The sequence below is a fragment of the Gossypium arboreum genome, chromosome 8 (genome assembly GCF_025698485.1).
Source record: "Gossypium arboreum isolate Shixiya-1 chromosome 8, ASM2569848v2, whole genome shotgun sequence".
NCBI lineage: Eukaryota > Viridiplantae > Streptophyta > Magnoliopsida > Malvales > Malvaceae > Gossypium > Gossypium arboreum.
The window spans coordinates 25,873,803-25,945,891 of NC_069077.1; the positions used below are offsets into that span (position 1 = coordinate 25,873,803).

The following is a 72,089-nucleotide window of genomic DNA, read 5'->3' on the forward strand; positions in this document are numbered from 1 at the left end:
CTGCTTGGGGAGATAAGATCTGTAATTTCCAGCCTGTTTCCTTACTGCTTAGAGGGTTAAGGCTCACCGTCTTCGATTTATTCCACTACTGCTTGGGGAGATAAGATCTGTAATTTCTAGCCTGTTTCCCTACTGCTTAAGGGGTTAAGGCTCACCGTCTTTGATCTGTTCCACTACTGCTTAGGGAGATAAGATCTGTAATTTCCAGCCTGTTTCCCTACTGCTTACGGGGTTAAGGCTCACCGTCTTTGATCTGCTCTACTACTGCTTAAGGAGATAAGATCTGTAATTTCCAGTCTGTTTCCATACTGCTTAGGGGGTTAAGGCTAGTGAATTCACCGATATTGCTACACTGTCCTCTAGGGACATGACCTATAGAATCGGTTTCATGTATCTATGCTTATGCCAAATAATTAGAATACTATGATCGAAATGAATCAAATGCTTCTAACTAGCTGTGTTATGAATGATATATGAATGCAAAAATGTAAATGATCCTTTTTAAAAGGATTAAGATATCATTGCTCGTTGTTTATCAGGGCCTTATCACTGACGTATTACACTGCCATTTTCTTTGGCTGGTATTCTTGACAAAAACCCAAAGAAACAATCCCATTCTACTCAGTAAGCTTACCCCACTGTAGTTTCAAAGCCCCCTCCACTGTACCTTCTGGGACATAAAGTTTGTACTTCCTACTGCAACTTTAGAGGAATAACATTTGGTTTCTTCTATCCATCCTACTGCAACTCAGAGGTATAGTCATACCATCTTCTTCAATCAAATGATCTGCTACACCCTTCTCTGAGTAACATGACCAGATGTGTATGCAGAATATCAATTTTCTTTTTCGAGCTGATCCCATTTAATGCTTGTGTGAACATTGCTCGTCATTCGTCGAGGTTGTATCACCGATGCAATATCTTGTATCTGATACTTTTGATTAAAATATAAAGAGATAGTCACAATTTAGACTCCTCTTTTCAACCCTTAAGTTTGATAAGTTCTAAACAATAGTCCCGTTTCAGATTCTCGTATTATTTAGAAGCTTCCAGAGTAATATGCAGAACCTCTTTTGTAAAGGTATTATTAGTCAATTAATCATTATTTCAATGCAAAATGCTTAAAAAGATCATAAAAATGGATAAGAGAGAAAATAATTGGGAGCATAGCTCGAAACAAATAAGTTAATCAAAGATAGCAAACGTAATAAGAAGGAAATTTATTGAGACGTATCTTGAAAAGAATAAGGTAATCAAAGATAATAAATTTAAAATGGGTAAAATGGAAAACTAGATGCCCCAGATATCGCAGCCTGAGATTATTTGTATCAACTTCTTGAGGACCATTTTGAGTTCAATTTGTGTTTAGGGAATCCAGAGTACTTTGTCGATACCCCAAGATGTAGCATACTTCTTCATTATTAATTCAGATATAGAAAGACTATTGTATGCCCCACTTTGATCCAAATTTGAGCTGTCTTTTTCAGGTTTTCAACTTAAATCCCTTTTGGTCTCAAGGGGCCCTTTGCGGGTTTTCGCCTTGGCCTCTTAAGTTTCTTTTTCTTTTCTTTTTTTGTGTTTTTTTTAAATTATTAACTGTGACTGAATCTAAGTTCACCGAATTGGGCAGGTCCTTGTCATCCATCTCGGACAATATCAATGCTCTTCCAGAATAGGTCTTCTGTACTACATAAAGTTCTTCCTAGTTTGGCATCCACTTTTCTCTAAAGTCATTTTGTATAGAAAGAATCTTCTTCAACACCAGGTCCCAAATTCTTTAAGATGAACCCCCTTTGTCGTAAGCCCGCATCATCTGACCGTACCAAATATCCTTCAAATTTGACTGATCATATCAAGATTGGATCCATTTTACCTCATCCAACTTTAGTTCTAGCAAGACTCGAAGAAAAGAAATATAGACAAAACGCTTTCATTCCACAAACTAATGAGAAAGGAATTGCCTCGATGAAGGTCTTAGCCGACGTTTGATAAGTATAAAAGGTAAACGGTAACTTCTTTATGTCAATCTTTACAAGTCTCGGTCACCTTCCACAATCTCTTTTGTTTCTTTCTTTTTGGCTGCCTTTGCTGTACTGTGATATGGTGTCTGATCTTTGAACAGACTGCAAGCTTTTGACATTATGCAGTTGTATTAGACATGATCTTTTCTTATATTACTTGTCGGCACCTGATCTTTCTCTTTTTTTTTTTTTGAAATTTGATGACTATAGACCTTGTAATATTGGCATATGAAGCGACCTTCACCCTCTTTGTGAAGCCATCGATGACTACCAAGATGAATTGATTAGACGAGAATGGCCTGATAACACCCATGCCCCCCGTAGAGAAAGTCTGTGAAGAAATAAATGAGGCTCATGGATCTTGTCTCCCTAAATACTGCCTAACTGATACAATCCCCTTCTATGGTGGATCAATAGTACCCAAACCTCATGATTAGTGTGGCTACCGTGAAACTATTAACATGTGTCCTTCTACACCGTATAGACATTAGCACCCACAGGTCTTAATATCCCAGGCATATCGTGACATGATTATGCGAAAACATCTTTGAATTCTTAGAGTAACTCAATGACGATTTGCTTTGTCTTCGTGGCAATGCAGGCTCCGATCTTTACCTCTTGCTCCAATGTCCACTGACCCTTTGTAGAGTAGGATCCATTTTTTATCATATTCTACCATCCTTAACAAAATCAGGACATAGGCTATAATCTCTAACATCTTCAAAGTATTGAGATCCGCTTAAGCACATATCTCACCCTAAAAGGGAGTCAGTTACAGCGCTGCTCATGTCGTTGATATCTGGAGACCTATTATAGGTATAAAGGCATATTTCCAAAGAATAAATAATTCTAAGGATGATTATTTGTATGATATGATCATGAATGAAGAATGAAAGAATATTTAAAAAACAGTCCAATGAACAAAAGAATGTATACTATGAAATGGAAAAAATGAAAGAATATTTGCTTAAAAAGATGCATTTTATTGAAATAAAAATTCTAGACACAAGCCTACGTCACAAAAGAGATTCTTATTGCCTTTAGGTCTAAAGCAACAAGCGTGTTTTGAATATTACTCTAAATTAGCTCTAAAAATATAGGGATCTCTCTAAAAATATAGGGATCTTCCACAGTCCCATTGTTCAAAACACTCCCAAGTATGCAAGGATTTAGAAACTTTTATTCCCCGATTCTCTCTTCGAATATGTCATTCAGATTCCCCGATGTCCCTTCCCTTTCTGACTTGTTCAATGCATCGCAGCCCTTTTGCCCCTACTTTCAAATATCGCATTAAATCCATTTTCAAAGCGATTAGCTTTTGAGGAATCGTCGAACTTCACAATTCCCATTTTAATGAACCTTTCGACCAACTTTTTAAAAGAGAAGCAATTCTCTATCGAGTGTCCCGCTATTCCCGCATGGTATTCACATTGAGTACTTATGTCATACCATTTGGGATATGGGGGCTGCAACGGTTTTAAGTAGACAGGGGGTACAACATGTGCATCAAATAGACTCTTGTACAGCTCTCGGTACGTTATTGGAATGGGAGTAAACTGAAGCTTCTCCATGCTTCGCTTTGTATTGGGCTCTTGTCTTGGTGAAGCTTGCTGGCTCGTAGCCATCGTTCTCGGTTGTTTTACTGTGATTGGTTTTGCATAACCCACGTTCACATTGCTAACCTTGTTTTCTCTCTTCTTCGGGGCTGACCTCTTAGTACTTTCCTCAGCTTCTATCTTTCCACACCTTATCGCATTCTCTATCATTTCACCAGACATCACTATGTCCGTGAAAATCTTAGTTGCACGGCCCAACATGTGATTAATGAAGGGTACTTTCAAAGTATTAATGAAGAGCATGGTTGTTTCTTTTTCCAACAGTGGGGGTTGGACTAGTGTAGCAACTTCCCTCCACCTCTGAGCGTACTGCCTGAAACTTTCATTCGACTTTTTCTTCATGTTCTATAATGTGATCTTATCAGGCGCTATATCCATCACATGGCCATATTGCTTCATGAAGGCCTGTGTTAAGTCCCTCTATGATTTGATTTGAGCGCGATTCAGTTGATTGTACCATTTGGCCGCAGCCCCAATCAAACTGTCCTGGAAATAGTGAACTAACAACTGATCATTATTGACATGATCAGTCATCCTCCGATAAAATATCGTGATGTGGGCCTCAATGCAGCTGGTTCCATTGTATTTCTCAAACTCTGGCATTTTGAACTTCGGATGGAGCACTAGATCCGAAACTAAGCTTAACTCCTTAGCATCCATACCACACTAATAATCAGCACTTTCCAGCGCCCTGAACTTCTCTTCCAACCATTTGTATCGGTCTTCCAGCTGCTTTGGGAGTTCTCCTTTTGCCCTTTCTACCTCTGCCATGTCATCCAGATCAGGGACACCAGGATTTTTTAGATTGTCTTCGGTGCCTGAGCCTACCGAGAAGTGTGTTAATGCCGAAATACCGGCCTGATGTTGAGGACTGATATTGACAGACACTCTTGGTGGATATGTGTTGGGCTGCATTGGGGTATTTGTTGGGGTAAAACCCGGTGGGTAGGCAGGGTCCTCACTATCATCCCCGGGGTTGACCATAGGGCTCTTCTCTTTTTCTGGCCCTCCAAGCAGTAACTGGGTTAATTGATTCATCATGTTTTTCTGCTATTTTAGCATCTGGTCTTTCATATCCTGCTAAATCTTGGCCAGTTGCTCTTGCATCTGTACTTGCAGCTGATCCTGCATTTCTTTCTGCATTTGTTCCAGTTTTTCAGCTTTTGATCCATAACTTTAGTTTTTCTCCGTGTGTAGTAGTGATGTTCAAGGGTAACAATAACATGATTTCTAATTAATTAGGGTTCTTTTGTGAAGTTTAGTGCACATGATGCAATGCAATGCAAATACATGAAATGAATGCAAAAGAAAGTAAGGCGTTGATTCTGAATTCAATTATATTAGAACAACTTTTCTAGAAAACAAATTCCTTTACATAAAATAGATTACATATGCGGCTTTGCCCTCATATTCTAGGTGATCCATTTTTCTGTAAAAGTCAAACCATGCAAACTTCCAATAGATGCCTTCACTAGCTCCTTTTACTTAATCTGGGCCGCGCTTGCTCACTTATCCTCGTAATGCTTGTTAGCTCCTTAAAGAAAGTCGAGACGTGATGGCTCTCGAAAAATCTTTATCGACTCGAATCCTCAGGTAAAGTCTTGTTTTCCTCCGCGAACTATCAACCTTATTCCATTGTGTTTACTTGGACCATATTCAGACAACCGTATTATAATCCACTTTATCAAGAAATTCATTTTCTTATGACAAATTGTTCTATTTAGCAATCAAATATGAATCAACACCTCTTTTCTATGATGATGTAATGCAATACGGTCATAAACAAAACAAAACACGTTAGCACAGGAGGAAAAAAAAAATATAGGACACATACTTGAGTAACTGCTAGGGTTTGGAGTGGCTCTACCTGGGATAGGGCTCTTAAGGCTCGCTATGTGCTAGTTGGTTCTAGAGAAAAGGTACCTGAAATAGTAGATTCCTCAATATGGATCGAGTTCAGTTCAAGAGAATACATTTCCCTAAGGCCATGCGGAGGTGAAAACCTCACGAAGACATAGGTACGGATGTATCCCAGAAGCAATCCACTAGCCCATGCGGAGGTGAAAACCTCACGAAAGCATAGTTTCTCATTCCCACTTAAAAGGTGTGACCACAATGGTCATGCAATGCAATGCAAGAGTATTCTAAAAAACATAGGGATCACAAACAAATACAACAAAAGAATCATGATTTTCAAAACAAATTTTCAATTTTTGACAAAAGGACAGAAAATAATCAACTTACGGCTTGACTCTCTTATTGGTCCCCAGTGGAGTCGACTCTTTTATTGGTCCCCAATGGAGTCGCCAAGCTGTCGAAACCATTTTTAAGTTTGAAATATGGGGATCGACTTTAAAAAAAGGTATGGAGTCGTCACCGATCTTTTCTGAGGTGTGATCAGATCACCTTAATCATTTTAATTTATTAAAACAATGATTTTAGGTCTACGAAAATCGAGAAAAAAGGTTCGGGAGTTGGTTACGCACGAGGAAGGGCTAGCACCCTTGTAACGCCCAAAATTGGTACCAATTGACTAATTAATGTCCTAATGTTGAAAATTTGGAAAAACATTAAAATATGATCCTTTAAAAATGTGTGAACAACTCGAGTTGGATTTTAATATCCACTCATTCCAAAGGAATAAAATACCACATCCATCACGTTAGGACACGATATTTTAAGCCTCCAAAACTGATCTCACTTTATGATTTCCAAAACACGCAACGAAATCTTAAAAGAGTACTCCGTTATTTGGCCAAACGGAAAATCGAAACCCAACACGTTAGGGTACGATTTCTCGAATTTTCAAACATGCAACATTGTCTTATTTTGAGAGATTTTTTAAATGAGGGCGATTATAAAAGCGGTGGAGCACATTTATTCGGTTTATTTGAAATAAAAAAAATGAAATGAACAATTTAAGGTGAATAAGTAAGCAAACTCGATCATAAATCAATACACGGAAATGCAAAAGCAAAGTAACTAATATGAAACATGTACATGGCTAATATACTACACCATTTATCAACAATTATACAAAGATGCAAAATATGTAAATTAAAACACACAAAAACAATAAAAAAAACCAACAAACAATACATGCAAAACTTTGAAATTTATTATAAAATAAATAGAAATAATTAATGCATAAAATATAAAGTTTATCAAATAAATAAATTTTAAAATAAATGTTATAAGCTGAAATTTAAAATTAATGCTATACAAAACAATTTAAAGCTAAAACAAATACAAATATAATGTCAATTATGTACAAAAAAAAGAAAAAAATGTATGCCCATGCATAATTTGAAAATAAGTAATGTGTATGAAGTGAAATACCTAACGAAAATAATATACATAAAATAATAATGGATGAGAGTGTTAAAACACACACACACACATATATATATATATATATATATATAGTAAAATAGGATCTTTAAGAGAAATAAATTATATATAACTAAGTTTAAAAGAAAATATAAATACTGAAACAATCATAAAATTGAGAATGTACATAGGTTGAACTAATTTTAATATAACTATATGTAAATAATAATATATAAGGATAATTAAATTAAATATTATACATAACTTTAGAACAATATGATATAAAAGAATGTCTTAAAATAACTATATAATTAAACAAATAAGGAAAAAAACAAATGTAGGTAAAATACCAGATTGAAATGAGGTAAAAATGATCAAAGTAATTCAAAATATATTTATATATATATATATATATATATATATAAAGAAATGAATACTAACTAAATTTTAAAAGAAGAAGAAGAGAAGAATTACATATTGAAAACGAAAGAAAAAATCAGTTGAAATAAAATCAAACTTAAAGGGATAATTAATAAATAAAATAAACCAATAAAATAGAAATAGGGACCAAAGTGCAATGCGCGTGAATGTGCGAGGACTAGAAACGCAAATGTTCCCGACCCCAAAAACAACACCTAGGCGCTGACTGAATCGAAATGGCGAGTAAACTTCAGGGAAAAAATGAAAGAAACAGAATAGGGTTAAAATAACAGGCAGTACAAATGGGAGGGACTAGCCGCGAAAATTACCCATTAAAGGGGAAAATGCGCGTGGCCCAAGTCAAAACATGCAGACTACTTTCATTTTTATCATTTAAACCATTTTTAAAAAAAAAAACATTTTAACCTTTTATTTTTTTTTAAAAAAAAACTCTACAAACTTTATAACATTTTCTCAACTCCTCCACTTTCCCCTTATTTCCCAGCTGAAAGGCTAGTGCCCAGGCCCTCCGTTTGCGACCAGCGAAAGCCCTCCAACGGTGTGAGCAAGATGCGACCCCGGTGAGCTCCTCCCTCTCTCCCTTATATTTGGTATTTGTATTGTAAACTCGAATGAAAATAAAAAAACGTAATAAAATAGCAATAAATTACCTTTGAAGTATATTCTTGATTGCTTTCTATTGATTTTTGTATGTATTTTGTATATAATCAGTGCTCTATTTTTTTGGAAAAAGAGGGAAAAAAAACCTCCCAACAAAATGAATATTCATGGCTTTTTATAGCCATATTTACAACTGCTTTTGCCTCTACTCGTTGCAGGTATGGTGAACGTGGAGGAAGGGTACACGGACGTGGGGCGCTAGTGTGTGGTGGTGGAGAATGTGGGTAGTGGCGGTTGAATGTGGGCACATGGTGGCTGAAGGGAGGCAACAAATCTAGGGTTTCCCTCATTGCTGAAAAGTTTTGTAGGCTAAGGTTTTTTTAAAATTTAGGCTTGTTTAATTTGGGTTTGTGATTTGTATAATTTATATCACATAAAAATTAAATCTCTTATAATATATAATAATATTATAAATATTATTATGATGTAAACATTAAAAAATATGTTATGTTGACTAAGTATAAATTTTTTCGAAAGGTAAAGAGATTAAATTAAGAAAATATAGAAACAAAAAACAATGAGATAAATATTATACAAGGAAAAGGATAATTAAACTAGAGTCAGTAGGCTTACCCCATACACCTGACGCTACTGTCACTGGTACAATCAATAGTGGCGTCGAAAGAGAACTTGGATAAAAGTGAAAGAGGAGGAGAGTCTCATTTAGTATGATTTGCATACAATAAAACCCTAGTTAGAGAATGAGTCGCTTTATTTATGCCTCTATGTGTCCCACAAAACAAATATGAGCCTAAAATAAACTTAATTTACTTATTTACAATATGAGCGAGCTTCACAAAATTTGAGACTTATATTTTACTTGAGCTGAGTTTAGCGGTATTTAAATAGCTTATTTAGTTAATAAATAGATTAATTGAAACTTTAAAATATTTAACAATTAATTAAACAAAACTTTTAGGAAAAATTATTAATCAAATTGAACTAACTTTGATTAATTAAGTCCTTCTTCAATTGTCTAAATTTTACAAATATGTTCAACTTTTTTTTGTCAACATCATCTTAAACTAACAAATCAAAATATTTAACATATATTAAATTATGGCACACTCATGATGTCGATAAATTTTATTTTCAAAGTAGCATTTAAGAATTCAGATTTCAAAATTTGGAATTTAAAAATAGTGCAATTTGAGTAGTAAGCTATTTAGAAATAAATCAATGGATTTGCTGAAAGCTTTATTTCTTTGGTATATTTCGTATCTGTTTTTCGATCCATAATGTTTGGGGTTTGTGACTATCTCTACTAACAATGTTGTTTCCAAGCATTGAACTTACGTCTCCCTTAAGAGTGCGACGTGTCTTACTACTACACCAACACTTGTTGGTTGCTAGAGGCTTATTTAGTAATGAATTTGAAATCCTTAAAGTATTTTTGGATTTGGCAAATCACGACTTGATACTTTTCTAATAAATCATATTGAATCTCATTTAACTTATTCATAATATATTCATTCCATTCTTACAACTTACATAATAAATGAAATCCAAATTCTCAAACAAAGCATAAAAGTTTAAGAAAATTGGGTGGAAGAAATGGGGTTTTTTTATTATTAAAATTGGACAAAAAATAATAAAATATCAAAATAATACAAGAAAAAAATTATGTACCAAAATGGTACATCCAGGGTGGTCACGCCACAGCCATAGGCGGCACCACCCTAGCTCCAACAAAAATTATGACTTTTCTGTTAAAAAAAAGTTAAAAATGAAAAAAAAAAGGATGGAGGGGGTGCCATAGGCGGCACTGGTTTTGCCTCTGGCAGCGCGGCACCGCCGATTAGACCCTTCATGCAGGGGTTTTGTTTTCAAACTTCATTTCGGGAATAAAATGAGAAGAAGAAGAAAAGAAGGAGAAGAAGAAAAGAAGAGAAGAAGAAGAAGGAGAAGGAGGCGGCACTAGTGAGGGAGGGAAGAAAAAAGAAAAAGAAAAAGAGAAGAGGAGGGAAGGAAAAAAAAAGGAAAAAAAAAGGTAAATTTTTTTATAAATTTGAGTAATTAATGTTAATTTAAGTAAATAATTTATTTATTTTAGGTGTTATTATTATTATTGTTGATTGATTTTGATTTAATTCAGATTTAATTTTAAATTTATTTTTTACAAGGTCTTATTTGGTTAAAAGAGATATTAAGGTATATTTGTATTTATTTTATATTTTCATTCATTCCTAATTTATTTTAAATTTTATTGAAGTAAAAAAGCGTATGTATGTTATGTGCAAAGAATGTTTTATTATTATTATTTTATGTAATTTATTTGTTAAGTGTGTCTTAGGTTAATTAGATATATTTATTATAAAATTTATTTGGTATGTTATATATTCTTATTATTTTAATTTTTTATTTTTTATGTGATGAGGTTTTAAACCTTTTACAAAAATAGTATAAAAATTAAAAAATATTTTAATGAAAAATAAAATATGAAAAGAAATAAAATACTGAAAAAAACTTTTTGGGGAAAGTGGTGCTGGTGGTTTTTTACTAAAATAATATAAAAATAAAATACAAAAATAGTATATTTTAAAAATAAAATCCAAAAATAAAAAATACCAACAAAGTGTCAAAATTAGGGTTATTTATTAAATTAATATAAAATACTTAAATAATACATTTAAAAATTATGTACTAAAATAATATAAAAAATAAAATACAAAAATAATATATTTTAAAAAATAAAATTAAAATAAAAAATACCAACAAAGTGCTAAAATCAGGGTTATTTATTAAATTAATATAAAAAACACTTAAATAATACATTACACATTATGTACTAAAATAATATAAAAAATAAAATACGAAAATAATATATTTTAAAAATAAAATCCGAAAATAAAAAATACCAACAAATGGTCAAAATCACTGAAAAATAAGAATATTGCAACATAATCCCTCCTTGTTTTCTCATCTATTTTATTTCTCAAGGAATTTAATTACATATTATAATATATTTTAAAATAATATTGAACAACTTATCATGTTTTTAATTATTATTGCATCACTCACATTATTATTAAAAAAATAATTTAAAATATATTGAACTACATGCTAGGTATATTATATATATTATATTTTAAACAAAAATATTTTACTTATTATCATTTTAAAATAATAATAAAAATATTTATATTTGAGTTGGATATATTTATTTTTTAATGTAGTATAGCAAAAAATATGTTGTCGAAAAAACTGTTTAGTTTTTTATTTTTGTAATTAAAAGCAATATATAAAACTTAGTTATTCGATAAATATTTAAAATCTATCAAACATTAAAATTAATAACCGAAATTTATTTTGAAATTGCAGCATCGCAATGGCTTCATTGATTAGGGAAGATCCTCACATATTTAACACAGTTTATTTGTTAATTACGGGTTCCATTAAAAAAAGATCTTCGTAATTAAGGAAATAAATTATGTTATTATAACTATTTTTTTGTAATTTAACATTGCTAGGGCCCATACCGCGCATTAAGGGGCTGGGTGAATGGTTTAGGATATTCCCCGGATGCACGACTGATGCCCTACTTGGAGCTAGCTGGATTTGGTCAACAGCATTGACCTGGACATTCGATTTGCGGTACGATTTAATATCTGCATTGGTCGAGCGTTGGCGCTCAGAGACCTACACTTTTCATTTGTCGTGTGGGGAGTGCACTATCACTCTGGAGGATGTTGCATTGCACTTTGGGCTCCCAATCGACGGGAGTGCTGTAGCTGGTGTAAATGCGATAGCTGAGCCGGCTGCACTTTGTTATAGCATACTAGGAGCTTCGCCCGCTGATGATGAGTCCAATTTTTCGAATTTGAAATTTACATGGCTGAAAGCCAAATTTGAGCATTTATCAGTTAATGCCACTGAAGAAGAGTTGATGTGCACAGCTCGAGCATACATTATGCATATAATAAGGGGTGTACTGGTGCCCAATGCGAACAAAAACATGGTTTATCTCCAGTGTTTACCTCTATTAGCTTATTTGCATAATGTTCGCTCGTATAGTTGGGGTTCCACAGTTCTGGCTATGTTGTATAGTGAGTTTTGTCGGACGACAAAGCCTGATGCCGTTGACATAGGCAGATGCCTTGTATTGTTGCAGTCATGGGCTCTTTATTGGATGTCATTCTTGGCATCGGTTAGTCACTAACCATACGTATTTCCACTAGTTAACAGGTGATAAAATTTAACTTGTTATTAATTGAAAATTTCTTTATAATGATACTATTCTAACGATACCATATTTACTTGAAAATTGTTTTCGTAAATGGAGTATTTATCCGGGTATTGAGAGGTCATACACTGTTCCAATATATCATCTGATGATTGAACAATATGCCGGGGAAGGGGTAAGCTATTCCAATATTTGTGACATGTAATTACTTTGTATATCTTACTCGAACCGTGTTAAAATTTAACCATTGTATTAATCGTGCAGTTTATATGAATGTCATATCGTAGACCAGAAATTGCGGCTATTATACCATCGTCTGCCTATGTTGATTCTCAATTGTGGTGCACTAATGCACCAATTATCAATTTCAATGTAGTCGAGTGGTACCATGGGGATCGAGTACTACGACAGTTTGGTTGCATCCAGTATATCCCGGATCCGCCAATGCAGGTGGGGAAGGTTCACGGCATCAACAAGAGATGAAAACATGTAAGTCATTGGGGAGTCGTGCACCAAAAATATATTGCGGTGTAGGATAATCGGATGGCTCGAAGACCTCAGATGGATATGTCTTCCGATTTGCAACCATCGTTAGAGTACATACAATGGTACTTTAGTATGGTGAAGCCATATTTACTTAGTGGGCAGTCGACTGTAGTTCCTCCGCACGTGCAGTGACCTGGGGCATACGAGTTAGTGACGGATATAGAGCCCGAGCCACAGCTAGATCCCAAGCCTGAGCTTGAGCCCGAGCCCGAGCCACAGCCAGAGCCCGAGTCCAAGCAATCGCATTCAGATTCGGCTGATACTTCTTATCATCTAGATTTGTCGGGCAATGACTATTTCTTAGGCTCGTCAGGGGGCGGATAGTATTACGGGTTTGATATCTTTGGTCTGTATCCACCGCAGCACAGCACTTCTCCCGGCCCGTACCCACTGCAGTACTCCACTACCCTTGGCCCGTATCCACTACAGCATGACACTCCTCCCGGTTTAAGTTCATCGATGCCATTCGAGCCATATGATTTTTCTTCCATGTATCAGACACCCTCACCTGCGACTAAAGATGATGTTGGTCGTCGCAATCACCCACAACGTGAACATCAACCTCCGCAGAAATATACCTCTAGGACCACACCATCGAACCATCAATTTTAGGGGTTTCTTGGGTTTTGATATTAAAAAGTTTGTATTTTTTTGTATATATTTAATTAGATTAATTGGAACTTTGAAAAAAATGGAACACAATTTGACCATAACGTAAATTAGATTAATTTGGACATTTTGAACATTAAAACACTAAAACTTGTAACAAACTTAGTCTTGTAATATAAATTGGAACAAACTTTAAATACATTACAACATTAATCTAATTAAATACATTAATCTAATTGGAACATTAAATATATACAAAAACATACAAACTTTGCAATATATATTTTATATAAATTAAATACATTATAACATAAGCTTAATTCCTACCCGATCGTGATGATTGTCCAACATGATAGTTTCGCTACGGGCATTTACTCTAATTATGACCAGCTAACCTGAATAATCCACAATGCTTACCGTCAGATTTCTCCCTAATGTCCATTTCATTACGAATTCTGGATGATTGCGGACGACCTCTCGGATTCCTGCGTAGCCCTCTATCTGGGACAAGCTCAAAAGTTGTCGAAAGCACCTCCCACGTAGACAGGTCAGGCAGGACGGGGAACTTATTTTCTTAGACACATAACGTACACTCGAGTGTGTACACATCATTGACAAATTGTTCAACATTAAGGTTCACTTTAGCACACGCTGCCACGACATGCACACATGGATAATGAAGTATTTGGAACCTCCTATAATCGTACAGTCTGTTCCGGAAATCAACTCCATAGGACTTAGGTCGTATACCGGGTCGACGACCAATGGTCTCCGTAACTCGAAACGTTTCAAGGCTTCGTGAATATATTTCTACATTCATTGACCTCGTCATCCAACGGTTTGCAACCATTGCATCCCTGACATCTTCAACAAACACGTGTCCCGCCTCCATTTGGTTGACTTGTTGCTGGCCTATTCTTGGTATCAAAGTATCTAACCTGTAGAATGTAACTGAGAAGATAGATGAAATCTGAAGATGTCGTGTTTTCAACAACACAGCGTTTACCTTCTCCACTAAGTTTGTGGTTATTTGACCATAACGAAAGCCCTCGTTAAAACTTTAAGTCCATTGTCATGGCTCCATAGTACCCAACCACTGTCGGAAAGATGTGTTCGTTTGACCCTCCATGTCACTCTCAAGTCGAGTCATTCTTTGACGGAAAATGTGTGGCTCTAGCTCGTGCGCTTTTTATGTATTAAGAAAAGATAAGTTACAATATTGCCCTAAAACATTAAAACTTATACTGAAAAGATAAGGTAATCAATTACTCATTTTCACAATTTGCCTCTTCTAGTCTGCATTCTTATAATCTCGATGGAAGTTAGCTGCGATGTGTTAGATGCAGTAAACGGATCTCCATGTACACTGGAATGCCTAATGGCGGCTATTAATCATTTCCCTCTATCCGAGATAATGGAAATATTATCATTTCTAATAACATACCTCCGCAGGTTGGTAAGGAAGAATTCCCACGATTCCATGTTCTCCCTATCTACGATGGCAAATGCTATCGGGAGCATATTCCTGTTGCCGTCTTGAGCAATCGCAAGAAGTAAGATTTGTGTATATTTTTCATATAGTCAAGTCCCATATACTTGCACAAATGGCTTATAATGAGGAAATGCACGCACATATGGATCAAACGTCCAGAACATCTGATGGGAAATTCTTTTTCCCGATTGTAGTTGGTCATCCGGGCCGTCGTATTTGTAATTCAATGACAGTCTCCTATACGAACTCCAGCATAGGGGCTATCCATCCTTGTAGCTTGTTATACGACGTATCGAAATCCCTATACAATTGCTCTATTGTCATCTGTTTAGCTATCCATGCCTTTTGATATGATACTCGATACTGAAATTGTACCTAGATTTTGAAAATCAGTATCAAAACTTTAATGGTCGGCATGTCCTTTACCATTGGCAAGATACACGTACAGATAGTTTTAGAATCAAGTTTTCGATGATCTTCTATCATACGTGTCGATGTGCATGTGTGAGGCCCAACAAATTTGGGTATTTCCCACATCTATGAATTTTGAATAAATGCAGCTCGTACTCGCCAATTGCAGCCTTCCACCGACTTTCAACACTCCATAATATATAATGTCGGTTTAGACACTGCAACTTTGTAATCCACTAATATATTCATGTTATACCGCTTAATAGAAAATACGCACTCTTCTTTACATTCGAATCTTTGGCCTACGAACAACTCCTCAGGATTAGAATTTACGGCCAGCCAGTGAGCAGAAAGTATTTCAGGGTACTCAGGGAACTCAGCTACATGCGCCGCGTCGGGGTTTATGAGCGATATGTGTGGCCTAGGATTATTGTGTATCACAATATGTCGCATCTGGTTCCCGACTGAAGACGCGTTAATGTTTTCATCATCATTCACGTCTTCATCGTTAATTTCATTGGGGACATCGTCCACATCAGGATCACTATCACTATCGACCTCTTGATCATAAGGATCACTACTATCGAATCCATCATCACCAACCACATATGATCGATATCGATCCCACGTATAGTCGATTCACTATCAACGAAGGATATTGAAGCCACCATGTACGGTTCTTGAGCTCCATGTTCTTTACCATATGCAGTGAGATATTCATTTTGCTCCATACCGGCTAACTCAGCAAATAAGTGAATCGGTGCATTTTTGTCACTCTCATTCCCACAGTAAAGAGCGATCATTATCTCCACGTCTTCGTCGTCTACAAGTTCCATTTCGATGAATTTGATGGGGTCTGTCGAAACTGGAAACTTGTAGAAAAGTTTCGAGATCCTTCTCCCACAACGTCTAACAATTTTTGCGTTAATCCTTCCCTTCATATCATCCAATGAGATATTTCTATTAAATCTCATTGCTATTTGTTGCTGACATTCAAAATATGCATCCAATGATTATTGTCAAGATGATTCCATCGAAATAAACGCATACGAAAAACTGATTATCCATCTTTAATGCTCAATCTGTTAAAAAATAAACAAAATTTCTCAGAACAATTTCAAACAGCAAATAAATTACTTAAATAAAAAATTTAATTAATCAATATGTAATTTTTTTCATTCATAAGTTCATACTTTTTCAATTCTCATTTTGTACATGAACAACATTTATCTTTACATTTACCCATTTAAATTCAGTTCTATGTTTTCTTCCATCTCCGACCCTGTATCTTCCTCTAGGAAATACTGTACAATCCAATTTAGATATTCTTGATTCTCTTCATATTCATCTTCTACAATCCAAATTGAAAATTCCTCGGGATCTTCTTCCTCTTCAATCTTTATAACAGGTATTGAAATTAGAAATTCTCTTGGTAATTTCCTAACATCTAATTTATCCATCCATAGTATGTCAATCACATTTTGCTTCCTAGTCAACTTTCGTGAACCTATACTTTGTCTCGCTATTTTTCTTGCTCCATAAAAGATTATAAGCTTTACGAAGCATATAACTAGATTCCAATAGGTTCGTGGTACCAATGTCTTCCAAAGTTGGTCTAAAATGATTTGATGGTATTGTTCTATTAATGTCCCTCTAAGGGTTAAGTATTGCATTTTATTCTTTCTAATCATTTCATGACCCTTCCACAACACTTCTTGCATCTTTTTATTTACTGTGATAATGTGTTGAACAATGTCTTCTTTTGGTTTCATTCTGTAATCTTGCACTTCTCTCATCATCTTATCAACTTTCTCTCTTTGTGCTGAAGTTATTATCTCATCAAGTAATACCAAATATGTTGCCATTTCTAACAATATCTATAACATGCCAAATAAATTTCATAAATATTATCTAATCAACCTAAAACACATATAACAAATAAATTACATAAAAAATCAAACATTCTTTACATAACATAAATAGGCTTTTTAGGGTTTTTACAAAATTAATATAAATCAACAATAATAATAACTAACAATAATTAGGGTTTTTACTAACAATAATAACCAACAATCCTAATAATAGTTTTTACTAACAATAATAATAAGGATTTTTACCTAACAATAATAATAACTAACAATAATAACTAACAACAAAAATCAATAAAAATCAACAATAATAATAACAACAAAAACACAATAACAATATAAAATCCATTAATTAAAAAATTATACCTTCTCTTTTCTATTTTTTTTCCTTCTCCTTCTTCTCTTCTCCTCTTTTTTTTTCTTTTTTCTCTTATTCTCCTTGCTGTTGCTTCTTGCTTCTGGAGTTGCTGCTTCAGCTCTTATACTGGTTGGGTGCCGCCTCTGGCACCCCCTCCATCCCTTTTTTTTTTAGATTTTTTTTTTCATTTTTAACTTTTTTTAACAGAAAAGTCAGAATTTTTGTCAGAGCCAAGGTGGTGCCGCCTATGCCAATGGCGTGACCACCCTGGATATGCCATTTTGGTACATAATTTTTTTCTTGTATTATTTTGATATTTTTTTTCCTATTTTGGTAAATAACTCAAAAAATGGATTTGAAGGGGAGTTAAACACCCCTACGCACAACCGCAATCTCAGGCCCATAAATTCTAAACTCTGTTAAGGGGTATGTCACAATGAAAAGAAAAGGGGTCATAATACAAACACAATTCCTAACTTCTAGATTGAACACTCAAACAATGTAGACAATAGTTGTTGTAGGTGCGTGATAATAAAAATAAATTTATAAAAATTAATCAATGTCATTTTTTAATATTCTATTTGTGTCCATATTATTCAGCGATGTATAATAAGGTTATCAATTTTTATGAAAAATTTCTCCAATACTTCTTTATAGAATAATTATAAGTGCTAAAAGTAATATGTTTTAACCTCATTCTTAATGCGTTTTAAGTGATTATTCGATGTTAGTTATGAATTTTATACTATTAATCATTTAAATTCATGTTTTAATGCTTGATAGAGTCACATGAGCTAAACCATTTCACATGACTAGATCACACGGCCGTGTGACCCACATGAGTTAAACCATTCCATACGCCCGTATGGTAGGCCGTGTCGTTTTCATAGGATTGCACACCGAACTACGAAAAATTGCAATTTTTAAGTTTTTCGGGCATTTTAAGATGTATATATGATAAAGATAAAAAGATAGAATTGAGCCATCATAAAATATTAAAAAAAAAAACAACTCGAAAAACACCATTGAAGTCAACTTTGAAGTAGATTTCGGTCAAGATTAAATATTCCCAGTTGATTTCTTAGAAGTTATCATGAGTTTCTTTTATTTCTTTTGGTTATATTGTATCTTGAATATTTTAATTTTCAAATATGAACTAATTTTCTAAATATTTTTATTTTCAAATATGAACTAATTTTCTAAATACCTAATGGAGAGACCTATGATGGATTTTGTTGTTTGAACTAATTCTTGCTTAATTGAGTAGAGTTACACGTAATTCTAAAAATAGAACGACATAAATATATCGAATTAGAGTAAAATCTAATAAGGGAATACATACCATAAGTTAATATGATAATAGAGGTTTTAATTAGAAAGAAATTTCAATTAATTAACCTAGAGTCAGTTACTCTCATGCTCAAAAGAGATATTAACATAATTTAGGAATTTCTACAGATCAAGTTACTAAGTACAAAAACTGTGTAATTTAGATTGATAGTTACAAATGAAATCTAGGTGAATTCTTTTTTGGGTATTATTTTGATTTTTGGGTGTAATCAATTTTCCTGATTTATTTTTTATCGTATTTGTTAGTTAATTAATTTAGTTAATTTCAGTTTTTAATCAATCGATTAAATAATAAAAAAAAGGTAATTACTAGTACTTTTAGTGTTCATGGGAACAATATCTTTACTCACTATAATACTATTAATTGACAAGTACACTTGCCTTAGTCAAATTTTTAGTTAATTTCATGAATATCAAACAATCTGAAAATAGTAAAAGATGAAGGAAAAGAAAGAATTTCTGTTTTCCATTTTTGGTGTGCTTTTGCATATCTTACGAATGAAATTTGTTTAATTTCCCGTATCTCTATAAAGGAACATAACTATCAAATAAGTTTCTATTTGGATAATAAACACAGTCATTCGTTAAATATTACTTGAATAATTATGATATTTATAGGACATAACTTATCGCCAGCCAAATACAACAAGTTTTAAATTGTGTATGAAACATCTGAGATAGAATACTAACAGTCGCCTAATGTGAAAAGCTAGCGTTGTATTTTTAACTCATACCGCCATTAAACATTCTGAAATGGAGAAGTCAAGTAGTCGTCTAAGGGTTTACATTCCACACCACATTTTATTGGTCAACCACCAAACATTGCAGTGGACATGGTGAGCCACGTTTGATATTCACCATATACACTCAACTCAAGGGAAGGAGCCAATAGTAAACAGTAAACAATGGTGGAAGATGAATGTGTAAAGACGTGGAAATTCACTTCCAAACAAATCCTCTACTACCCTATGCTTTTCTCCTCTCTATATAACAGCTATTCACAAATACCCCCAAGCATCATAATTTAAGTACATACAAGAGTAGGATCAAAGATGGCATTAACTCCAGCAACCTCACTTGCTTTTTTCTGCTCAATGGTTCTCTTACTGGTTGTTATTGTTGATGCTGGTGGAATTGCTATTTATTGGGGTCAGAACGGATACGAGGGTACCTTGGCCGAGACTTGTGCCACTCGTAGATATGACTTTGTCAACATAGCTTTTCTTCCGACGTTTGGCAATGGTCAGACACTGATGATTAACCTTGCCGGTCATTGTGATCCCTACATAATGGCTGCACTAGTTTGAGTTCCGACATTAAATCATGTCAGGCGAAAGGAATTAAGGTAATGCTTTCAATCGGGGGAGGTGCTGGGAGCTACTACCTTACCTCGGCTGAAGATGCTAGGGAGGTGGCTACTTATCTTTGGAACAACTTTTTAGGGGGAACATCATCTTCTCGACCATTAGGGGATGCGGTTTTGGATGGAATCGACTTTGATATTGAAGGGGGAACGATCCAACATTGGGTTGACCTTGCAAAGTACCTCTCAGAATACAGCAAACGCGATAAAAAAGTGTACTTAACCGCAGCACCTCAATGCCCCTTCCCTGATGCTTGGGTCGGGAGTGCCCTGAAAACTGGTCTATTTGACTACGTTTGGGTTCAATTCTATAACAATCCACCATGCCAATACACATCTGGAAGTTTTGGAAATCTAGTAGATGCATGGAAGCAATGGACTACAGACATTCCTGCAACTAAAATTTTCTTGGGACTCCCAGCAGCCCCGGCTGCAGCCGGAAGCGGCTTCATTCCAGTAGCTGATCTTACCTCAAAAGTGTTCCCTGCTATCAAAGGTTCCAGCAAGTACGGAGGTGTTATGCTATGGTCTAAGTACTATGATGACCAAACTGGATACAGCTCTTCTATCAAAAGCCATGTTTGATTGCTATTTATTAATCTTGTAACCGTGCTATGAGCTTTATGCTATAATGATATTTTTAATGTTCTATGTCAACAGAATATCGAATTAAGTTAAAAGTAAAGAGACAAAATTTAATATCGAAAAATAAAATTTAGAATTGGGGCAGAAAATAAGGAGAGGTAAAACTTAGTGTACAGTTGGAGCCATTCATGAATATTAATGACCAGAAGGATGCTGTTAGCTAAATACAAAAATACTCACATTTAAACAAATGATGCATCCTTTCTGACATAAACAAGGCATAGAAGCAAAAGAAAAGGGTAGAAGAAGATCAAAAATTAAAGAATTATCAAACTAGGTTCTATTGCCAAAGATGCAAAAAACAGACATGAAATTAAACTGATGTTACTGTTGTTGAATTTGAGATCTCAATATCTTCTGGAAGGGGTTTCACATACCTCCCTAATGCTTTTTGACGGTGTTTATGCCTCATCCTCTCTAGTTTGTCCTTGCTTTTCTGCTTCCTTGTCTCTTTTTGCCGGTTCCGGAGATTTCTCTCTCTGTCAAGAACACCTTGCCAGACGACCTCACCTGTTGATGGCCATAACCATCGTCTTTTTAGGTGGTCAGAATCTGCTTCCTCGGCTAAATCCTCATCCATGACCTTTAAAGTGTTGAATGAAAACCATTTAATCCACATTTTACCGCTCCGATCCTTGAACTTGTGGTATTCTTGCATCGCACCGGTTTCGGGATTCACGTATACAATCCGACGTGCACTGTGATATGCCCAAACATTTATAAGCAGCTCAAGCACCCGTGAATAGCAATGCTTGTCCTGTAGAACACAACCACTACAATGTCAACAAAAGAATCGACCGACTTTTGAAAAATAATGTAGTCTACCATCTAAAAAATTTGCAATATCCTGATGGAATTCATAACTCAATTGATGAATGCCATTCAATAATTGTATAAATTATATAATTTGAGATGAACTTTCATAATAATAATGCACTTTATAGTTTACCTTGGAGAAACTCAGATAACAGTGACCACTTTGATAGTGCTCATCATACATTTGTGCATCTAATGCATCCACAAACATCCTGCAAATAGCAAATGAGAAATTAAGTGTTTATGGATTGCAACAGTTTCAACTGTTCATGCAGAGAAAACATTAAGTGTAACAGCTCTCACCTTGAGAACATAACAAACTCTAGGAAGGACTTTGTTGGCAAGGCCCAACTCTGCATGACAGACCATGTGCCTTCTCCTTCAGGCATGGGTGGCAAAGAGTTGAAATCCTGCCCTAAGCCATACATCCTTTTAAGAGTCTCAGAGAATGCAAGCCTGCAATGAAATGATAAACGAGTTTAGCAAATATGTTTAGGCTTTTGCAGTTGAAATAATCAGCAAATTTACAGCTCTTACTTGCACTTTCCAGCATTTATGGCGTCACAAAATGACCAAAAGTCCCTCTGCATGTTGTTTCTTGGATCAGTGTCCATCCGAACCCAAAAGTATAGTGCGTCACCATTCTTTCGCTTTTCAATGGCGTCTAACAATGAAGTTTCAGCAATTCCGGACAAGGATGCCTGTTTTGGCCCCACAATTAGGTATGAGTAAAGGGGAACAAATAAAAGGACAAGATATATTTAATTAAGGTGTTGCTAAGCCAAATGGCATGATTCTCACAAATTAATCTAGAAACAAAAGGGTTTGACATATTACATTACCTTCCGAGCTGTTGCTCGCCATGACTGAAACCCTATCCAGGCATTCCTGTGTAGACGGTCAATCCGGTTAGCAATAGCAAAGAAGGCCCCATATTCACCAAGAGTGTCTCGGTAGTATGGGTTGTTAAGAAGTTGCAGACGAGACGGTCCATCAACATCATCCATCCCAGGTCTTCGACCTTTGGTGGACTGCAACACACATTAGACATTTTTTAAGTGCCACTGCTTTATGGAGATTCGCCAAAATTATGAATTACAGCACCTTCATGCTTTCCTTTTTCAACTTCTATTTTTTGAAGGAGACATAGGTCTCCAATTGTTTACAAATAAGTTTTAAAGAGATTCTTAATTTCATTATAAGTAACTCAATAAGTACAATAAAACACAAACCTATATGATTCTTTCACTGACTTACCAATCCAATTCCACGGTAAAGAGAATTTTGGTGCAGGAAAGGCCATGTTCCTTCACCAAAATAAGGTTCATAAATACACAATGGTTGACCAATCCTTTCGAGTTCCCTTTCATCCCTTTCATGCAAGTCATTTCTCATACGGTCAGCCTTCTTGGCATTTCGATATACGTCCTCCCAGGTTCCACGAGGTTGATCAGTTCTATCTTTCAACTACAACATATTTGAAAGAGCATGAAACTTCACTACGTAACAACTTAAAGAAAAAAAAGCTGAAATTGTTCTACTAAACTTTTGGCTAACATACACCCACAGAACAATTCTTACCTCTTGCTCCTCTCGTCTCCTTTTAGTATCGAGAATATGCGTCCTTTTTTCTTCCTCCCAAATTTCATATGAAAATGAATCATCCACAGCAATTAATGAACCAAACTTCTCCCTTCGAGAATGGTTCCATTGCTCCTCTAACTTGTTCAAAAAATTGGCACTCCTGTCTCCAAGAGTAGAATTTAGAAAATCCCCAAACAGGTTCCATTGCCATTCTTCCTTTAACTTTGAAGGAAGTTCAGCAACAGCCTTAAGAGGTGCAACTTCTGATGGAAGCTTGAGAATATTTTCCAGTAGAAAGGCATATCCTTCAACAGTTTCCTGAACCATCAAGTTTTTAACAGTTTCTCTCCCAATCGAAGCAATATTGCGTGCCAATGGAGACAATTTTCCATTCGATATCACTTGCAAAATGATTTGGGTCAAAACTTTAATATTCTCCTTGGGAAAAATATAGCCGTTTACCCTGTCATCAACCTATTTGTTATTACCAACATACAGTCAGTAGCTTGTTTGCCTAATGATACCGAATATGCATGAACAAAAAAGAGTGTTATAGGCTTACATATTTCCTGATATTGGAGAGTTCTGGTGCTATGATTGGTTTCCCAAGGGACATGGCTTTCGTCAAAACTTCCGGGAATGATGGCTCATCAAGAAATGAGCCATATATCACAATGTCAGTCATGCTCAGAACGTTGTCGACTTCTTCCTCAACAGCCACATGCTTCACCACACCACTAGGATACCTCAAGTTGAGAGCAATTCTCTAGGAAAGCGAAATATATGTGAAGTGGTAGTGAGAAGCTTGAAAACTATGTCCACATATAAATTTAACCACAGCACTCTATGTAGTAATTATGGCCATACCTCAACAGCCATGCTGTAGTTGCTTGTTGAATCATTGCTTAAAATAATGATTTTCGGGTGGGAATTTGAATTATTGTCAGCAAAGAGGGGTAATAAAGCCTGCAAAATAAGGGCATGCTCCAACCACAAGCCCTTGTACATGAATTGACTTCCAACAATTGCAATGAGTACTTCATCAGGTCCATAACCCATCTTTATACGCTGACTATCTTTTAACAAATTCATTGCATTCTCTCCTTTCCATACCACAGCTGGAGAACCAGGAATGACATAATAGTTTCCAGAATCAAATGTAGAATAGATCATCTGCAGAAGGTAGAGTAAGAAATCAGATCATTAGAAACAAAACCCAGGTTAGAAACCACTCTTAGGAGCATAAACACTAGAGGAAACTGAAATCACATAAACTAGGCATTGAAGTAAAAACTGGCTCAAAATATAAATCAGTTACTAGGATGTCTTCTAATAAAATAGGAGCATTATCACTTTGTTGCATGCATCATGCATTTCTTCCATTGCTCAGACCATCTTAATAGGACTAAATAGCACCTATATACTTTCACTACTTTAGTTAATAATATGTTAACTATGAACCAATGATGAAATGATTTTCAAAGATATATTACCGGAAGTGCATAGTTAGGGAAGACAACAACAGTTGCACGACTGAAAACTTTTTTCCAATCATTCACAAGCTCAATCTGTCCACTTGAAGTGTATTCTCTAGAACGTATGGCAAGCGCTCGTTCATGGATTGTCCATATAAGTGGAATAGATTTGAAAGGTTCCTGAATAAAACTATAACAAGTAAACTCACTCACGTTAATTGACTTGAACAGAATAACATTCTAGTGAAATTTCTAAACATGCATCACAAAATATCAAATAAAACAAATTAATGTCTTCAGCATGTATGGAGAAGTGGCTTAAACTTCAGAAAGCAATAGGTATAGAATTTTGCCTAAAGAAATATAGAATAACCTACCTAGAAAAGATACTCTTGGCCTCAAGAGAGCTAACAAGTATACCGTCATAGCTGCAGAACAATATATCACAATTACATACCAAAAAAAAAAAAAAAAAACTTTTTATGGGAAAAATTCAAACCATTTTGAGGAAGAAAAGGATGTCTTATCCAGAATGAAAGCAAAAAACCATCACAATCGCTTGATCAAACTTCTTAAAATAGGAATTAATGTACATAACTTGTCATATAAAATATCAAGCCTAAAGTGGGTTTTTGGTAGATTACAAACAAAGAAACGTACTTCAGCCAATCAACAGCAATCTCATTCCGTTCGACTTTAAGAATGGTGACCGGAACTCCGACGCTTTGCCAAGCATTGCGTGCAAGACCATCTTCAAGGGAGTATACCTTTCAACAAAGTAATTAAAACACATTAGGCTATCACTCCAAACATTCCCAGCAATATATAAGCACTAAGTTATCAGCTGAAAAGACATTTAGGGTTTTCTTGACTAAACAACAGAATTCAACAATTAAAACTAAAAGAGGTCAAACTCACAAATGATGAACTGCATAAGAACTCATTGTCATTTACCTGAAGTTCATAGCCAATCTCTTTCAATGCGGTTGCAATGGTCACCATTAGCAATTGTTGTGGGTGAACCAATAGATCAGCAAACACCTTCATTTTGAAGTAAAACAGCACTATAAATATCAGCATGCAGCAAAAGATCCAACAACAAAAACTGACCCCCTTAAAAATGTATCCATTGATTGAATCAACAAAAATAAGAGACAATTTTAACTAACCAATGCAAGCTGAGGTTTTCTATAATGGAAACGGTGTTGACTCCGGTTGAAACCAGATGAAGAATCCAAATTGACTAGTTTATTTTCTCTCTGAAACTTCTCTAATAGCTTGCACGGTTCCAATCTGATATCTTCACCAAAATCTAGCGCACCCATCTCTTTCAAATAACTCAATTCTCCAAATACCGAATCTTTATCATCTAAGAAGGAACCTTGAGATTTGTCCATTACTGAACCGGGCAAAAACATTTGGAAAAACACAACAAAGAAGAGGAAAACAGCAACGGTGCAAATCCATTGGAGATAATCTAGCTTCTTGAAGAGCAAAAGCCGAGAAAATCTCGATCTGGGTCGGCTCGAAAACGGGTGCCTTTCGTTCCTGCTACCGGCTCTCTTCAACGAGATCCCATTTTCTAAGGAACCCATTTACATTCTCATCCAAAAAAAAAAAAAAAAAAAAACTTAGCTCTTGAAACGCAAAAAGAAAACTCAATCTAAAATAACCAAAACAAATAAACGAAACACACCCAACAAAGCAAAGCAAAGACTAGAAAGTGGGATGTATTAAAGTTTATTTATTACAGAAAGAGGAAGCTTGTGATATGGCAACAATAGCATTTAGATGGATATTGAATGGATCATTGAATTGTCAAAGATGAATAGAGATACACAATAATTGACAGACGGCATAAGAATTTTTTTGGGGGGCGGGGGGATTTTCAGATTTTTACTACGAAGGGAAAGCAAAAGAGTAATAGATTAGTAAAAAAAAAAAAAAACAAAACAAAACGTAAGATCAGATCAGTAGAATTTGGCTGCGAGCTGTAATCTCTTCGGTCGAGAATCTTATAATATTATTATTCCCCTTTATTTTAGCGTGTTCTGTCTTTAATTTTTTCTTTTTCCTTTTTATTTATGTTTTTAGCTTTAAATAATTAAGATATTCCTGCCACGTTTTTTATAATATATTTTAATTTCAGTAAAATTATCGGCATGGGGCTGCTGTTAATTATTTATTTTTCAGTCTGACCAATAAAAATAAAAATCAGCATGAGAGATGATAGATGATAGATTCTTTGTTTAACTCTTTTTATTGAGACCAGTTAGTTTATTAATGACAGAAAAACAATATATCTGTTTTCAGGAATAGTTGGCCGACAATATATCTGTTTTCAGGAATAGTTGGCCGACACTTTTTTTTTTATGGTAGTACTATATTCTCTCTGCCACCCGTTTCAAGCAGGCGTTTGTAGTCCAACGGTTAGGATAATTGCCTTCCAAGCAATAGACCCGGGTTCGACTCCCGGCAAACGCAGATGATATTTTCTCTGCCTTTTTGTGAGAGCATTTTTTAATGCATAATATAGCAATCAGATCCTGTGTCAGCACTGGATTTTTAGCAAAGCTATCAAAGAATAGATGTTAGCTGAGACAGACATTATAACAGCAAGTAATATACATATTGTATTTGCATAATGTTAAGTAAAAACATTGTGACAAAAATTTGATTGATTGATCAAGTCTTTTCTGGAAACAAAAGTTTATAGTGAATTTCAACAGAATATTTGGACTTTGCCCTGTTTGAACACTATTTAAATGTAAAAATTTTGCTGAAGAACTGAGCATTCTTAGCTGCTAAAGGTCCACATCTATCTGCCGTGTCTGCTGCTAATGATCAATGTTTATCCGAGAGTATCGAAGCAGATGGTTTTGTGAAGAAGATTATCAAACTGGATGTTCCACCTCTTAGGACGGTTTTTGAGGATGTAATTGGTTATGCAGAACGCAATATTGGTTATGCAGAACGCAATCAGATGGTATTCCAGCTTTTTCATAATCTGCCTAGAGGGGAGTCAAGGGCATGATCATCAACCAACCAAAGGCCGTAATCTTGGAAGCGCTTGATCTTCTTTTCAAAGCCGGTGATGTAATTATTATGAATTATGACGTGCATTCCCTTGGTTTGCTGCACCCATGTCTGGTTCTTGAAGTATAATCCTCCTGTTGGGAATGCTGCCTGAGGAAGCAGGTAGAGATCCACCTGTAGAACATATTATTAATTTATGATTATCAGAAAATCAAATCTTAATACCACAAATTTTAATAATATATCACACACCATCTATTATGGATATTAAAGACAGACAGCGAGAGAGAAAAAGGGCTCGTAGAACCACAAATCTAACACCCCAGAGACTTTACATACCCAAACCAAAAGCAAAACTTTGCAATGGACCAGAAATGCAAGTAGGACTTTCTAAACATTGGATTGGATTAACAATAGATGTTTTTTTAGCATTATGATAAGCCGATTTCCAAGTTACGGATTACCAAAATATGCAATTACACACTTCTGAGAATTCATTTGAATATGAATGCACTAAGTGCAACGCTGATCAAAGGATGTACATGTATTAGCAAAGTTTTTTCAAATTATGGCATGTAGAACAAGCAAGGGATATTGTCTGAAACTCCGAACCTTGAGGAGTTAGCCACAATTCAGGAACACAGGCAAATGTGGCATAAAATTTCAAATTAACAAAGAAGAAAACAAATGAGAAATATTAGGGGTATATGCTACAACCTAAAATGGAACTACTGAGAATTCATTTGAATATGAATGCACTAAGTGCAGCGCTGATCAAAGGATGTACACGTATTAGCAAAGTTTTTTCAAATTATGGCATGTAGAACATGCACGGGATATTGTCTGAAACTCCGAACCTGGGGGAGTTAGCCACAATTCAGGAACACAGGCAAATGTGGCATAAAATTTCAACTTAACAAAGAAGAAAACAAATGAGAACTATTAGGGGTATATGCTACAACCTAAAACGGAAATGGTAAGAAGATGCATAAACATACCAAACCAGCAGTTTTGTTTAGAGCCCAGTTAAAAGCAGGCTGATCATTTGCTTTCTTTGCTTTGGACCATGGCTGAGCTTGAAGTTCTTCGATCCATTTCTTCATTACAAGTTTAGCTCCATCTTTGGGACGCAGAAAAATCATGCAACTACAAATATAAGTGCGACCCTTTTTCCCCGGAGGTGGCAAATCATGGGAATGGTTCAAAGCCTTCACCTGATCAACCAAAGAGAAGTAGCATGAAGCAACTTTACGATAAAGAAGCAGTGGCAGCAATATTTCCAGTATATAGCAGCCTAGAGTCGGGTAGTGGGGCGACTATTAGGTTAAGTACAAGATTCAGTCTTCGTTCCATCCTCTCCATTCTTTTTGCTACTATTATCCACTGAATACAATCCAATTATTCATAGTTTAAAAATCATGGTAATTGTGGAATGGCTTCAGATAAGCTAGAGTTCATTAATTTCTCATGATCTAATAAAATTGCTTAATATTAATGAATATAGTCAGGCTATTATTGCCTAACACAGTAAAACATATAGCAAAGTTAGCATACATACAGCAACCATGTCATCAGTGAAGTAAACATCATGGTTTCCTTCCAAATAAGGAAAGGGATCTCTCAACCACACCATATCAACATCGTTATACATAACATTGTAGCCAAGCTCCAAAATTTTCAGCAAATGTTGAGGCCTCCTGGAAGTAAAATTGAAGAATCCCTAGATCAAGCACCCAATCAGCATCAATTGAAAATGTTAGGGGGAGAAACAAGAACAAAAACCCAGATATGTGAAACAGGGATAGAACCTGAGAGCCAAATTTATGGGCAGTTTGTGAATCAATTGCGGGAGGGACAAGGACGGCATGGCCAGGCCATTTTTCATTAACTTTATAAAGAGTAGCGTAATCCTCAGCTATCACAAGGACTTTCTCTTGGTGCTTTTGTCTGGTAATACTAATCAGCCAATTATTGAGGAAAGGCAAGTAAGGTTGACTCACGGCGCAAATGATTAGGGTACCATTTTTGGCGACGAAGGAAGCGGCTTCGGCCAAAGTGTAGTCACGCCATTTGGAAAGGGAAGAAGATGCCTTTTTAGAGTTAGAGAAGGTGGCTACGGGCATGCCAGACCAAGGCACGAACACTCCGAGGATTACCATGAGGGAGAGGAGGATAATTAGGCCTGTTGGACTGAAGATCGAAATGGGTCTTTGCGAGGTTGATGAAGAACGTGGGGAGACTGGATAGGCGTTCGAGAATGGATTCTGGATGGGTCGTTGGTGCAAGAAGGATGACATTGTTGCTGGTAATATTGAAGATCATGAACAAAAGAGCTTGTTTATGTAATTTTAGACTAACAGTAACAACAAGATTCCAATGAAGGGGGAAATTTTGGGTTTAAGGAAACGCGTTCTGAGATCGGATCTGTAAACCATAGCTGATGACAATAGCTTTATAGTAGGAGGAAAACAGTACTGGAAAGGATATGATTGTGGGTCGGGTTGTCGGTGTTGAGTCCGAAATTTTAATGATCTTCCATTTTTATTTTTATTTTATTTTCATTTTAAATGCTATCTTACATAAATAATTTTTAGTTATTATTTAACTATAATAGTTAATTTAAATTTTTAGTTAAATTATTTTGCAACGCCACCATAAAATATATAATTTGTATTACAACATATTTTTACCAATGATTCATCATATGTGGAGTGGTAGAGTTATAACCGGTTTGCATGAATTGGTATTAGCACAATGATTAACAATACCAAAAAAAAAAAAAACAAGTGGTTGAAGTTTTGTGTTAACAATTTAAAATTCAATGTTGAAACACGGATAATGTTAATTTATGGTTTTTTTTTAAATTTGTTGTATAAGAGCCTAATATTTACAAAATTTCAAATAAAAATTTTCATACAATTCAACTTAATTTATAATAAAAGTCATGTGAATATTAACATATTTAGAATAAAACACATTACAACTAAATATAATATTGTTTGAAAAGAGAAAAAGTAATAAAACATATTTAAAAACCCTTATTTGAACACCTTATTTTTATTTGACCATCTTGAAAAACTAAACCTTCAACTGAGCACTTGATTAAATCATTATATAACCATTTGAAAAAGTTTAACCCTCATATGTACATCCCTAAAAATTAGACCCAACTTCAACATTTAACCAAAAATATTAGAATTCTTTGTTTTTTTAGAGAATTTATAATTCTAGTAGTCCTTATATTATCCATAAATTATAAATTTAATTCAAGCACCTTAATTTTAGAATTTTAAATTTCAATCTCTTTGAGACACTTCAAATTTTGAAAAATATAAAACAAAATACTAAATTAAAGAACAAAAAAATAAATATATCTGCGTTACTAATATCAAATTTTGACATAACACATTTGTTAACATTAACAAATATTTAAATCAAAAACATCAAATTAGACTACAAAACCCTTTTCCACCATCCAAACCTTCAAACACCAATATATAACCAAATTTCATATGAGATGGAGAATAAAGATCATATTATAGGATTATTGATCAAGACTGAAGCAATTATTGTTAAGACTGGACAATGTTACTCACCTTCATTATCAGATATATTATACAAATTGCTCATTATTAAAAACCAAAATTAAGAGAAGAAGAAAAAAAAAAAAGAATTTCATCTCGGGCAATTTAATATACTACTACTACTGATGAAGGAGCCAACAACTGAAAAACATCGAGGGTGGCTAATTACAGGCAACTCCCTCCTCATAAAGGAGAGATTTTACATAGTGTGGCATCATCGTTGTCGTAAGTTTGTTTTAGGAGATTCATGCAACATATCCAGCCTTTAGCTTCATTTGTTTTTGTTTGACAAAGAAAGATGACAGCACACTTTTGCTCCTAACAGGTGCACGTATAATGTCGCGCTTTGGGTTATCAAATGACCTGAATGCTGTCAAAGGTTTGGAACCCTCCAACTCCTGCCAATGAGAAAAGGGATTTTACATAAACATGTAATGTAACAAAGTACATAGGAATATTTACCAACCCACTTGGAATCGTAAGTTGGTTCCCAGTTATAGCATCATGCTGATAACATAAAGGTATTGTCCTCTTTCGGTGCCGTTGAAGAACTGACATCCCCTCAAGATTTTGTCCCCAGCTCTGAGGAGAGCTTAAGGGTGCCTCATAGGTAGCTGAAGAACAAATCCAACCACACCGCTGAATCCATGGTGCTGAAGAGTGCAAGGCATGGATCAGAACCATGACTTATATGATATAGAGGTTGGATTTGCTCTTTAGCAACCTAAGAGACACCCCTACGCTCTCTTTACAACCAGGGGACAAAACTGTGAGGATGTGTCAATTCTTTAGCAGCACCTGAAGAGAACAACCCAATTTGTGTGGTGTTCCCAACACGTTTCAAATTCTAAAAAAGAAATAAGATAAAACATTTTCCAGAATTTACAAATGAAAATGAAATGAAATGCCTCTCTAGCCAAAGATCAACTAGTATACTAATAGGAATGAAGATGACAGTTCAAGATGAATCATTCTTGTGTTAACATAGAAGCATCAATTTAAAGAACATCAAGCACGTATGTATTCTTGCTGATTTAAACATTACCCTATGGGTGATACCCAGTGATGGGACAAGTGCATTAGAAGCAGGAAAAAGTGCTGCTGAAGACTTTGCCCTTGCATTGTCTCCATTCTCTGCCAGAATTACAGTCAAAATACAAGTATTATCATCTAAAGCCTTTTTTAACAATACTAAAAATGAGCTACTGGTCTAACGTACATACCCAGTAACTGGAAAACCTCAGAAGCGGAAGCAGGAGGTTTTGAGATTTCATTGCTGCATGGTAAGCAATGTTAATAACTTCTTTCTCTCAGCTGAACATTAGAAGAGCTACACTGAAAGGAAAATATCCATTCAACATAGAATTTTTAAGCCAAACTAACCTTGCTGAAGTTTGTGAAGTCCCTTTCAAAGTAGACTTGGTTTCTGAGGATAAGTGCCAAGAAAGAGTTTTTGATGCAGGAGTATCTATACTTGAAAATCATTTAATCAGTACCATGATGTTTACCTTCTTCCTTTAAGAAATTATATCCCAACAATGCAGAAAACAACTAACATAGAAGAGTTCCTGCCTGCTAAGAAACACTATACCTGAAGGCTGAAGACGAGCTTTAGCATGGAGATAAGTTTGCCTAGGATCTGTCTGTACCTGGGGACTAAAATGTACCTTCTTGCTGACAGAATCTGGCTTAGAAAAAATTGCAATAGAAGAGAGGCAAGAAACAGGACAAAAAGGAAATGGAAATGAGAAAACATACAAAACTTCAACCCACTAATTACCTTCCAGGAGAAAAAGAAGGCCTCTATCAACTACTCTTACTCGGTAAAATGTAGTGCTTGTGATGTCTTGGGATAAATGCCAACAACTGCTGCTGCCTGATACCTTCTTTATCCGTGTATGTTTGGCACGTAAGAAGTTTCTGACATTAAAAAGCCTAAATTAGCTAAGGCTCTCCATTCAATAAATTTCTTGTACTAGCATATTAAACCAGAGAAGTACAAAGAGATTACCTGATTTAAACAAGATGCTTTTAGCTCTATGGTAGACACTTCCAATGTTTGCTGCTCAAGAAGATCAGTCAACTTGTAAGCCACGGTGCCAAGGTGATCAACAGCATTTACAAGAGCCCGTACAGCATAATCTTTCAGGTTGTCCAGTACCCTAACAAATGTAAACACAAGCCAATGCATAAGCATTGATATGAAAAACATCACAGAAGCAAGCCAGTGCTTGTGGTAATCGACCAAGTTCTGAAATCAATTATGGTTTTGCTTGCATGAACATGAAAAGGCTGTTAAACAAACAATGAAGGAACTAAGCAAGTATTTAAGTAAAATAGGTAACCTTACATCTGCTTCTGCTCATTATGGAGATACGACTTTTCGCAGTACTCAGCAGCTGAATAAAGCTGAGGCCTTAAGTTCTTGAGCTCCTATAAAATCAAAGGGTCAACTAATCAATTAGTATAATAATGAAATGCTGGGAAGCTCAAAAACTCATGAAGACAAATTTTGACATCAACAAGGAGAACAAGTTAGCAAACCAAATTAAAATCGTAACTCTTTTGCAGATATTAGATTCAGATACATGAATTTTCCAATTTTCTTCTAATAAGATATTATTAGATAATACAATATGTAAAGCTTTTTCATTGCATAATTCAATTCGAATTCGCATTCTACTTAGACTAATACCATGGCTCTAAATTCAATAATGGGAATTAAGCGATTCTTTTTCTTCAATAAACACAATAAGAGACTATATCTAACTTACAATAGATTCATCCATTGCTGCAACTCTACTTTCTAGCTTTGAAACATTTCTAACTTCAGTCATAAATGCAAAGATCTACCAATATTAAACCGTGAAGACTTATTATTAAGTCGCCAAAAATCAAAAGGAAAAAAAAAACACAAAATTTCTAAGCCAAACAAAGGGAATTTCTTTATTCAGGTCATTTTCTCTCCCTCACATTTCCCCTCAGCAATCAAGCAGTGACTTTAAACTTAAAGTAAACCCAAAAAACAAAATCTTCACAAAACAATCAAATTTTAAAAGTTAACCAGATCTGGTAAATGAACCTGCAAAGCTTTAACGAAGTTCTTGCTACGCTCCATGGAAACCTCGTCAAAGGTCATGGCGGGATTATCAGGCCTGGGTAACTCCACTTCCATTTACGTCACGTTCTCTTACAAAAATTTCGAGAATCAAAATCACAAAACCCCCTAAACCTCAAATAAAACCGTAAAGAAGAAAAAGGAAAACTCAATCCCAAAAGAGAGAAGCGAAGGTGCAGTTATTAAATGAATGAAAGTGGTAAGAAAGAGACTAATAAGGAGATTTGGGGTTAGGTTTTTGGTGGAATAGCTAAACAAACTTGAGAGAGAAAGTAGAAATAATAATTTAAACCCCAAAAAAGAAAAAACTAAAAGGAAAAGTGAAGTGGAAGCAATTCCAGGGAAAGAGAATTGTTGAAGAAAGTTTTGGAGTTAAAAGCAAGGGAAAATGACTGTCCACTGAGAGAGAAAGAGAGAAGGTTACTGTTTTATTTAATTCTAAAGTGCTAGCGTTTAATGTGGTGGTTGACATTTCCACTGACTTCACTCACACAATCGGTTTCGGTGATTTTATTTTCATTATTCTATCGTCACATGCGCATCTAGATTCCCTTCTCTCCTCTATTTGAAATAAATATAATGTTTGCATGAAGAGAGGTTATAGCGGTTTAAAGGTCATTCACCCGCTCACTCCAATTAATGGAAATAAGCATGATATTCATTTGGTTGGATGGAAGAAATAAGTATTGTAATAATATTTGAAGAATAGATATATAATAGTAAAAATAATATATATTTGAATGTGTTTTTTAATATGTTTTATTTTATAAAATTAGACAAATATACCCTTTAGCTTTTTTATTTTTGTTTTTTTTTAAACATCTAATTCAATTATATTTTAGTATACTTTATCGTATACTATTATTTTTGTATTTGCACATAACCTTATATTTTATAAATTGAATATCCAATTATACCACTTAAATATGTTTACCAAATATCTAATATTATATTCTATTATAGTAACATTATTTTATGCTTAATAACATCACTTGTATTATGAAAGAGTGTTACTATCAAAACAAAAATATTGTTAAAGAAGTAGCACCAACAATCATCTCAACATCCATAATCAAGCTAAAACAACCACTATGCTAAAAGCTTCCAACTTAAACCAATAATAAAGATGAAACAGATTTAAATCGATTGTAACCTAGTGAAATAGTTGTTTATATTTTTCACGCTTTTTGCTGCATTTTTCTGTTTTTTATTCTCTATTCTTCTTGGCTTAAAAACACCAACATTTTACCTTTAACTAGACAAATAAATCATGGATGTGGATGTTATCAGTTAAGATTTTAAGATTATTTAAGTGATATCCATTGGAATCAAATTCCACTATAAGCACAAAGAAATGTGAAAAGGATAATAATGTTACAGATAACTGTTAAATTCAGTCCAAAAGAAACAGTTTTAAAGCTAGAGAAGGAAAATTTCTAATCTCGAACAAGCTGAAAAGCCTAGATCTAAAATGCCCAATACTTTTCAAATACTAATCATTTAAACACATAAAAAATTAGGGACGTTTCAAATTGATGAATAAACCAGTTAAAGTAAAAGAGAAAATTGAAAGAATTTAAAGAGAAATTTACAAATGGGGAACAAAGAGGGATAATTGGGATCTTACTTTCTATACTTTGCTTGTAAATTTGTAAATCAAATCAGGTTTTCTTGGTTGCCTTTCTAGATTTTGCTTGTAAATTCCCTTTTTCTCTTTATGGAAATCAAATGAACTACCATAGCAAGTGAATTAAACAAAGAGAAACAAATCAAAACATACACAAATCTCCAAAATTAAATGATAAAGAGATTTACAACCTCTAAACTACGACTGGAATTGAATGAGGTCAGTGGGTTTGAGATTTGCTAGTTATGGAAGAAGTGTTGAAAAAATGGGTTTAAAAAATGCAACGGAAAATAGAATTGAGAAAAAAATTAGAGTTTTATTTTTTTTTCCAAAACAAGAACTTAGTTTTACTATCTATGATAATATATACTTAATTAAAATTATACTTTTTCGATTCGTCTAGGATGAATGTTTTGACTGAGTAGTCTTATTTTCTATCTTCAAGCTCACGTCTGCTGAGTGCGGGTTCGCTTCGAATCAAAAAAATTTCCACCAAATTACCAGTAGGGTAATTTCATAATTTCTCTAAACTCTAGAGTCAAGTTGTAAATATGAAAAATATCTCTAGAAATTTTTAAAATAATTTCTTTAAAAATTTTGAAATTCAAGTGTATGAAAATAATAACCCAATACTCTCTTTATATAGGAGAGTTCAAATAGTTCAACTATAATTAAAATTAATCAATTTAATATTAAATTAATATAATACTTATCAAGATAAATATTAGATTAAATTTAATATTAATTCTATTAAATTAATAGAATATTTATTTACAAGATAAATATTAAATTGAATTTAATATTAAGATAATCACTTTAATATTAAATTAATAAAATACTATCAAGATAAATATTTAATTTAATCTAATATTAAAACTATTAAAATAATATTATTTTTGGAATAGTTATTTTGAGATCAAATTATCCAATAAAATCCCAGTAGGAGTGTGACTTTTCCACTGCTTAACCACATCGAAAGACCACCCGCCAGCCACCGTCATGCAACCAACATCTTCATGTTCGGTGGTGCCATCGCAAGTGCGACACCATCATGGCACCCTCGACTCAATTCGGTTGTTGTCAGTCCGGTTCGGGCCAATGACGGCTTGGTCGATCTGGTCCTGCCTCCGATTGGATCGTTGGCCCAATTTTACATATCAGGCCCGATTCGACTAGTTTTGGGTTTACAGGCCCAATTTTCGATCTCAACTCCAATTTTCAAGTTCAATTACCCATTAAGCAAATTGTCCGAGTTGAAAATTAAATTCTAAAAATATCATATTAATTTTAATTAATTTGATTAATTTTTTACTTAATCAAAATTAATTTTCTCAAAAATCACTAAGATTTTTCAAAATTAATTTTTCAAGAAAATTCTTTAATCAAATTCTCTAGTTGAACAATTCTCATGATTGCCTAATTTAATTCCACATCGAATTAATCGACTAATTTAAATTATTTTCAAAGTTGTAGAATTTTCTTCTGATTAAAATGCAGTCCAATCGAGCTTTTGTTGAGCCAACGAAGGGACTAATTAGACATATACAATTAGGCTTTAGTAATTGCAATTATGTCCAAAAGTATTGTTTTGATAATTCGCAATTTACTTAATCATGGAGTCAGTCCACAAGAAATACTATGATTGAAAACTCGTTATTGTATACTCTTTACAAAAGCAATTCACCTAACTAATTTTTCCCAATAACCTCGCATATGTGTCTTATCCTTATATGATATCTTTGATTTTTTTTAGTTAAATCTGTTCACTCAATACAATCCTATTTTATCTCATTATCACCATTGTGTCTTCTTAAGGATTAATATGATAATTATCAACACATGATTGTGATAAATTGCTCGTTCGAGAACCAACAACCCGTGGTCATATTCCATATTTATCAATCCACACAATGCCAATAAGAGGATATCGTTAACTCTTTAATCGAGCTATGAATTAAATTATTGTTAGTAAAGCCATGCCATACACAAGGCATGTACCCAACAAACCAGCTATAGGCTTAATCATCTTTAGAGCATAAACCTCAATTCATATCAAAGCACATGAGTACATACGCATGGTCAGTGACTAACTCAAGATTTAGGTTAATCGCACCATGAATGTCACAAGTGAATTAATTCACAAACAGATTCAGAATTAATTCAACTTGGGTTCAATCCAATGTATCATTCTTCCAATAAGTACATTTATGTCTCTATCTGTGGAGTCAACTACTCCGATAGCCAAGATTAGCCATCTCTCCAATTGGAATTGTAGACGATATAATAATCCTTCTAAGTATTTAAATCAAAGATTATGGACTCGTTTAGATTATCTACTGAAAAAAATTATCTTTCTCGCAATGTAAACGTCCTTATAGTGCCACTTATCATCAGTTTGAACTTAGACAATCAATAAGCTAATATTTGCTTGTCACAATTTCGCTATGCATGCAAAACATGAAAGGTTGAACACAAAAAACATAATAGTAAAATGTGAAATTAACTTTATTTATTCATTGTTTGAATACATAGAATACAAATACATGTTTACTACAATATGGGCACATTTCTCAACAAGAAACTTGTGAATAAATAGAGGCATAGATGGAATAAATTATATTTCCTCTACTTGATAAAGCGTAATTGATATTCATAAGGAGGACTAAGGAATAGCTATCTTGGGCCCAATTGTAATAGAGTGTTAAACATCCCCACCCGTAATCCATAATTCATTCAAACCAAACATTTGTTTTGGAGTGTTTTACTGTAGAAATCAAAATCGGGCCTAAATGGAATAACCATTCAACCCAACCAAACATTTTGCAAGAGTTGTGGGTGGGTGAAGATGATCGGATTATGAGTATCGAGAAAAGAATGAAGAGGAAATAGGAATAGAATAGAGTTTATAGCTTTTTTTAGAAGAGTGTCATGGTTTTGCTCTATTCTTTGTTGGCTAAATATGTCACATGATTCTCTTTTATAACTCGCAAAAGTTGTAAATAGATCTCATTAAAAGTGAATGGTGCAAATAGATCTCATTAAAAGTGAAGGTTGTCAACTCTTAACATGTTTTTTTTATAATCATTGGAAACATCTTATACTTCAACACATTTGAGAATCATAGAATCTCAATGTAATCATAACACTAATTGGTATATTCCGCGAATTCTTTAATTTCATCATAATTCTCTAAGCAACTTCAAATTTTAAGGAAAGAAAGTGCTAACTTGTAAGGTACTGCCTTTTTCATACCGTGAAACACCTTTTACAACTCTTCTACGTTGCTCTCCATGTTAGTATTCTAGTGAGGTACTAGGGGCATATATTTCTAATCTTTATGTTGGCGAACTTGTTTATTGACTGGTTGTTGGGGATTTCATTTTGTTGATGCAAATATTAGACAAAGTTTAGGTTGTGGTTGCGTTGGTCAGTTCAACCCGTTTAGGACAAGGTAGAGTCGATTGTTTTGGTGGTGTATATGTTGGAAAATCAGGTTTGGAAAATGCAACAGAAAATAAGTTTAACGGAAAATCAAAGTTTTAAATCTTTTTTTTCAAAAACAAGAACTTGGTTGTGTTATTTAAAATAATAAACACTTAATCAAAATTGTAGCTTTATAATTCGTCTAGGATGAATGCTTCGACTGAGTAGTCTTCTCCATTATCCTCAAGCTCAGGTCTGTCGAGTGTGGGCTCGCTTCGAATTAGAAAATTTTTCAAAAAATTACCAGTGAGACAATTTCGTGATTTCTTTAAACTTTTGGGGTTAAGTTGTAAATAACAAGAATATATCTAGAAATTTTCTGAAATAATTTCTTTAGAGAATTTTCTCTCTACAACTTTTCTTGAATTCAAGTGTGTAAGAATAATAACCCATGTTCTCTTTATATAGAGAGAGTTTAAGGAGTGTTGAACTAGGATTAAAATTAATCATATTAATATTAAATTAATAAAATATTATCTAGATTAATATTAAATTAAATTTAATATCTCATACTAATATCTAGATAAATATTAAATTTAATTTAATATCTCATATTAATATCTAGATAAATATTAAATTTAATTTAATATCTCATATTAATATTAATTAATAAAATACTATCTGTAACACCCCTCACCCGTATTCACTATCGAATAGGTTTATAAGGTATTACCGACCAATACACGTCATTTATCAAACATATCTCTTACAATATGCATTCATAATCAAATATCATTCATTACTATCACCTTGTCCCTTATGAGGGCCTAGGAGGCCTTAAACATACTTTAGAAGTGATTCGGGACTAAACCGATAACATTTACAAACTTTGGGAAACTTAGAAAATTTTCCAACATTTAAAGATCACATGCCCGTGTGAACAGGCCGTGTGCCTCACACGGCCACCAGACACGCCCGTGTCACAGGCCGTGTGAAAACAGGGCATACATACTGGCTTGCACCACACGACCGAGGACACGCTCGTGTGCCATGACCGTGGGAAAACTGGGGAGGTTACTGACTTGGGTCACACGGCCAACCACATGCCCATATGCCAGCCCGTGTGTCGCACACGGCCAGTAAACACGCCCGTGTATCTAGGCCGTGTCAAAACTGTAGGGTATACTGACTTAATTTGAAAGGGTTCCCCAGGGGACACAAGGCCGTGTAACCTGACCGTGTGTCACACACGGCTGAGACACACGACCGTGTCTCTGCCCGTGTGAACAAAAAATAGGCCATTTGAAAATCCAATTTTCCACCTTTCTCTCATGCACACATAACAACCAAATTGGTACCATTTCAATACACTTATAAGCAGCCAAAACATACCAATTTATACACATATCATGCCATCTATCATCAACCATTTCTGATACTCAGTTCCATATTCAAAACATACCAATTCATTATACCAAAATCATCAAAATTTACAGAACCTATAATTGCATTTCATCACCTTTCCCTCAACTAAATCATACCTCTCAAACATATCAATTCATCATCTATAAATCTTACCATAATATACCATTCCTCAAGCATTAGTACATCAATTAATAACTAACCAAATGAGCAACCTTTAGCCATATCAACAATCGTGGCAACAATGCCAAAACACAAGACATTATATACATCATATTTCACTTATCAAACTTATGAATTAAGCCAACTTAAATGGCCAATTACACACCAACATTTACAAGCCAAGTCTCATGGCTAAAAACCATAATTCAAAACACATGTCCACATAATTTAAGCCTATACATGCCATATAACCAAGTCACAAGTATATAGATACTGAAATCATAAACCGGATAGTGTGATGCGGTCTCCGTTGACTTCCAACCAGAACGAACGTCCAAATCACTATAAAACATAGAAGAATAACACAAAGTAAGCTATAAAGCTTAGTAAGCTCGTATGATATTTAATTTATCTTATTGAATAAACACATATTAAGCATTTACATATACTAAAATCAACTATTTATATAACTTCATTCAGACCAACATTTCCTCACATTTTCTTTAGTCAAGGTGAATCGTGTTAATATCGTCAAATAATAGTATTTCGCACTTTATATACCTTATGTATAGATATAGTTAAAACAAACATAACTGATGCCTCATTTAACATCAAGTTCATACCTCCATATAACCAAATGAATCCATTTTGGCAAAACACATATTTATAAACAAATCTTTCTCATTTCATATATATGATACAATATGAACTTACCACTTTCATACGATTCTCACATAAATTTTATACATACCTATATTACTTCTTTCGATCGTACTTTCATTCTTATCTTGACTATGCCAGTTGAATACTCGATATCTCGCACACTAAGTGCCGTACTCAATATCTCGCACATTAAGTGCCATTCTCAATGTTTCGCACACTAAGTGCCATACCCAATTTCTCGCACGCTAAGTGTCGTACATAGCCGAAACTATCTCAAATCGTACACTAAGTGCCATATTTAGCCGAAGCTATGTCGAACCGCACACTAAGTGCCATATTTAGCCAATTTGTCGTCAAACATAACTGTAGTCCCGTATTTTCAATTTATGCAATATCAAAGCATTAAAAACATAATTATAACAATGTTTATTTCATACGAATTTACCTCGATTGTTAAAACGACAGAACGAATCGACTAGTCCGATACTTTATCTTTTCCTCGATCTAAACCCGTATTTCACTTTTCTCAATCTAGTTATAATCAAAATCAGCTTATTTTAATTATATCTCTATTCAATTTAATGCAAAATTTACTTTAAAGTGTATTAACACTTTTGCCCTATAATTTCACATTTTTGCAATTTAGTCATTATCACATAAAATCACAATTTCATGAAATTAAACACAAACCCAAGATAGCCGAATTTTCCATATATTACTATCAGCCCATATTTTTAGTTTATTTCACATTTTATCCACTAAATTTCCACATTTTACAATTTAGTCCAAAATTGACATTTTTACTCAAAATCACTTTACAAAACATGTAAAACTATCATCAAAATTTCATATTTCATCATCAAACATCAATTAAAACATGTATTCAACAATGTTAACTATCAAAATATTTAACAATTTTGAAATCAGAGGTACGATCTAGTTAGATTACGAAGCAACGATCTCAAAAACGTATAAATGATTAAAAACCGAGTCAAAATGGACTTACTTTCTCAAAGTACCATGGCCGAACCTTTAAAACACAAAAATGGTGTCTTTTTTCTTCTTCCCAATCGGCTAGATGAAGATGATAGCCTTCAAATTATTTTTTTGTTTTATTATTATACTTAAAATAACCAAATTACCATATTAACCTTTAATAAAAACTATTAAAAACATATAATGGTTGTCCATAATAGTCCACTATCATTTAAAATGGTTTAATTACCATTTAAGGCCATCATACTTAAAAGCCAAATTCAATTGATACCTTTAACTAATAGAATGCAACTTTTGCATTTTACGTGATTTAGTTCTTTTCTCAAATTAAGCAATTAAAAGATAAAATTAGCTCACGAAATTTTCACACATACATACTGTCATGCTGTAAACACATAAAATAATATTAAAATAATTTTTTGACATCAGATTTGTGGTTCCGAAACCCCTGTTCCGATTTAGCTAAAACCAGACTGTTACACTATCTAGATAAATATTTAATTTAATTTAATATCTCATTTTAATGTCTAGATATGTATTAAATTTAATTTAATATTAAATTCATGAAAACAGTATTATCTTTGGAAAAGTTAGTTTGAAATCAAGTTATCCGGTAGAGTTGCACTAGGAGTTTAATTTTTCCACTGCTCTAACATTGAAGAACCACCGTCGTTGACCATCCACCAACCGTCGGATCACTGCCATCGCAACCATTGTGCCTTGTGGTGTCATCGTAACCATTTTGCCTTGTGGTGCCATCGTCAGAGCAACTCTCCCAACACCCCGAATCGTCGCTATTTTGCCCAAATGGACATATCCAGCTCAGTTGCTGCTGGTTTGGTCTAGGCTAGTGATAACCCTACCGGCTTGGTCCTGCCACCGGTTAGACCGTCAGCTTAGTTTCATACAAAAGGCCCAGTTCAACTAGTTTTTGGTTTTTAGTTCTCAAGTTTTTTTTTCAATCTCGGGTCTAATTTTTAAGTTTAATTACCCACTAGACCAATTGTCTGACTTGAAAATTAATTTCCAGAAAGATCATATTTATTTTACTTAATTTGATTAATATAATTTTACTTCATCAAAATTAATTTTCCCCAAAATCACTGAGATTTTCCAAATTAATTTGGTCAAAAAAATTTCTTTAATCAGATTCTCTAGTTGAACAATTCTCATGACCACCTAATTTAATTCCACATCAAATAAATCGACTCAATTAAATTATTTCCAAAGTCGTAGATTTTTCTTCTGATTCAAATGTAGTCCAGTTTAGTTTTTGTTGAACTAGCAGAGGGATCAATCAAACTTATACAATTAGGTTCGAGTTAATTGCAATTATGTTTAGAAGCATCGTTCCGATAAGTCACAATTTACTTAATCATGGAGTCAGTCCATAAGAAATACCATGATTGAAAACTCCTTATTGTGTACTCTTTATGAAAATAATTCATACAACTGCTTTATCCATTGACCTCTCCATGTGTGTTACTCTCATATGATATCCATAATTCCTTTGAGTTAAATTCGTTCACTCAATACAATCATGTTTTATCTCATTGCCACCATTGTGTCTTCTTAATTATTAATATGATCACTATCAACTAATGATTGTGATAAATTACTCATTTGAGAACAAGCAATCCGTGGTCACGTTCCATATTTATCAATCTACACAATGCCAATGAGAGGATATCATTAACTCTTTAATTGGCCTATGAATTCCATTGTTGCTAGTAAAGTCATGACATACACAAGTTATGTACCCAACATACCGGCTATCGACTCGATCATCTCTAGAGCGTAAGCCTCCACTTATATCAAAGCACATAAGTTACATATGCATGGTCAGTAACTAACTTAGGATTTAGGTAAGTCACACCATGAATGTCAAAAGTAAATTAATTTACAAACGGATTCAAAATTAATTCAACTTGGGTCCAGTCCCACGTATCATTCTTCCAATGAGTACATCTATGTCTTTACCCGTAGAGTCAATTGCTTCGACAACCAAGACTAGTCATCTCCCCAATCGAAATTGTAGACAACATTTTAATACTTCTAAGTATTTGAATCAAATTCTTACTTTGATTTTTTTACGAGATTACAGACTCATTTAGATTATCTATTGAAGTAAGTTATCTTTCTCGTAATGTAAACATTCTTACAGTACCACTTATTATTAGTTCAAACTTAGACAATCAATAAGCTAATATTTACTTGTCACAATTTTGTTATGTATGCAAAATACGAAAGAAAAAAACACAAAATATATAATAATGATCTTTGAAATTAATTTTATTTATTTATTTATCCATCATTCAAATACATAGAAAACAACTACATGTTTACTACAAGATGGACATATTTCCCAACAACATAATGTAATAAGTGAGTTCTTTCATGGAGAGATATGGAGAAAGATGGAGAAGAGAATAAGTTTGGAGGAGAAGAGTGACCCTTGGTAATGATGGCCTAATATACTTAGGTTGTCATAGGGTTATGGGGGATGTGATTAGTGGATCCCTTGATGAGACTTCATATGTATAATAATATTATATGTGTATAACACATTTTATGTGTCAGTAGCTCGTTGAGCTTCCATCAACTCTTCTATGCACTATTGAAGAAGATTTTTCCATTAACAATCAATCTTGTGTTTGTTAGTGTTGAAATGCATGATGTTATAAGAATTGTTCTTAGAGCTCTAAAAACTACTACAGACTAAAGTTCTAGTTTAGTACCTAATGTCTCAAAGTTGGTGAAGGATATCTTGGATAAAAATTGTAGTATCCTAGATAATGAATTACATTGGGGAAATATTGTTGTTGATTGAATGAATTGTAAGAATCGTCATATTGTTAGCCAAAGTTTTTGTTTCTTTGAGGAGCTTGGCTATTCTGATTGGCTTGGTTTCGGAGGTTTGGGAAGTTTTTGGTTATTAAAGTTTGTATAGTTGGGGAAATTATTGTTGGGATAAGCCATTTTTGTAACTAATTTTAAAGGTCAAGAGTGAGTCTGTGCTTACCAATTAATTGTTCATACAAGAAAGAGGTTGTGACAGTTTTAGGCAATTCACTCAAAAGGCAGAGAGCCAGAGGAGGCTCTCATAACATTTAACAATGAGGAGAAAGCTAAGGAAAGGAAAAAAAAAGATTCTACATTTTTATTGATTCAAACCAACACTAGAGATTCAATATTTAACAATTGTTAATAGAAAGAATAGTTTTACATTTGTATGAATTTGAATAAATATGAATTCATTAATCTTATGTTTGGGTTTAAGTAATGGAGGAAATGAAATAATTCGTTGGATATAATTTTAAGTTAGGCTAAAGAAAGTATGGAAATTTGATTATCCATTACTTTTCTTAAAAGCTAAATTTTATTTACTCCAATTTGAGGAGACGGTTAAGGAAAACAAAACAAAACAAAATTTTAAGACATAAATTATAACTTTTTGCCTTTTTATAAATAGTTTTATAAAATAATTATAATTGTAAATTTTCGTTATAATTACTGCTTTCCTTTCCACTCGTTTTTCAAACAAAAAAATTAATTTTAAGAACAATTATGATGAATTATCTAGAAGCGGATGGAGGTGATGATGATTCTCGACCGTCCGAGGATTATAATACTAAGAAAGTGAGGTTCGAGGATGGATTTGATGTGGTAGCGATGGATATGGTAGTGGACATTGATCCATCTCTGAGTATGGCTATGTTGTGGAAGGACAAACTGTCTAGGTGTAGGCTCAACCGAGTCTGTTACAGAATTTATGGAATCTGATGGAGGAAGTGATGGAGACCATATCTTGTTTGAAGGTGATGTGATAAGATCCACCGTCAATGGAATTTTGATAATAGATTTCTTAGACCGAGTTAAACAAATTCTTTATAAGAAAATAAAGACGATGGTAGTTCTGAAACTGCTGGGTCAGAGTATTAGTTATGATGCCTTTCACAATAGGATCAGTAGCCTTTGAAAGCCATTAAAACCTTTTCAATTAATGAATATATTAAATGGCTATTATTTGGAAAAATTTTAGATTATCGAATACTACGAGAAAGTTTTAACCCATGGGCCATGGATCATTAACGGGCAGTACCTGATTGTTTAGCCGTGGACTAAAGACTTTTCTCCGCTCCAACCGCATCCAAGTGTGGTGATGGAGTGGATCAGGTTACCAGGCTATCGGGGTTTATGTATAAAAGAAATATCATTCAGGTGATCAGTGGCATAATAGGTAAGGCTGTAAAATTCAATTTTAAGAATGATAATAGGATCAGGGGGTGCTTTGCCAAAATGGCGGTGTTCATTAATCTCGATAGGCCACTTGTCTCCTTGGTGCTTGTTAACGGTGAAATCCAACGGGTAAAATATGAAGCTTTACCGACGATTTGCTTTTATTGTGGTAAGTACAGGCACTTGAAAGAGATGTGCCCATCGTTGACTGTGGATCCCAGAAATGACAGTGTTAAAACGACGGTTGATGGTGAACCAAGAGAAGCGAAAGATAGGACTAGAAAAATGCTTAAAACGGCGTATGGACCATGGATGCTGGTGGAGCGAAGATCCTGTTGAGGCAAGAGTGATTTACGAAGTTTTAAGGGTAAGGATATAGAAAAGGAAAAAATTGGTTCCAAATTCGCAGCCTTTAATAGAGTGAGAGAGTTGATGTAAGGTGAAAGTGAGATTAGTGAAGAAATCATGAAGGGAACGACTATACAGAATGAGGAGTCTGATAGAATCACTAAAGGAACTAGGGCAAAGGATAATATTAATGATTTGCTAGGCGCACAGACTAGGTCTGGTAAGGATTTGGATACGAGCTTAGAGGCCCAACTGAGGTCTGGTAATGATGATTGATAAATCATAAATATAACATATTTTAATCCCATGCTTAGCATATTTTTGGATGATTTATTATCTAATTTAGTGAATTTGATGCTCTTAATCATTTAATTTTATGTTTTATACTTAGGAGAGCATAAGGGAACAAAAGGAGTAGAAAACGGGCCAAAAACAAACAGAACGAGCTGATTTAAAGATCCACACGGCCAAGACTAATCTCATACAGTCTGAGCACGTGCCCGTGTGAGCCACCGGGCTGGCCACACACCCATGTGGAAGCCTGTGTCGATATAGCTCCCTGTTTCCCAAAAACGCAGAAAAAGCCAATTTTTAGGGTTTCTGAGCATTCTAAAGTCTATAAATACATATTAGAAGAGGACCTAAGGGGACACACAAAGTAGAAAGCAGAAATTACTTGAAAGAAGCCGTTGGAATGACCTCAAAAGCAGATCCACTTCAAGATTGAATATCTCCATTCAAATTTCTCTCGAAGTTTATTTGGGTTTTTTTATATCTTGTTGTTTTTCTAAATTTGAGATGTCTTCCTTTTACATTATGAACTAAATTCCCTAAATACCTAGGGAGGATGAAACCTATAATGGATCTTATTATTTAATTATCTGAATTACACGATAAATATTTGTTTTTATTCTTAATTATGTGTTCTTAATCCTTGTTTTAATATTTTCAGGATATTAATTCAAGTTTGATGTGCTTATTCAGTGGAGCAAAAGTCCCTGTTTAAGAGTAGATCTAGCATAATTAAGCGGAGTTGCATGCAATCCTGGAAATAGGATGACATAAATCTGCCGGATTAGAGTCAAATCTAATAGGGGAATCCATAGATCGAGTTAATACGACGATAGGGGTTTTAATTAGAAAGAGATTTCAATTAATCAACCTAGAGCCAGTCGTTATTAGTCTCGAAAGAGATATTAACATAATTTAGGGATTTCTACGGATCAAGGCAAGTGAATAAATCATTTGATTCAGAGTCAGAATAATAAGTGAAGTCTAGGTGGATTCTTTCCTGGGTATTGTCCTCTTTATAATTTTTTTTAAGCATTTTTCCCAATTCGCTCTCAGTCGCGTTCATTAGTTAATTAGTTTAGTTAATTTTAGATTAAAACAAATCCTTTTTATTTTAGGCTAAATAATAGAAAGATAGTTAATACTAGTACTTTTAGTCCTTGCGGATACAATATTCTGGACTCACCATAGCTATACTACCATTCGATAGGTGCGCTTGCCTTAGTCATGATCGTAGTCTAGTTTAGTGATTCATAAAACAATCATCAAGTTTTTGGCACCATTGCCGGGGACTAAAATATTAGGAACACTAGATTTTTATTACTTTAGCCATTTTTATTTTTATTTTTATTATTTTATTTTTTACTTTTAATTTAGTAACTTTTCTTTTATTTGCTTATGGCAGGTTCTTGTGGTTTAAGACTAGAAGAAACCCGTCAGGACATCTACTTTTTGACAGTGAAATTGAAAACACAACTCACAGAAATCATAGAGAAATAAGACGAAGTCTATAGTATATAGAGGAAGAGCATGAGGACGATACCAATATTACCGAGGAGATGGCTGAAAATCGGAATAATCTGCTACCTCCTGTGGTTGCCGCGAATCCTGTAAATCAAAATCCTTCTCCTCGTACTATGTACGATTATGCTAAGCCCACTCTCACTGAGGTTGAATCGAGTATTGTTAGACCTGCCTTTGCTGCAAATAATTTTGAACTGAAACCTAACACTATACAAATGATTCAACAGTTTGTTCAATTTGATGGTTTACAGGATGAAGACCCAAATACTCATTTGGCCAATTTCCTAGAATTCTGCGACACTTTCAAGATAAGTGGTGTTTCTGATGATGCCATTCGCCTACGATTATTCCCTTTCTCATTGAGAAATAAGGCTAAGTAGTGATTGAACTCCCTACCACGAGGTTCTATCACTACTTGGGATCAAATGACCGAGAAGTTTTTATTGAAATATTTCCCACCAGCTAAGATAGCTAAGTTGAGGAACGATATCTCTTCCTTCATGCAAATGGATTTAGAGACTTTGTATGATGCATGGGAGAGGTATAAAGACTTATTGAGAAGGTTCCTTCACCATGGGTTGCCTCTATGATAACAGGTTCAAAATTTTCATAATGGTTTGAACCCCTCAACTAGGCAGATGATCGACGCAGCTGCCGGTGGTACTATAAATAATAAAACACCTGATGAGGCTTATGAGTTTATTGAAGAGATGTCACTAAATAATTACCAATGGCAAGTTATGAGGACAAAGCCAACAAAAGCAGCCGGTGTTTTTAACATTGATGCGGTTACCATGTTGACAAATCAGGTAGAAATTTTAAATAGGAAGATTGATGGTTTATGTGGTTCTACACAGGTACATTCGGTGATGCAGTGTGACACAAATGGAGGTGGAATGAGCAATTCAGAAAATCTACCCTACGGTTCTATCATGAAAAATGATCAAATGAATTATATGGGTAATAATCCTAGACCTCAAAATAATCTTTACAGAAATACTTACAATGCAAGTTGGAGGAACCACCCAAATTTCTCATGGGGAGGTCAAGGAAATCAAAAACCACCACATCCCCTCTGAGTTTTCAATAGCAACCTTATAGGCAAGAAAAGAAACCGAACCTTGAAGAGATGTTTGAAAATTTTATTTCAGTGTCAGAAACTCATTTCCAAAACACAGAGATGACTTTGAAAAACCAGCAAGCATCAATTCAAGGGCTCGAAAATCAAATTGGGCAGCTTGCTAAATTAGTTTTGGAAAGACAACAAGTAGCTTTCCTAGTAACACTGAACCTAACCCAAGAGAGCATGTAAAAGCGGTTACATTGAGGAATGTGAAAGTTTTAACTGAACCTGAAAAAAAGTTGCCACAAGAATCTAATAAGGAAAAGGACGAGGAGGGAAAACCCGAAGTAAGTGTAACACCGGTGCTTAAAGAATATAAACCACTAATCCCATATCTAGCAAAGTTGAAGAAAGACCATATGGACGCACAATTTGGTAAATTTCTTATTTTAAACAATTACATATTAACTTACCTTTTGTTGAAGCTATTTCGCAGATGCCTATATACACTAAATTTCTGAAGGAGCTTCTAACAAATTAAAGGAAGTTTGAAGAGCTATTTACTATGGAACTCAACGAGGAATGTTCAACTATTCTTCAAAACAAGTTACTAACCAAATTGGAACACCTAGGAAGTTTTACTATTCCCTGTTTAATTGGTAGTTTGAATATTTAGAAAGCATTAGTTGATTTAGGTGCCAGTATTAATTTGATGCCTTAAAAAATGTTCAAGCAGCTTGGTTTTGGGGAACCAAAACCCACTAGGATGAGTATTCAATTAGCTGATAGATTTGTTAAGTATCCTAGGGGTATTATTGAAGATTTCCTTGTGAATGTAGATAAATTCATATTCCCTATTGATTTTGTTGTGCTTGACATGGATAAGGATGTTGAGGTTCCTTTAATTTTAGATCGCTCATTCTTAACTACTGCTAGAGCTGTTATTGATGTGGGTGACAATAAACTTGTGCTCAGGGAAGGTGACGAAGAAATTATTTTTAAAATCTATGATGCCATGAGATTCTCTAGAGAACAAGATGATTCCTGTTATTTTATTGATCATGCTACTCAATATTCTTTATAGGAAATTGTTCATAAGGACACGTTGGAACTGTGTCTTGCTCAAGAAGAGGAGGTAAATAATGATGATGATGTGATAGGTAAGACAAAAGCTGAATTAAATTCTAATGAGTCTTCGCTGAGACAGAAGAATTATAAGGGTGTTAAGGTAAACAATGAATTAAAATTAGAACCCTCTATTGAAGAACTTCCTAAATTAAAATTAAAGCAATTGCCAAATCACCTAGAGTATGTGTTTCTTGGAAATAATTCTACATTACCAGTGATTATTGCCTGAGATTTGCAGCCAAACGAAAACATGAGTTACTTTAAGTGCTGAAGGAGCATAAAAGAGCCATAGCTTGGAAGATTTTCGACATTAGAGGGATCAGTCCCTCTTTTTACACCCATAAAATTTTAATGGAAGTTGATTATAAACCTTGTGTACAAGCTCAAAGACGACTAAATCCTAACATGAAAGAAGTCATAAAAGCTGAGGTTGTTCCTAAGAAAGGAGGTATGACTGTTGTGTCTAACAAGAATAACGAATTAATCCCAACACGAACAGTCACGAGATGGAGAGTTTGCATTGACTATAGGAAGTTGAACGATGCCACGAGAAAAGATCATTTTCCCTTGCCATTCATTGATCAGATGTTGGAAAGATTATCTAGGCATATGTATTATTGCTTCCTAGATGGACTCTCTGGTTACTTCCAAATCCCAATAGCTCCTGAAGACCAAGAGAAAATGACATTTACATGTCCATATAGTATGTTTGCTTGTCGAAGAATGCCTTTTGGATTATGTAATGCTCTTGCTACCTTTCAGCGTTGCATGTTGGCCATTTTTGATGAACTCGTAGAAGACATTATGGAGGTATTTATGGAAAACTTCTCGGTATTCGGTAATTCTTTCCATATTTACCTTAAAAATTTAAAACAAGTTCTAATGAGATGTGAGGAAACGAACCTTATACTTAATTGGGAAAAATGTCACTTCATGGTTCATGAAGGGATTGTGTTAGGTGATGGTCGTGAAACTAACTAACAAAATTCGACTAAGGCAAGCGCACCTATCGAACAGTAGTATAGTTGTGGTGAGACCGAAAATATTATATCCACGAGGACTAAAAGTACTAGTAATTACTATCTTTTTATTATCTAGCTTAAGAATTAAAGAATGATTTTAAACTGAAACTAATTATCTAATTAACTAAGATTACGACAGAGATTAAAGTTGGAAAATACTATTTGGAAAATTGATAGAGAAGACAATACCCAAGGAAGAATCCACCTAGACTTCAATCATTACTTCTGAATTAGACTATTTATTCACTTGACTTAATCCGTAGAATCCCCTGATTTATGTTAATTCTCTTTCGAGACTAAAAACAACTGACTCTAGGTTGATTAATCAAAATCTCTTTCTAATTAAAACCCCTATTATCGCATTAACTCGATTTATAGATTCCCTTATTAGATTTGACTCTAATCCGGCAGATTTATGTCGTCTTATCTTTAGGATTGCATGTAACTCCACTTAATTATGAATGATCTAGTCTTAAACAGAGAGTTTTGCTCCATTGAATAAGCACATAAAAAACCTGAATTAATATTCTATAACATTAAAACGAGGATTAAAACTCACAATTAAGAATAAGAACAAGTATTCGTCATATAATTCAAATAGTAATAAGATCCGTCTTAGGTTTTATCTCCCTTAGGTATTTAGGGAGTTTAGTTCATAATAATAATGGAAAACATTTCAAAATTTGGAAAACAGCAAAACATAAAGAAACCCAAAGAACTTTTAGGAAATTGGATGAAAATCTTCAATCTTAATGTAGATCCTCCTCCCGAGCTTATTCCGATGGCTGTCATTGAGTATTTTCTACCTTCTACTCTACGTGTCCCCTTTAATCCTCTTCTAGGGTGTTTATATAGACTTTTGAATGCTTCAAAACCCTTAAAATTAACCTTTTTCGAGTAGAATTAGACTTGGGCTCGACAGGGACACGGCCTTGTGGCACGCCCGTGTAAAGGTGCTCAGGCCATGTGCAATTTTTACTTGGTTTAGTGTCTACACGGCCATGACGCACGGTCATGTGGTCTACCCGTGTGTCACACACGAGCATGTGAATCACCCGTGTGGAAGTGCCTAGGCCGTATGAAACACTGATTTAGGCTCAATTTGTTAGTTTTTGGCCTGTTTCTCGCTCTTTTTGCTATCTTAAGCTCTCCTGAGTATAAAACATGAAATTAAAGGATTAGGAGCATCAAATTCAATGAAACCAAGGAAAAATTATCCATAAATATGCCAAGCATGGGGTAAAAATATGTATATATTATGGTTTATCAAATATCCCCACACTTAAGCATTTGCTTGTCCTCAAGCAAAATCCTTAACTCACAAATAAAATAAATCATTCTCAACTTATAATTCTCTTCAATAATGTTTCGAAGTAATCCCTAGCAATCATACATTGAAAGCTTAACTAAAAGAACATTAAAGTTTCCAACAATCCAAATTGAACATTTCAATCATAAAATCGTAGGTATCCCCCTTTATCTAAGTAATTACCTTTAATTCCAAATTGACAGGGTTGACATTCCTTACTAAATATTCACTCAAATCACTCAAAGTGTTTAAGGTTCAATAATTAAGCACTCAATAGTCAAACATGAAAAGTTATTACCATAGGCTTGCATGAAAATCAAATCTCCACCACTATAATGAGATGATACACAAATCAAAAGGTCTTTAACAGGGTTGTAATAGGGCTTGGATTAAAGGTGTGGATAAAGGCTGAAAACGAGGGTTAGAATCGAGATTAATTTAAACAAATTACCAAACTTAGACAAATGAAGCTAATTGTTGAATTACAAAAAGGTGCCAGAATTCGAACTATCTGAAACTAATGATGTGAGCTTTTTCTCAATAAAACAACTTTAACTTATCCAAGCTCTTTAGACAAATATGTGAATGAATGAAAATAAATATACTATTTTTTTTAAGAATAAGAACAAGTATAATAATGGAACGTACATAATAATAAATAACTCAGCAACTGGAATGAACGAACATAGTTAGGTAACTAATCAAATCAAATCTCGATAAAAAGGGAGTCAATGAGAAGGGAGAAATTCTTAACAAATCGAAAAGGGTTAAGTTGAGGGTTACTATTAAGGGGAAAAATCAAGAAATAATAGTCAAGGCTCAAGGGGTTCACTAGGGGTCAATTATGTCGGTAGGCTTTTTATGGGGTAAATGGGTTAAAACCTAAGTGCCTTTATCATTTCAGTATATCAAATCAAAGGTATGGTCTCGACATGTATTATTGATGTAAGTTCTAGAATAGCAAATCAATGTTGACACACTCATAAAAAAATTAGTGAGCAAGAAAGATATATGGTCTAAAAGGCTCAAAATCTCACGAAAGTTATGGGTGTTTGATGTCAATCTTGTAAACTCAAAACTTCAAGCTAATACCTCAATTCAGGGAAGTAGCCTAACAATTTTAATTCTCAAAAGTCAACTTATCATGCTTGATCCTCTAATGTCTAAAAGTTTAAACAAACAATGCACACTACCTATGATTTAATTCAAAACATATCAATAAAAATCATAAATCAATCAAATTCATTCTAATAGTAATATGAGAGATTTATTTGAGAACAAGATAAAAATTCAGGGATTTTTTGATAATCATAAATAACCTCCCCACACTTAAGATGTACATTGTCCTCAATGTACAAAGTTAGATATAATATAAGCATAATATCAGAAGAGAGGGAGAGAAGTGAAACTACCCTGAATTTTTGGATGAAATCCTTGGAATAGTAAACGCCAGAGTTGTGGATAAGGCTAATGAAAGGTATGATTCTGAGTTGCTAATAAGAAAATAAACACAATTGTGGAAGAGAATTAAATGATCACTCGTTAATAGCCATAAAGATAAACATAGTTCAAAATATAAAACAGAAGTCTTAAGAAAATTAAATAAAAGAAAAAAAAAGAAAAAGAAAACGAAATAAAATAAATGGACTCAGAGGTCCTCATCATCAAATGCGTCAGCGTCATAGGGTGGTGAGGAAGGCGTGGGGGTGGATCTTGGGTTCAGATAGGTGAACGGAGAAGGGAGGAGATGAAGGAAAGAAGAGAAAAGAGAGGGGGAAAGGGATGGGGAAGAAAGAAAAAGAAAGGAAAGGGAAGGAGAGAAGGGATGATGGTGACCAGAGGGGGAGTGAAAGGTGGCTGGAGTAGGGGGATTAAAGAGTTGCGGCAGCTAGGAGAAAGGTGGGATGAAAAAGACAAAAGAGAAGAAATTAGAGTTTGGGGGGTTAAAATAGGGGCACGGTCGTGTGAAGGCCCGTGTTGGGCCACACGGTCGTGTCACATGACTGTGTTGTTCGAGTTTAGCCCGTGTTAATCACAAAAATTGAATGCCCAATAGTCACACAGCCATATCGTACGGTCGTGTCCTTCGTTGTTCGCTTCTTCCACGCCCGTGTAGTATCCCACACGTCCATGTGTTCGAACATACGGCCGTGTGCCTTACCCGTGTAACTCTCTGACTTGTTTAAAATTTTAAAATTTTAGCTCCAGTTTTCACACGACCCACGACATGCCCGTGAGTCCAGACCGTGTGGTCCACACGGCCGTCTCGCACGTCCGTGTGGATCTATTGCAGGCCATGTGGCTCGATACTTAGGGATTTTTTAGCCCTGTTTCCACACGGCCAAGGACACGCCCGTGTGTTCAGGCCGTGTGGGTCACTGTTCCTGCATAAAGAAATACGAAAAATAGCTAAAATAAACTAGTTAGCGGTGCTAGTGCTCAGGTTGCCTCTCGAGAAGCGCTTATTTAGAGTCTAAGCTCGACTTTCCTCTCATTCACATGGTCATGCAGATCACGGAGTCGAGACTCTTTTTTCTCATTATTGATTCTATTATCTACATAAAGTCTAAGTCGAGTAATATTTACCTTAAAAGTACCGAATTGAGAATGATTTACCTCGACTGTACCGTCTGGGAAAACATTCAGTACCTTGAAAGGAGTCGCTCCGTTTGCATTAAGCTCCGAAGTAGCAATTTGGGGGTCCTTTTCATCTAACAATATTTTATCCTCGACCTTAAATTGCGTTGTTTCATCCCTGCACCTATCGTGGTGCCGCTTTGATTCATCGTGTGCTTTTAGTTTGTCCTTGACATGTGTTCACCATTCATCTAATTCATCGAGTTGAAGCCTTCGTTCCTTGTGACTCGCTCTATTTTTGTTGCCTGGATTAGAATAGGGCTGCATCACGTTCTTCCTAGGCGACTTCTGCAAAGGAGTTTGAGTTGTAATATTACTCAAATTACCAAAACTTAAACAATCATCTCGATTACTAGATATTTTAGTAGAATCATGAGTTTGAAGTTTAATCGTGTCATCTCCTACACGATGTATCAAGTCACCCGTGCCAATGTCAATAATAGTTCTAGCAGTTGCTAAAAAGGGCCTTCCTAAAATTAGAGGTACGTCACTATCCTCATCCATGTCTAAAACAACAAAGTCAACTGGGAATATGAATTTATCAATTTTGACAAGCACGTCTTCAATAATACCCCTAGGAAATCTAATTATTTTATCTTCCAATTGAATGCTCATCCTAGCTTGTTTAGGATTCCCAAGGCCTAGTTGTTTAAACATTTTATAGGGTATGACATTAATACTTGCCCCTAGATCAGCTAACGTATTACTAATAGTTAGACTACCAATTAAGCAAGGAATCGTAAAACTCCCTGGATCCTTCAACTTGTTGGGTAGTCTATTTTGTAGAATGGCTGAGCAAACTGCGTTCAATTCCACATACGATGTATTATCCAACTTACATTTATTAGCCAAGAGCTCCTTTAAAAATTTCATTGTGTTTGGCATCTGCGAAAGAGCTTCAATAAACGGTAAGTTAATATATAATCTTTTTAATAATTTAAGGAATTTACCGAATTATTCGTCCGTGTAGTCTTTCCTTGTCGCATTGGGGTATGACACACGAGGTTTATAGTCTTTGCTTACCGGTTTCTGTGTACCATTGCTTACATCAACCTTACCTTTATCTTCCATATTGTTTTGCCTCAGTTTCGGTTCGGCTTCAACTAACCCTTCATCATTGTGCACAGTAATGGCATGAAGTTGCTCCATTAGGTTAGTTTTAGTGTTACTTGGTAGGCTACCTTGTGGTCATTCAGAAATCAACTTAGCAAGCTGTCCTATTTGAGTTTTGAGCCCTTGGATCGACGCTTGTTGATTCTTAAGTGCTATTTCAGTATTCTGAAAATGAGTTTCTGATACCGAGATGAATTTTGTGATTATCTCTTCAAGGTTCGGTTTCTTATCTTGTTGGTAAGGTGTTGTTGAAAACCTGGAGGATGTTGTGGTCTTTGATTTCCTTGACCACCCCACAAGAAATTGGGATGGTTCCTCTAACCTGCATTATAAGTATTACTAGACGGGTTATTTTGAGGTCTAGAGTTATTATCCATATAGTGGACTTGTTCCTCCTCGGTGCTAGGGTTGAAGGATGGATAATCTGTTTTGTGTATTCCTCCTCCATTTGAATCACACCTCATCACTGGATGTACCTGAGTAGAACTATACAGACCATCAATCTTTTTTTTTTAAAGTTCTACCTGGTTAGATAGCATAGTGACCGCGTCAAGGTTGAAAACACCGACTGCTTTTGTTGGCTTTGCTCTCATAACTTGCCACTGATAGTTATTTAGTGACATCTCTTCAATAAATTCGTAAGCCTCTTCAGGTGTTTTATTGTTTAAAGTTCCATCGGCGGTTGCATCGATCAGTTGCCTTATTGAGGGGTTTACACCATTGTAAAAAGTCTGAACCTGCAACCATAGAGGTAACCCATAGTGAGGGCACTTTCTCAATAAGTATTTGTATCTCTTCCATGCGTCACAAAGAGTTTCTAAATCCATCTACACAAAAGAAGAGATATCATTCCTCAGTTTAGCTGTTTTAGCTAGCGGGAAATATTTAAGTAAAAATTTTCCAGTCATTTGTTCCTAAGTAGTGATTGACCCTCTTGGTAACGAGTTTAACCACTATTTAGCTTTGTTCCTCAATGATAATGGAGACAACCGAAGGCGAATGGAATCGTTAGAAAAGCCATTGATCTTAAAGGTGTTGCAAAATTCTAGAAAATTTGCTAAATGAGTGTTTGGATCCTCGTCCTGCAAACCATCAAACTGAACAAACTGTTGTATCATTTGAATAGTGTTAGGTTTCAGTTCAAAATTATTTGCAGCAACAGTAGGCCTAACTATACTCGACTCCATTCCTGTTAAAGTAGGTTTAGCATAATCATACATAGTACGAGGAGCAAGATTCTGATCTACTAGATTTGCAACAACCACAAGAGGTAGCGGATTATTCTAATTTTCAGCCATCTCCTCAGTTGTGGTATGAATCTTGTCCTCTTGGCCTTCCTCTATGTATTGTAGGCTTCGCCTTATTTCTCTTTGGTTTCTGTGAGCTGTGCTTTTGATCTCACTGTCGAAAAGTAGAGGTCTTAGTGGGTTTCTTCTAGTCATAAACTAAAAAAACCTGCCAGAAGTAAATAAAAGAAAATTTAGTAATTTAAGAAAAATTAAAAATAGAATTAAATTGCAATAAAAATAAAAATGGCTAAAGTAATAAAAATTAAGCGTTCCTAATATCTTAGTCCCCGGCAACGGTGCCCAAAACTTGATGGTCTTAAAACTAACTAACAAAATCCGACAAAGGCAAGCGCACCTATCGAGCAGTAGTATAGTTGTGGTGTGACCAGAAATATCGTATCCACGAGGACTAAAAGTACTAGTAATTACTATTTTTTTATTATCTAGCCTAAGAATTAAAGAATGATTTTAAACTGAAACTAATTATCTAATTAACTAAGATTACGATAGAGATTAAAGTTGGAAAATACTTTTTAGAAAACCGATAGAGAAGACAATACCCAAGGAAGAATCCACCTAGAATTCACTCATTACTTCTGAATTAGACGATTTATTCTCTTGACTTAATCCATAAAAACCCTAATTTATGTTAATATCTCTCTCGAGACTAAAAATAACTGACTCTAGGTTGATTAATTGAAATCTCTTTCTAATTAAAACCCCTATTGTCGCATTAACTCGATTTATGGATTCCCTTATTAGATTTGACTCTAAGCCGGCATATTTATGTCGTCCTATCTCTAGGATTGCATGCAATTCCGCTTAATTATGAATGATCTACTCTTAAATAGGGACTTTTGCTCTACTGAATAAGCACATCAAAAACCTAAATTAATCTTCTGGAACATTAAAACAACGATTAGAACTTACAATTAAGAATAAGAACAAGTATTTATCAAATAATTCAAACAGTAATAAGATCCATCTTAGGTTTTATCTCCCTTAGGTATTTAGGGAATTTAGTTCATAATAATAATGGAAAACATCTCAAAATTTGGAAAACAACAAAACATAAAGAAACTCAAAAAACTTCTAGGAAATTGAATGGAAATCTTCAATCTTGATGTAGATCCTCTTCCCCAGCTGATTTCGATGGCTGTCCTTGAGTATTTTCTGCCTTCAACTCTACGTGTACCCTTTAATCCTCTTCTAGGGTGTTTATATAGACTTTAGAATGCTTTAGAACCCTTAAAATTAGCCTTTTCCGAGTAGACGCCCTTGTAAAGGTGCTTAGGCCGTGTGTAATTCTGACTTGGTTTAGTGTCGACACAACCATGACACACGGGCGTGTGGTCTACCTGTGTGTCACACACGGACGTGTGAATTACCCGTGTGGAAGTGCCTAGGCCGTGTGAAACACTGGTTTATGCTCAATTTGTTCGTTTTTGGCCTGTTTCTCACTCTTTTTGCTATCCTAAGCTCTCCTGAGTATAAAAAATGAAATTAAAGGATTAGGAGCATCAAATTCAATGAAACCAAGGAAAAATCATCCATAAATATGGCAAGCATGGGGTAAAAATATGTATATATTATGGTTTATCACTAGGCCACAAAATTTCTAGTAAAGGGACCGAGGTTGATAAAGCAAAAATTGAAATTATTGAGAAATTACATTCCCCTAGTTCAGTTAAGGCTATTCGAAGCTTTTTAGGACATGCTGGGTTTTATAAAAGATTTATTAAAGAATTTTCTAAAATAGCTAAGCCTTTAACGAATTTGCTAGAAAAAGATGTGCCTTTCGATTTCAATCAGAAATGTTTAGAAGCATTTAATACTCTTAAAGATAAATTAATTAATGCTCCAATTGTAGTTGCACCTGATTGCGATTTACCCTTTGAACTAATGTGTGATGCGAGTGATTTTACAGTAGGTGCGGTTCAGGGGCAGCGAAGAGATAAGCATTTTCAACCAATTTATTATGCTAGCAAGACATTAACAGCTGCATAAGAAAATTACACGACTACTGAGAAAGAATTATTGGCTATGGTTTTTGCATTCGATAAATTTAGACCATATTTAATATTATCTAAAGTTGTCATCTACACTAACCATTCGGCTCTTCGTTATCTCTTTACTAAATCAAAAGCAAAGCCTCGACTAATAAGATTGATTTTATTGTTGCAGGAATTCGATTTAGAAATCCAAGATAAGAAGGGAGCTGAAAATCTTGCAGTAGATCATTTGTCCAGGTTAGAAAACCCACATCTCAAGGAGCTTGATGAAGATGAGATAAATGACTCGCTTTTTGAAGAACAAGTCTTTGTTATAACTAACTCTTAAAGCCCTTACTTTGCAGATATTGCAAATTATCTAGCGGCTAACATCCTTCCAAAAAGGTTGACACATTATCAAAAGAAGCGATTCTTTGCCGATGTGAAAAATTATTTTTGGGAGGATCCTTTCCTTTTTCGTGTATGCGCAGATCAAGTAATTCAGAGATGTGTTACAAAATCAGAAGCGGGTAAGATCTTGGAACACTGCCACTCAGGGCCAAGAAGAGGACATTACAGTGGGACTAAGACAGCACATAAAGCACTCGAATCAGGTTTTTATTGGCCCACACTATTCAATGACGCTAACAGGTATGTTACTTCTTGTGATAGATGTCAGAGAATAGGTAGTATCTCTAAATGTAATGAAATGCCTCAAACGTATATGCTCTCATGTGAAATATTTGATGTTTGGGGTTGACCACGTAATTTTGTGTGATAAGTTTTATATATTTATAATTAATCGTTCTTGAAACTAACTATTATCTCGATGTAGGCAAGTGTACCTATCGCACAGTAGTATAGTTTTAGCAAGACCGGATTGTCGAACCCAAAGGAACTAAAAGTACTAGTAATGACTTTCTTTTTATTATCTAGCCTAAAAATAAGGTGTTTTTTTTAACTAACTAATTAACTAATCTAAGAATTCAAAGAGAATGGAATTGGGGGATTACTTTTGGAAAACGATTGAATTAAGGCAATACCTAAGGAAAAATCCACCTAGACTGTACTTGTTATTCTGGCTCTGAATCGGACGATTTATTCATTTAACTTGTTCCGTAGAGATCCCTAAGTTATGTTATTATCCCTATTCAAGACTAATAACGTCTAATCCCTAGATTGAATAATTCAGAATTTTCTCTAATTAACACCTTAGGGTTGCATTAACTTGATCTATGGATCCCCCTACTAGGTTTCACCCTAATCCGACAAAATCTTGTCACTCTATCTCTAGCCGCGCAATCAACTCCTTTTAATTATGACAGATGTACTCTTAGACAGGGTCTATTCCTCCTCTGAATAAGAGCTTATCTTGAATCAGTATTCTGGGATAACAAAACAAGAATTAAGAACACATAATTAAGAACAAGTTAAATATTTATCATACAATTCAGAAAATAATAACAAGATCCGTCTTAGGTTTCATTCCCATTAGGTATTTAGGGGATTTAGTTCATAACTAAAAAAGAAAACATCTCAGAAGAATAATGAGTACAAAACATAAAGAAAACCCAAAACTCCTGAACAGAAATTGAAGGGAGATCTTCAGTCTTGATGATGAATCTGGCTTCTGAGATGGATCAATCAGCTTCTTTCGAGTAATTCCTTCCTTCCTCCCTGTGTGTCCTCTTAGTTTCCTCCTCTAGGGTGTATTTATAGGCTTTAGAATGCTTAGAAACCCTCAAAATTGGCCTTTTCCGAATTGGACTCAACTTGGGCTCGGCAGGGACACGCCCGTATGAGTCGTGCTTTGAATCTGCCAAATTGATACGGCCATGTGGTCTGCCCATATGAGGAGGTCTAGGCCGTGTTAAATTCGTTCTTTGGCCCATTTTTCTCTGTTTTTTGCCCGTTTCTCGTTCCTTTCGCTCTCCTATGCTCTCCTAAGTATAAAACATGAAATTAAAGATTAGGAGCATCGAATTCACCAATTCTAATGGGAAATTATCCATAAAATGCATTAAACTTTGGGTAAAAATATGTATAAATTACGGTTTATCAGGGGTATTGATTTTATAGGCCAATTCCTTAGTTTGTATGGAAATAAATATATCCTAGTAGCAGTAGTGATCGCGATTTTCATGGCAGGTAAGTTTTATATATTTATAATTAATCATTCTTGAAACTAACTATTATCACGATGTAGGCAAGTGCACCTATCGAACAGTAGTATAGTTTTAGCAAGACCGGATTGTTGAACCCAACGGAACTAAAAGTACCAGTAATGATTGTCTTTTTATTATCTAGCATAAGAATAAGAGGGTTTTATTTTAACTAACTAATTATCTAAACTAAGATTTCACAGAAAATAGAACTGGAGAATTACTTTTGGAAGAACGATTGAATTAAGACAATACCTAAGGAAGAATTCACCTAGACTTCACTTGTTATTCTGACTCTGAATCGGACGATTTATTCATTTAACTTGTTCCATAGAGATCCCTAAGTTATGTTATTATCCCTATTCAAGACTAATAACGTCTAATCCCTAGATTGAATAATTGAGACTTTTCTCTAATTAACACCTTAGGGTTGCATTCACTCGATCTATGAATCCCCTTATTAGGTTTCACCCTAATCCGAAAAAATCTTGTCACCCTATCTTTAGGCGCGCAATCAACTCCGCTTAATTATGACAAATGTACTCTTAGACAGGGTCTATTCCTCCTCTGAATAAGAGCTTATCTTGAATCAGTATCCTAGGATATCAAAACAAGAATTAAGAACAAGTTAAATATTTATCATACAATTCAGAAAATAATAACAAGATTCGTCTTAGGTTTCATTCTCCTTAGGTATTTAGGGGATTTAGTTCATAACTAAAAAGGAAAACATCTCAGAAGAATAATGAATACAAAACATAAAGAAAACCCAAAACTCTTGAAGGGAGATTGAGGGGAGATCTTCAGTCTTGATGGTGAATCCAGCTTCTGAGATGGATCAATCGGCTTCCCTTGAGCAGTTCCCTGCCTCATTTTCTCTCCGTCCCTTTTCCTCTTCTTTTAGGGTGTATTTATAGGCTTTAGAATGCCTAAAATTCCTCAAAACTAGCCTTTTCCAAATTAGACACAACTTGGGCTCGACAGGGACACGCCCGTGTGACATGCCCGTGTGCGATTACTTCAGGCCGTGCTTGAGCCTGTTAGAATGGGACGGGCGTGTGTTCTACCTGTGTGAGTCGTGCTTCGATTCTGCCAAATTGACACGACCGTGTGGTCTGCCCGTGTGACAAAGTTCAGGCCATGTTGATTTCGTACTTTGGCTCATTTTCTCCGTTTTTGGCCTGTTTCTCTTTCCTTTCGCTCTCTTATGCTCACCTAAGTATAAAACATGAAATTACAGCATTAGGAGTATCGAATTCACCAATTCTAAGGAAAAATCATCCATAAAATGTGTTAAACATGGGGTGAAAATATGTATAAATTATGATTTATTAAATACCCCCACACTTAAGCATGTGCTTGTCCTCAAGCAAAATCCTCAACTCATAATCAAAATAAATCCTTCTCAACTTATAATCTTTATCGGAAATATCTCAAAATAATCCACAGGTAATCATACATTGAGAATTCAACTAAAAGAACATTAGAGCTTCAAACATTCCAAGTTGAGTATTTAATCACGCAAAACTTAGGCATCTCCCTTTATCTAAATGGTTACCTCGATTCGAAATCTCACAGAGTTTAACATCCTCACTAAAGATTCACTCAAATCACTCAAAGTGTTTAAGGACAATGAAAGTAGCACTCATCAGTCAATATAAAAAGTTATTACCATAAGCTTGCATGAAAATCAAATCTCCACCACTATAAATTGAGATGAGACATCAATCAAAAGGTCTTTAGAGGGTTGTAACGTGGCTTTGGTTAAGGGGTGTGCTCACAAGCTAAAAGAAACGGTTAGAATCGAGATTGAATTGAAAAATCACTTAACTAGAAAAAGATTTAATCATCACTTGCGTACAACAGAGCTTCTTCTCAGAATATGGAATTTAAAGACTTAAGCTCAAAAACAAAAGATTACTACTAATGTGTATACACATTTTTTTTATTTTTTTATTTTTTTAAGAACAAGTTAAATAACATAGACTAAATATTAAGAACAAGACATAGCTGAGCAACTATTTCAATTCAAATCTCGACCAAAATAGGGATCAAATTTAATTTAGGGGATGTCAACAATAATGGGTTAAAGGTTAATATTAAGGGTAATACAAGAAATGGCTTGTTAGCTCAACGGGGTTTACTAAGGGTTAATCGTGAAGGTAGGCTTTTCATGACATGAGTGGGTTAATCCTAAGTGCCTTAATCATTTTGACATATCAAATCAATTGGTGTGGTCTTGACATGCATAATCAAGCAAGTTCTAGAATAACAGTTCAATACTAGCGCACTCAAAGCAATAATAAAAGTGAGCATGAAAGAATTAATAGATGATCAAAAGGCTCAAAAAATCTCACAAAAATTATGGCTTTTTGATGTTTAAAACTTGTGAATTCCAACTCAAAGTAATACCTAAACTTTAGGGAAACAACCTAAAATTTTAAATTCTTAAAAATCAACTTATCATGCTTGATTCTCTAATGTCTTAAAGTTTAAACAATCAATGCATAAATGCCTATGTTTTAATTCAAGATATATCAATCAAAATTTATCCTAAAAATGATATGAGAGCTTTTCAAGAGAACAAGGCAGTCATTCAGGAATTTTTCTGATAATGAAATGAATACCCCCACACTTAAGATGTATATTGTCCTCAATGTACAAAGATATATATTTTGAAAAATGTAAGTGTAAGTTCATATGATAGGGAGAAAAGTGAAATTTCCTGAGTTAAAAATGGATGAAATTCTTGGATTAGCTAGAGCGAGTTGTTGGAAATAAAGCTGGAGGAAAAACATGATTCTACAGGACAAAAGGAGAATTAGGGGACTAATTTGATAGTAATCATAAAGATAAGCTGTGTTTAAAAACAAAAAAATCTTCAAAAATTAATAAAAGAAAAATAAAATAAGATAGATAATATAATTTTTCAAGTGGCACGGCCGGTTCACACGCCCGTGTGGATCGTGTCCCGCCCGTGTTTGTCGCGAAGTGAGATGTCGTCACACGGCCTTTGGGTACACCCGTGTGGCTACATGATCATGTTACACGACCGTGTGTGATGTGGTTCACTTCTCCCACAGTCGTGTAGCTCTACGCACGCCCGTGTTATTTTGACAGTGTTGTCCACGAGTGCTAGACACGAGCGTGTCGCACGCCCGTGTTCATTTGGCAGATTTGACCACGATTAGGTCGCACGCCTGTGGCCACTTATCGCATTCCGTGTTAGGAAAGATAACTTTTACCCTGTTTTCGCACTGCCATGTGATCGGTTATGTGGAGGTGGGAACTTGTGCTTCAAATACTTTGTTAGTGACTTAGATGTTTAAAAATTAAAATTTAAATAATTTAAAATTGTTAGTACTCGGGTTGCCTCCCGAGAAGCACTTATTTATAGTCTAAGCTCGACTTACCTCTCCATTGAATGGTCATGGTGGTTCGAGGAGTTTATAATCCTCATTCCTGCTATCATTCTCACCAAAATAAGGTTTTTGACGGGTGTTGTTTACCTTAAAAGTGCCGAACTTGGGATGACTTACCTTGACTGTACCGAATGGGAACATGCTAGGTACCGTAAGAGGTATTTCTTCATTCGGTTTGGTAGTGACAATGTGAGGATCTGCGGCATCTAATAATACTTCTTCTCCAACCTTAAGTTGATTTGGGAAGGTATTGAGCTCGTTCCGGCGTAGTTTTGGTTTATCGTGTGTTCTTGGTTTATGTGTTCGCCATTCATCTAGCTCCTCGATTTGTAGCCTTCGATCTTCATGAATAGGTCCTCTGCTACTGCTTGAGAATGGCTCATGTACTTCCTTCAGACTCATTTCCTGCAAAGTAGGTTGCACCATATTGTCAGTTTTAGTAGAATGGTTTAGACGATCACCTTGAATTTTTTATGTGTTGCCAGAATTGCGAGCCTGAATGGTGATTGTTTCGTCTCCCACATGCAGTGTGAGCTCACCTGTGCCAACATCAATAATCGTTTTAGCAGTTGCTAAAAAGGGCCATTCTAAAATCAAAAGACTATTGCTATCCTCCTCTATGTCTAGAACAATGAAGTCAATGGGAAATATAAATTTATCGATTTTAACTAGCATATCTTCAATAATACCCCTAGGGAATCTTATAGATTTATCTACTAATTGAATGCTCATCCTAGTCTATTTGGGTTTCCCAAGACCTAATTGTTTGAACATTTTGTAGGGCATGACGTTAATACTAGCCCCTAAATCAGCTAATGCATTATTAACATCTAAACTACCAATTAAGCAAGGAATCGTAAAACTCCTTAGATCTTTTAGTTTGTTGGGTAGTTTATTCTGTAGAATAGCTGAGCAAACTGCGTTTAGCTCCACATGTGATGCCTCGTCCAACTTCCGCTTATTTATTAAAAGCTCCTTTAAAAATTTCATTGTGTTTGGCATCTGCGATAGAGCTTCAATAAACGGTAAGTTAATATGTAATTTTTTTAAGAGTTTAAGGAATTTACCAAATTGTTCATCTGAGTGGTCTTTCCTTGTCACACTCGGGTATGGCACACGAGGTTTATATTCGACATTCATTGATTTGTTTTTATTATGACCTACCTCACCTTGACATCTGCTTACAACACTTTCATGCCTCGGTTCTGGCTCAGGCTCAACGAATCCTTCTTCATCTTGAACATTAATCGCGTTGATCTGTTCCCTTGGGTTGGGTTCAGTATTACTTGGCAAGCTACCTTGTGGTTGTTCAGAGATTAGTTTGGAAAGCTGGCCTATCTGAGTTTCGAGCCCTTAGATCGATGCTTGTTGATTTTTAAGTGCTGTCTCGATGTTCTAGAAACGGGTTTTTGACATAAGATAAATTTAAACAGCATCTCTTCAAGGTTCGATTTTTTTTCCTGTTGATAGGGTGGTTGTTGAAAACCCGAAAGATGTTGTGGTCTTTGATTTCCTTGACCGCCCCACGAGAAATTGGGATGGTTCCTCCAACCTGCATTTTAAGTGTTACTATATGGGTTATTTTGGGATCTAGAGTTATTGTTACCCATATATTGGACTTGTTCCTCCTCAAGGCTAGGGCTGAAGGGTTGATACTCTGTACATGCTCCTCCTCCATTCGTCTCGCACCTTATTATTAGATGTACCTGAGTAGAACCAAGTAAACCATCAATCTTTTTATTTAGAAGTTCTACCTGGTTTGACAGCATAGTAACCGAATCGACGTTATAAACGCCTTCTGTTTTAGTTGGCTTAGTCCTCATGACTTGCTACTGATAGTTATTCAGTGACATCTCTTCAATAAATTCGTAACTCTCTTCAGGTGTTTTGTTGTTGATGGTTCCTCTGGCTGCTGCATCAATCATTTGCGTTGTCTAGGGGTTCACACCATTGTAGGACACCTCCGCAGTAGGTCCTTATATCTCTCCCATGCATCGTAAAGAGTTTCTAAGTCCATCTGCAGAAACGAAGAGATATCATTACGTAATTTGGTTGTTTTAGTCAGCAGGAAATATTTTAAAAGAAATTTTTCGGTCATTTGTTCTCAAGTAGTAATTGACCCTCGTGGTAACAAGTTCAACCACTGTTTAGCTTTGTTCCTCAATGAAAAAGGGAATAACTGAAGACGAATGGCATCGTCAGAAACGCCATTAATTTTAAATGTATCGCAGAATTCCAGGAAATTTGCCAAGTGAGTGTTTGGATCCTCATCCTGCAAACGATCAAACTGAACAAATTGCTGTATCATTTGAATAGTGTTAGGTTTTAGTTCAAAATTATTTGCAGCAATAGCAGGCCAAACTATACTTGACTCAATTCCTGTTAAAGTAGGTTTAGCATAATCATACATAGAACGAGGAGCAGGATTTTGATTTGCTAGTTCAACAGGTATCGTAGGAGGTAGCTGATTGTCTTGGCTTTCAGCCATCTCCTCGGTTGGGGTTTGAATATCGTCCTCTTGCTTGTTCTCTGTGTATCTTAAGCTTCGCCTTATTTCTTTTTGGTTTTTGCGAACTGTGCAATCGATTTCTTCGTCAAAAAGTAGTGGTCCTGACGGGTTTCTTCTAGTCATAAACTATAAAAACCTGCCAAGATAAAGAAAAAGTAAATTAATAAATAATAATAAAAATAAAATAGAATTAACTTGCAAGAAAAATAAATGGCTAAAGTAATAAAATTGAGTGTTCCTAATATCTTAGTTCCCTGCAACGGCGCCAAAAACTTGATCGCAATTTTCGTGATAGGTAAGTTTTATATATTTATAATTAATCGTCCTTGAAACTAACTATTATCACGATGGAGGCAAGTGTACATATCGAATAGTAGCATAGTTTTAGCAAGACCGGATTGTCGAACCCAAAGGAACTAAAAGTACTAGTAATGACTATCTTTTTATTATCTAGCCTAAGAATAAGGGGGTTTTGTTTTAACTAACTAATTATCTAAACTAAGATTTCATGGAAAATAGAATTGGGGAATTACTTTTGGAAAAACGATTGAATTAAGACAATACCTAAGGAAGAATCCACCTAGACTTCACTTGTTATTCTGACTCTGAATTGGACGATTTATTCATTTAACTTGTTTCGTAGAGATCCCTAAGTTATGTTATTATCCCTATTCAAGACTAATAACGTCTAATCCCTAGATTGAATAATTGAGACTTTTCTCTAATTAACACCCTAGGGTTGCATTAACTCGATTTATGGATCCCTTTATTAGGTTTCACCCTAATCCGGCAAAATCTTGTCACCCTATCTCTAGGCACGCAATCAAATCCGCTTAATTATGACAAATGTACTCTTAGACAGGGTCTATTCCTCCTCTGAATAAGAGCTTATCTTGAATCAGTATCATGAGATATCAAAACAAGAATTAAGAACACATAATTAAGAACAAGTTCAATATTTATCACACAATTCAGAAAATAATAACAAGATTCGTCTTAGGTTTCATTCCCCTTAGGTATTTAGAGGATTTAGTTCATAACTAAAAAGGAAAACATCTCAGAAGAATAATGAATACAAACAATAAAGAAAAGCCAAAACTCCTGAAGGGAGATTAAGGGGAGATCTTCAGTCTTGATGGTGAATCCAGCTTCTGAGATGGATCAATCGGCTTCCCTTGAGCAGTTCCCTGCCTCATTTTCTCTCTGTCCCTTTTCCTCTTCCTTTAGGGTGTATTTATAGGCTTTAGAATGCCTAAAATCCCTCAAAACTAGCCTTTTCCAAATTTGACTCAACTTGGGCTCGGCAAGAACACGCTTGTCTGCTCAAGCCCGTTAGAATGACACGGGCGTGTGTTCTACCCATTTGAGTCGTGCTTCAATTTTTCCAAATTGACATGGCCATGTGGTCTGACCGTGTGAGGAAGACCAGGCCGTGTTGATTTCGTACGTTGGGCCATTTTCTCCCTTTTTGGCCCGTTTCTCATTCCTTTCGCTCTCCTATGCTCACCTAAGTATAAAACATGAAATTAAAGCATTAGGAGCATCGAATTTACCAATTCTAAGGAAAAATCATCTATAAAATGTGTTAAGCATGGGGTAAAAATATGTATAAATTACGGTTTATCAAGTAGATTATATGTCAAAATGGGTAGAAGCTCAAGCTTTACCTACTAATAATGCTAGAGTGGTAGTTAGATTCCTTAAGAAGCTAGTTTCTCGATTTGGAACACCTAGAGCAATCATTAGTGATAGGGGTACACATTTTTGTAATACTCAGTTTGATAAAATACTTAAGAAATATGGAGTATATCATAGGACAGCTACCCCTTATCACCTTCAAACTAGTGGACAAGTTGAAGTCACCAATCAAGAACTTAAACACATCCTAGAGAAAACCATAGAATCAAATAGGAAGGGTTGGGCGATAAAAATAGATGATGCTTTATGGGCCTATAGAACCACTTTTAAAACTCCCATAGGAACATCTCCTTACAAACTTATTTATGGGAAAAGTTGTCATCTACCATTCGAATTAGAACATAAAGCATTTTGGGCTATAAAATCCCTAAACTTTGATCTCAAACTCGCAGGTGAGAAGAGATTGATGCAGCTGAATGAGTTAGATGAATGGTGAGCAAACACTTATGAGAACTCAAGATTATACAAAGAAGCGACAAAGCGACCCCACAGCGCTCGTTTAAAGCAGCCCAAACAATTCGATGTTGGAGATTTTGTCCTCTTGTATAATTCAAGGCTCAAATTGTTTCCCGGAAAGCTAAAATCAAGATGGTCAAGTCCATTCGTAGTGCAATCTGTTTTCCCATACGGTACGATAGAGGTAACTCACCCAAAATTTGGCACATTCAAGGTAAATGGTCACCGACTTAAACTTTATAATGATGAGAATTTCTGAAACGATAAGAGGAGCTTCAGCTTCTCGAACCTTCATAACCATGTGCACAAGGTAAGTCCAGCTTAGACTTTAAATAAGTGCTTCTTGGGAGGCAACCCGAGTACTAACACCACTAATTGGTTTATTTTTATCTATTTTTCATGTTTAAATACAGGTTTTTGACCGAAGCGGGCATGTCCTTGGCCATGTGACTTAACATGGGTGCGATAACAGGCTACACGGCCGTGTAACCCACATGGTCTGGTCACACGGGCATGTCTTTGGCCATGTGGACTTTGAGACTTAGTTTTTAAAATTTAAAGAAATCAACAGAGAGGTACATGGCCTGGTGACATGGCCGTGTACCCCAAAACTTAAATCCCCAAAAATCGATAGAGACACGGGCTAAAAGATTGTACACGGCCGTGCGATATGACTATGTGAAACCACACGGCCTGGACACACGGGCGTTTCCTAGGCCGTGTGAAGATTGGGCTAAAATTTCAATTTTTAGACATGTCAGAGAGCTACATAGGCGAGGCACACGGGCGTGTGGGAGACCACACTGGCATGGGAAAAGCGAACAACATTGCACACGGCCGTGTGATACGGTTGTGTAAACTACACGGCCGTGTGATACGGTTGTGTAAACCACACGGCCTGGACACACGGGCGTGTCTTTAGCTGTGTGAAGACTGGGCTGAAATTTTAAACCTCACACGGGCTATACAGAGGCCACATGGGTGTGTGACATGGCTGTGTGGCCCAACACGGACCTTTACACGATCGTGCCCTTTTAAACCCCATACCTAAATTTTTATCTTATTTTTATTTCTTCTCCAAACTTTCCC

The 72,089-nt window shown here is 35.0% G+C and overlaps 3 protein-coding genes, 3 non-coding genes and 1 pseudogene across 10 annotated transcripts; 3 read left to right on the forward strand and 4 right to left on the reverse strand.

Moving 5' to 3' along the window:
* Positions 1-19,897: 19,897 nt before the first annotated feature.
* On the forward strand, positions 19,898-20,910 carry LOC108469870 (hevamine-A-like; annotated as a pseudogene).
* A 32-nt stretch (positions 20,911-20,942) lies between these two features.
* Positions 20,943-26,816, reverse strand: LOC108469869 (uncharacterized). Of its 5 annotated transcripts, none has more exons than XM_053031433.1 (15): positions 26,465-26,811; positions 25,938-26,370; positions 25,723-25,809; positions 25,429-25,535; positions 25,146-25,196; positions 24,787-24,958; positions 24,161-24,466; positions 23,856-24,059; positions 23,291-23,767; positions 22,967-23,176; positions 22,552-22,740; positions 22,247-22,410; positions 22,013-22,165; positions 21,843-21,921; positions 20,943-21,650 (listed from the first exon to the last, which is right to left on the reverse strand). In XM_053031433.1, exons 2-15 carry the CDS (start codon positions 26,361-26,363, stop codon positions 21,207-21,209), a joined length of 3,069 nt encoding a protein of 1,022 aa, XP_052887393.1. In that variant the 5' UTR covers positions 26,364-26,370; positions 26,465-26,811; the 3' UTR covers positions 20,943-21,206. The 5 variants fall into 5 exon arrangements, with proteins under 5 accessions (XP_052887393.1, XP_052887394.1, XP_052887392.1 ...); XM_053031434.1 differs by having other exon boundaries at positions 26,520-26,810; XM_053031432.1 differs by having other exon boundaries at positions 25,938-26,816.
* Positions 26,817-27,180: 364 nt separating this feature from the next.
* Positions 27,181-27,252, forward strand: TRNAG-UCC (transfer RNA glycine (anticodon UCC)). Its single transcript has one exon. It is a non-coding gene; the product is annotated as a tRNA-Gly (tRNA).
* Positions 27,253-27,375: 123 nt separating this feature from the next.
* Positions 27,376-30,312, reverse strand: LOC108467669 (UDP-D-xylose:L-fucose alpha-1,3-D-xylosyltransferase MGP4-like). Its single transcript, XM_017768392.2, has 4 exons — positions 29,613-30,312; positions 29,363-29,524; positions 28,803-29,018; positions 27,376-27,978 (listed from the first exon to the last, which is right to left on the reverse strand). Exons 1-4 carry the CDS (start codon positions 30,099-30,101, stop codon positions 27,769-27,771), a joined length of 1,077 nt encoding a protein of 358 aa, XP_017623881.1. The 5' UTR covers positions 30,102-30,312; the 3' UTR covers positions 27,376-27,768.
* Positions 30,313-31,310: 998 nt separating this feature from the next.
* On the reverse strand, positions 31,311-34,999 carry LOC108467639 (protein ABIL1). The gene is made up of 9 exons (XM_017768349.2): positions 34,471-34,999; positions 33,739-33,821; positions 33,400-33,550; positions 33,209-33,308; positions 32,980-33,072; positions 32,772-32,856; positions 32,612-32,664; positions 32,434-32,522; positions 31,311-31,786 (listed from the first exon to the last, which is right to left on the reverse strand). The coding sequence occupies exons 1-9, from the start codon at positions 34,561-34,563 to the stop codon at positions 31,634-31,636; spliced, it is 900 nt and encodes a 299-aa protein (XP_017623838.1). The 5' UTR covers positions 34,564-34,999; the 3' UTR covers positions 31,311-31,633.
* A 14,675-nt stretch (positions 35,000-49,674) lies between these two features.
* On the reverse strand, positions 49,675-49,781 carry LOC128279694 (small nucleolar RNA R71). The gene has a single exon (XR_008269892.1). It is a non-coding gene; the product is annotated as a small nucleolar RNA R71 (small nucleolar RNA).
* Positions 49,782-58,226: 8,445 nt separating this feature from the next.
* LOC128280017 (small nucleolar RNA R71) lies at positions 58,227-58,333 on the forward strand. The gene has a single exon (XR_008270199.1). It is a non-coding gene; the product is annotated as a small nucleolar RNA R71 (small nucleolar RNA).
* Positions 58,334-72,089: the final 13,756 nt, after the last annotated feature.

Bases quoted from the DNA above. Each gene is read 5' to 3' on its own strand.
- LOC108467639 (XM_017768349.2), bottom strand. From the start codon at position 34,563: ATGGAAGTGGAGTTACCCAGGCCTGATAATCCCGCCATGACCTTTGAC. The intron at 33,822-34,470 runs GTTCATTTACCA...TTGATTTTATAG, and splicing joins ACTTCGTTAAAGCTTTGCAG to GAGCTCAAGAACTTAAGGCC. The intron at 33,309-33,399 runs GTAATCTCTTTG...TTTTAATGTCAG, and splicing joins AAGCATCTTGTTTAAATCAG to AAACTTCTTACGTGCCAAAC.
- LOC108467669 (XM_017768392.2), bottom strand. From the start codon at position 30,101: ATGTCATCCTTCTTGCACCAACGACCCATCCAGAATCCATTCTCGAAC. The intron at 29,019-29,362 runs GTATGTATGCTA...TTGGTTGATCAG, and splicing joins TCACTGATGACATGGTTGCT to GTGAAGGCTTTGAACCATTC. The intron at 27,979-28,802 runs GTATGTTTATGC...TATGTTCTACAG, and splicing joins TAAACAAAACTGCTGGTTTG to GTGGATCTCTACCTGCTTCC.
- LOC108469869 (XM_053031432.1), bottom strand. From the start codon at position 26,363: ATGGGTTCCTTAGAAAATGGGATCTCGTTGAAGAGAGCCGGTAGCAGG. The intron at 24,060-24,160 runs GTATGGCCATAA...TCGCTTTCCTAG, and splicing joins ACTACAGCATGGCTGTTGAG to AGAATTGCTCTCAACTTGAG. The intron at 22,411-22,551 runs GTAATGTAATAT...GGGCCAAAACAG, and splicing joins GGCGAGCAACAGCTCGGAAG to GCATCCTTGTCCGGAATTGC.